This window comes from Podarcis bocagei, assembly GCF_964188305.1.
Source record: "Podarcis bocagei genome assembly, chromosome: 5".
In the NCBI taxonomy this organism is placed as follows: domain Eukaryota; kingdom Metazoa; phylum Chordata; class Lepidosauria; order Squamata; family Lacertidae; genus Podarcis; species Podarcis bocagei.
Window position 1 is genome coordinate 11,827,145 of NC_138129.1, and position 70,051 is coordinate 11,897,195.

At 42.4% G+C, this 70,051-nt stretch overlaps 4 protein-coding genes and 2 long non-coding RNA genes across 18 annotated transcripts in view; 2 read left to right on the top strand and 4 right to left on the bottom strand.

The window, feature by feature from the left end:
* Positions 1-6,878: 6,878 nt before the first annotated feature.
* MTG2 (mitochondrial ribosome associated GTPase 2) lies at positions 6,879-22,499 on the bottom strand. 3 transcript variants are annotated; one of them, XM_081196535.1, is made up of 7 exons: positions 22,326-22,499; positions 19,530-19,709; positions 15,904-16,051; positions 12,076-12,191; positions 10,456-10,674; positions 9,503-9,641; positions 6,879-7,623 (listed from the first exon to the last, which is right to left on the bottom strand). In XM_081196535.1, exons 2-7 carry the CDS (start codon positions 19,701-19,703, stop codon positions 7,229-7,231), a joined length of 1,191 nt encoding a protein of 396 aa, XP_081052661.1. In that variant the 5' UTR covers positions 19,704-19,709; positions 22,326-22,499; the 3' UTR covers positions 6,879-7,228. The 3 variants fall into 3 exon arrangements, with proteins under 3 accessions (XP_081052661.1, XP_081052660.1, XP_081052662.1); XM_081196534.1 differs by having other exon boundaries at positions 22,330-22,495; XM_081196536.1 differs by lacking the exon at positions 22,326-22,499 and adding an exon at positions 20,252-20,399.
* Positions 22,500-22,758: 259 nt separating this feature from the next.
* Positions 22,759-25,833, bottom strand: LOC308588367. 2 transcript variants are annotated; one of them, XR_014008648.1, is made up of 4 exons: positions 25,819-25,833; positions 23,755-23,883; positions 22,994-23,099; positions 22,759-22,869 (listed from the first exon to the last, which is right to left on the bottom strand). It is a non-coding gene; the product is annotated as an uncharacterized lncRNA (long non-coding RNA). The 2 variants fall into 2 exon arrangements; XR_014008649.1 differs by lacking the exon at positions 25,819-25,833 and having other exon boundaries at positions 23,755-23,921.
* LOC308588371 lies at positions 23,815-31,035 on the top strand. 3 transcript variants are annotated; one of them, XR_014008661.1, is made up of 3 exons: positions 23,815-23,928; positions 25,828-25,873; positions 30,839-31,035. It is a non-coding gene; the product is annotated as an uncharacterized lncRNA (long non-coding RNA). The 3 variants fall into 3 exon arrangements; XR_014008662.1 differs by lacking the exon at positions 30,839-31,035 and adding an exon at positions 28,422-28,519; XR_014008663.1 differs by lacking the exon at positions 30,839-31,035 and adding an exon at positions 28,425-28,519.
* A 152-nt stretch (positions 31,036-31,187) lies between these two features.
* SS18L1 (SS18L1 subunit of BAF chromatin remodeling complex) lies at positions 31,188-52,314 on the bottom strand. Of its 6 annotated transcripts, none has more exons than XM_081196521.1 (11): positions 52,118-52,314; positions 43,238-43,314; positions 42,463-42,547; positions 39,829-39,973; positions 38,634-38,831; positions 37,855-38,019; positions 37,251-37,352; positions 35,493-35,585; positions 34,040-34,159; positions 32,007-32,134; positions 31,188-31,234 (listed from the first exon to the last, which is right to left on the bottom strand). In XM_081196521.1, the coding sequence occupies exons 2-11, from the start codon at positions 43,312-43,314 to the stop codon at positions 31,208-31,210; spliced, it is 1,140 nt and encodes a 379-aa protein (XP_081052647.1). In that variant the 5' UTR covers positions 52,118-52,314; the 3' UTR covers positions 31,188-31,207. The 6 variants fall into 6 exon arrangements, with proteins under 6 accessions (XP_081052647.1, XP_081052642.1, XP_081052643.1 ...); XM_081196516.1 differs by lacking the exon at positions 52,118-52,314 and adding an exon at positions 51,466-52,075; XM_081196517.1 differs by lacking the exon at positions 52,118-52,314 and adding an exon at positions 51,743-52,072.
* A 45-nt stretch (positions 52,315-52,359) lies between these two features.
* Positions 52,360-60,519, top strand: PSMA7 (proteasome 20S subunit alpha 7). The gene is made up of 7 exons (XM_081196705.1): positions 52,360-52,565; positions 54,862-54,988; positions 56,838-56,962; positions 57,703-57,825; positions 58,425-58,544; positions 59,656-59,718; positions 60,293-60,519. The coding sequence occupies exons 1-7, from the start codon at positions 52,470-52,472 to the stop codon at positions 60,386-60,388; spliced, it is 750 nt and encodes a 249-aa protein (XP_081052831.1). The 5' UTR covers positions 52,360-52,469; the 3' UTR covers positions 60,389-60,519.
* Positions 60,520-63,528: 3,009 nt separating this feature from the next.
* The window catches only part of LSM14B (LSM family member 14B), a 19,971-nt gene continuing 13,448 nt past the window's right edge, over positions 63,529-70,051 (bottom strand). For 2 of the 3 annotated variants that reach the window (XM_081195156.1, XM_081195154.1), the window contains 6 exons: positions 67,237-67,404; positions 67,019-67,096; positions 66,190-66,351; positions 65,912-66,065; positions 65,193-65,373; positions 63,529-64,872 (listed from right to left, as the gene is read on the bottom strand). In XM_081195156.1, coding sequence (XP_081051282.1) covers positions 65,202-65,373; positions 65,912-66,065; positions 66,190-66,351; positions 67,019-67,096; positions 67,237-67,404 — 734 coding nt within the window. In that variant the 3' untranslated portion in view covers positions 63,529-64,872; positions 65,193-65,201. The remainder of the gene's footprint in view (positions 64,873-65,192; positions 65,374-65,911; positions 66,066-66,189; positions 66,352-67,018; positions 67,097-67,236; positions 67,405-70,051) is intronic. The other variant, XM_081195155.1, reaches the window with a different exon arrangement.

A 70,051-nucleotide genomic window follows, 5' to 3' on the forward strand; every position in this document is an offset into this window, starting at 1 on the left:
AGTCTGGAAACCATGGAAATTGGAAAGCGTCCAGAACTGAGCAAAGGCTGGGGATTCTTGATAGCACAAAGCTGCCCCAAGTTGTCCAATTTGTGGGGTATCAGTGAGCAAAAATTAGCATTTCCATGGTTGGATTGTTCACGGAAAACTGCTACAATTCTGTGTTCCGGGAGGCTTCCTTGCTTCCTTAGCACCCTCCCAAATGGCTTACATATGGCAGAATAAAACTTTTGTAAAGAATAAGTTTAAATAAATTGAATTGTTTGTTTCTTTTTGCTGTAGCCTTTTCTCTCCCAGCCCCCCCTTCTCCTTAAAAGTACAGTGGTACCTCTGGTTACATACTTAATTCGTTCCGGAGGTTCGTTCTTAACCTGAAACACCACTTTAGCTAATGGGGCCGTCGCGCCACCACTGTGCAATTTCTGTTCTCATCCTGAAGCAAAGTTCTTAACCCAAGGCACTATTTCTGGGTTAGCAGAGTCTGTAACGTGAAGCTTCTGTAACCTGAAGCGTCTGTAACCTGAAGCATTTGTAACCCGAGGTACCACTGTATATACATCATTAAGAAAAATCAACAGATATATTTCATGGTATCTGCTGTATTCATGGTATTAGGGGACAGGTCATAGCTCAGGGGTACTGCATCTGCCTTGCATGCCCAAGGTCCCAGGTTCAATTCCCAGCTGGAAAGCTGCTACCAGTTAGTGCAGGCAACACTCAGCAAGATAGACTTGGCATAAGGCAGCTTCCTCTGTTCCATCTCCAAGCTTACTAATTATTCCATCCCTTTTAAAACACTTTTGTGTAAGATGTTTTAATAGAAATTGCTCAGAGCTTTGCTGTGAAATTGTATATCTGCACGCATAGGCAAACCCGGCCCTCCAGATGTTTTGGGACTACAATTCCCATCATCCCTGACCACTGGTCCTGTTAGATAGGGATCATGGGAGTTGTAGTCCCAAAGCATCTGGAGGGCTGAGTTTGCCAAGGCCTGGTATATCCATTTAATGCACACACAAAAAGTCGTGAGACGAAGTGAGAAGCCATGCCACTTAAGTATCTTCCAATTTTTTCCCTGGAATAAATGGGGTCCTCTCATATTTAAACCGGGTCAAACTTTGGATAGCTTGCCTACCTCTAACAGCCAGCCTTCAACTTTTGTTGTTGTTTAGTCGTTTAGTCATGTCCGATTCTTCGTGACCCCATGGACCAGAGCACACCAGGCACTTCTGTCTTCCACTGCCTCCCGCAGTTTGGTCAAACTCATGCTGGTAGCTTCGAGAACACTGTCCAACCATCTCGTCCTCTGTCGTCCCCTTCTTCTTGTGCCCTCCATCTTTCCCAACATCAGGGTCCTTTCCAGGGAGTCTTCTCTTCTCATGAGGTGGCCAAAGTATTGGAGCCTCAACTTCAGGATCTGTCCTTCCAGTGAGCACTCAGGGCTGATTTCCTTCAGAATGGATAGGTTTGATCTTCTTGCAGTCCATGGGACTCTCAAGAGTCTCCTCCAGCACCATAATTCAAAAGCATCAATTCTTTGGTGATCAGCCTTCTTTATGGTCCAGCTCTCACTTCCATAAATCACTACTGGGAAAACCATAGCTTTAACTATACGAACCTTTGTTGGCAAGTTGATGTCTCTGCTTTTTAAGATGCTAGGTTTGTCATTGCTTTTCTCCCAAGAAGCAGGCGTCTTTTAATTTCGTGACTGCTGTCACCATCTGCAGTGATCATGGAGCCCAAGAAAGTAAAATCTCTCACTGCCTCCATTTCTTCCCCTTCTATTTGCCAGGAGGTGATGGGACCAACGGCCATGATCTTCATTTTTTTTATGTTGAGCTTCAGACCATATTTTGCGCTCTCCTCTTTCACCCTCATTAAAAGGTTCTTTAATTCCTCCTCACTTTCTGCCATCAAGGTTGTGTCACCTGCATATCTGAGGTTGTTGATATTTCTTCCGGCAATCTTAATTCCGGCTTGGGATTCATCCAGCCCAGCGTTTTGCATGATGAATTCTGCATATAAGTTAAATAAGCTGTTAAAAAAGTTATACAGCCTTGTCGTACTCCTTTCCCAATTTTGAACCAATCAGTTGTTCCATATCCAGTTCTAACTAACTAACTAACTTTCAACTAGGGGTGTAAAAAAGCATCAATTTCCCTTCCACTCTGAATTCAAGTGCACACAGCACTGTTTCCTTTCTGCTTCATTTCATCTTCTGCCCAAAACTATGCTGTCCGCTGTGGTGAAATTACATAAGCTATGCAATTAATTGCATAAATTACATTGTCATTGTGTTATTCCACTCCATTCTTTTCAGTGCAAAGGAAACATAATGCAAATGTGGGAAGACAACATAACCAATGACAAACTGATGGCAGATGGGAAGCTACAGCAACCGTGAATCCCAATCCTATTCGCTGGATTGAATTTCCGCTCCCATTTCTGTTGAGAATTGAGAGAAAAGGCCTTGCTAATAACTCGAAGCATCTATGCATCAGTGCAGGGCATCCTGCTGGTGAGGCCAGATAAGTTATTGCTACAGAGATGGCTGAGAATAGTGTGTCTCACTCATTGCTTCAGGGAGAGACAAATGAATACCCTCCAACATTTCTCCGATTAAAATAGGGATGTCCTATTCCATAATAACAATTTTATTATTTATACACCACCCATCTGACTGGGTTGCCCCAGCCACTTTGGTTGGCTTCCAACATATATAAAAGCATAATGTAAAATTAAATTTTTTTAAATAGAAACTCTGCTATACAGGGCTGCCTTCAGACGTCTTCTAAAGGTTGTACAGTCATACCTCGGGTTACAGCCGCTTTAGGTTGCATTTTTTCGGGTTGCAGGTCTCCGAAACCCGGAAGTACCGGAACGGGTTACTTCTGGGTTTCGGCGGTTGCACATGCACAGAAGCGCTAAATTGCACTTTGCACATGTGCAGAAGCGCCGAATCGCAACCCGCGCATGTGCAGACGTGGGTTGCGAACGCTGCGGGTTGCAAACATGCATCCCGCACGGATCACATTCACAACCCGATCGTCCACTGTATAGTTATTTATCTCCTTGGCTCAGGGTCACAAAACTCCATCCCCTCCAATATTTCTCCAATGAAAATAGGAGCATTCTAAGGGAAAGCGGGACATTCTGGAATCAAATCAGAAACCGGGACAGCTTCTGTAAATCCAGGAGTGTCCCTGGAAAATAGGGACATGGAGGGTCTGCAACTGTAGATTTTGGCCATCTCATGGATGCATTGGTTGAGATTCTGGGATTGTAGGAGGGTGGACTGGGTGACCCTCTGTGTCCCTTCTGAGTCTACAATTCTGCGATTCTACTTTCAATACAGCTTAAAATCAGAAATCGGCTGACAATGAGCCCCTGGCAGTAGTCTAAGGCTCATGTAAACAGGTCCTGAGACAAAAGACATGTGGCACTGGGGGCACAGGAGGAAGTTTTACTTTCCCCCATTATGCAAAGTGCCAGACTCCTTTGCAGCTGCACTGACCAATACTAATTAAAAACATTAATCAGTCCTCCCACTCTGTTGTTTCCCCCCTTTAAGAAATGGAAGCAATGAGTAAACAACAGCAGACTTTTCTTGCAAAAGAGCAGTTGCTTAAAAGGGCAATCCAGTGAATAGCAAAGTGCACATTCTTGTTCCTTCCTAGCTGCACAGCATTTTGTATTCTTATAATGGGTAACTAAGGACTGCATTCAAAGCCTTGCAGCCGAAAGGATTAAGGCTTTTTTTTTTTTTAAAGATATGCAGAAACAAAGTCAAGACATTGCCTGTCCGTGATTTTTTCAACTAACAGAAAACGGCTGCTTCTTGCTATTTGTTGCTTTAGATTGGACTGTGCTCACAATCTGTAGCTATGTGTGCTGAAGCGCACTGAAAACAAGGGGCTTAAGCACACTTAATTCTGTACCGTTTCGTGGTTTGCTTAATGAATTACATTCGTTATATCAAGAAAGGGGGACCTGTGCCCCCTCCAGCTGTCACTGGACTCCCAACTCCCATCATCCCCAGCCAACGTGGTCAATGGTCAGGGCTGATGGGAGTTGTAGTTTAACAGCATCTGGAGGTTCTGAGGTTCCGGGACCCTGCTTGCAATGTCCATTGACTGTCCATTGGGTATTTCCATAAGCGTCTAGCTGGCTGTCATAGGATAATTCTGCATGCCATGAAACCACATTCCTGTTAGTACAGAGTATTTCAATCACTCTACATGGAGAAGCCGGGGTCAGCAACCCTCCTGTCCCAAAGCCGCCTCTCCCTGATCCTGCCCAATCCTTGCTACATGCAGGAGAATACTGACACAGGTAATGGGCAGATGGAAGATGTTGAACTCCATTGAAGCAGACTCCATAGTATAGACTTCTGCTCTGTTCTTCCGCAGGATTCAGCTATTCTACCAAAGTCAGCAAAAACATTTCTATTTATTTGCAAAAGGCAGAGGCTGCAGGTGTAACATGACCTTGCATCTTGGAAAAATGTGATCAAGAGAATAATTTGCAAGTACAGTGGTACCTCGGGTTAAGTACTTAATTCGTTCCAGAGGTCTGTTCTTAACCTGAAACTGTACTTAACCTGAAGCACCACTTTAGCTAATGGGGCCTCTGCTGCTGCCACGCCGCCGGAGCACGAATTCTGTTCTCATCCTGAAGCAAAGTTCTTAACCCGAGGTAATATTTCTGGGTTAGCGGAGTCTGTAACCTGAAGCGTATGTAGCCTGAGGTACCACTGTATCTTGCAAAAGCAGGGTGCACAGATAGTCACTCGCGTGGATAACTTAAACAGATCTAAACAAATTTAGAACGAAACCTGAACTAAAAGTTGCAGCAACGTGAACTGTTCAAACACGTCCAGGCAAGTCTTGCAAGCAGAAATTGTACTGGGGTAGCAACTTACACCAATCATTAACATCAGCTTGGGGCAAGCCAATATTCCATGTAGAAAGACCCATTTGCTCCTGGGTTAAAATGTTACCCTTGGCCATTTTTTATCCGACAATTGTGGGAACTTGCTGTTCTTTGAGGTGACAATGCCCTTATAGGACAAAGAGAAACACTATCCTCTTCTTTAGTGCAGAAAATGTGCACCTGGGACTGAAAATTACCCTTGATCTGAGCTTGAAGTTATTAAAAAATAATAAGCAAGGTTCTAGCACAAAGGATATATTCACTGGCATTGCACTGGCTGTTCCCACTCTCTATCTTTTGGGTCTTGTTGGGCTTATCCACAATTACCGTACCTTTCCTCTGCTCGTTCAACCTGTGTCTGAGCATCCTTTATTTTTTTGCTCCTGAGTTTTCCCCATGAAAACTCACTGTGGACATTTGCTCCGACTGAACACTAAAGAGCCGGGTTTTGTGGGGAAAGCTCAGGGCAACCCCCCCCCCCAAAAAAAACCCCACTCACTCAGACACAGAGCATTGAAGAGCAGGGCAGAAGGTTGTGAATAAGCCTTTAGTAAGAATAGTGTTTACATAGGTAAAACTGCACATATAGGATCCTTCCCATAGGACTGGAAGTGTTTCCTTATCCACTTTGTAAAAATAGGCTTTGCTTACGATCCCCACTGTAGATTGGGGATAGAGGGTTGTATCCAACAAATCACAAGGACTTAACCTTTTCCTTCTCCAAATCTGCTCTGGAGCTTGAGGGAAACCCCAGAACTGATTTGGGTGGTGGCTGGGCAGGGGGAGAGGAAGTCCTATTGAACTAAGGAGACAACTTCATTGGATACAAACTTTGGATTGGCATCATGATTCTGCTGCTTCCATAAAACGTATTTCAGTGAATGTGTGGTTTCTGTTGTAGACAGGGCTAGTATATACCAAACATAAATCAAAAATAACATGAAGATTAACAGTCCATGTGGCTTGCTGAAAAAGTTCACCATCATCACTGTCAATAAACCAGTTTTAGAAACACAAAATGGTTAGCATTAATTGCTGTGACATGGAAGAGCTGTTGGTGTGCATTTAAGGACATAATCAAAATACAGAGGCAACATCCCTAGCTCAAGAAAGATCCAAGCATTAATGCACTCTAGAAACAAACACGAGTAAATAAAGATTGCAGCTTCCTAGTGTACCATACTTAATGTACACTGGAAGCATGTAATCCCTCTGAAAAAGATGGAGAAATTTCTGGCTTGCGTATGATATGTGCACATTCTGTTTTGTTTAAGGTAACATTTTAAGTGGTTGGTTGGGAAGGGATGCCTCTATTCGTGGAATGTGGATGATGGAATCACAAAAGAACAAGGTAACTTCAGAGGATACAGGAAGCTACCAAGTCTTTTGTTCATTAGAACATGGGGGCTAAATTAGATGTGGCATTTGTCACATAATTCACTCTTGCATAGTTGGGAATGCCCAAGGTGGATGCAGATTATGGCATCAGGGGAAGAGATCTTTAAATTTTTGCCCTGCTGGAATCCTGACTGGAATCTAATTCTTCCCAAGACTATTTGCAATGGGCAGCAAACTCCCGCTACTGCCAGCAGGTTTACAGGGTGCTTCTCCCTGAACAGCACTGTCCCAATATGGTTCAAGCACCTTCCTTCCTCTGCCATTTTCAGCTTTTAAGTTAACTATGCAAGCACAAACCATGCGACAAAGGCCACACTAGTTTCTCTCTCCTCTGATGCAAATTAGACACTGATTTTTATTTATTTTTTTCTTACAGAGAGAAAAGCAAAGCAAAGGATTCCAGTTCAGGCATCGATACCAAAATCAACACCACCACGATAAGTTTTAATTAAGTCCAGGACACAAATTGGAATTTCAAGCTATTAAAAACAGGGAAATCAGCAGCTGTTGAAGGCACACACATGAAGCAAACAAAACATGTTTTAAAATTACTTTTACACAAGAGACATTTATTCATGGAAATTTATTTCACACAGGCTCATGGAACTAATTTTTACATTTTTATCTAGAATTTCCCGGAAGCTAGACGGTTATTTCCCTTTACATTTCTAATTGAAGGCCGTAGGAAAATACTCATCTTGCTTGGCAATATTTATCTTTTTAGAAGCAGAGTTATCCACTGATTCTGCAAGCTTGGAACATTCTTCTAGGGAAGGTGGGGCGAAACCTCTATGGTTAACTGCTCCAGGGAGACAGAGATTTATTCTGAAAGCAAAGTATTTTGCACCCACTCCACCCACTTTCCACCTAAATATGGCCAGAGGGTCCCTGTGGCCAGCTACCACTTGACGGGTGCATGGTTCTGTGCTTCTTCTGTTTTGACATACTCATCATACAGTTCTTTCAGGTGCAAAAACAACTCCTCCAGGTTTTCACCTGTCAAAGCAGACAACGGGATGACTTTCTGTTCCACTCGTTCCTTGAGGAGAGACAAATTGCTCTTTGATTGTGGAAGATCAAACTTATTTCCAATGATGGCATGTGGTCTCTTTGACAAGCCTTCTTCATACTGCTCTAGCTCATATTTTAAGTCTTGCAGCTGAGTCCAGGGCTCAGATACCGAGAGATCTAACACAAACAGAAGAAAGCGGCAACGTTCTATGTGCCTCAGGAAGGCTAAGCCCAGCCCCCTGTTTCGATGGGCCCCTTTTATTATCCCAGGGACATCGGCAACTACGGAAACAAAGCAGAACCCAGCAAAAACAATCATTAGTATTCTGGTCATTTGAGCATGGTCACACAAACGTCAGATTTTGCCTGCAAGACTAGAACCAGAAAGCAGCATCATTCAAGCACACAAAGAACTCCATCTGAAAATTCAGAATGGCAACAAGCAGCCAGCAGGCAGGAGTAGGAAGAGCTGATATACATTTCCTCCTAAGCATCATACAACAGGGGTCCACAAATATCAGTGTGTCTTGTTGCTGTTTAGTTGTTTAGTCATGTCCAACTCTTCGTGACTGCATGGACCAGAGAACGACAGGCACTCCTGTCTTCCACTGCCTCCCGCAGTTTGCTCAAACTCATGTTGGTAGCTTCGAGAACACTGCCAGCATTTATGTGTGCTTCCTATTCACTCTTACCCCTTTTCAGATCCTCTAGCATTTGCAGTGGGCTTTGGAGAGACGTGGGGATTTAATTAGTTTGCGCTACAGTATGAAGGAGGTAAGAAACAGCAATATATAACCAAGCCATGCCATTAGTGCAAGGACATCTGCCTGTGCAGCAGGACTTCCTCTCCTCTCTCTATGCGCACCCCCCAAATGTTCTGGGGGTACCTCAACCCTCCACAGCAGGTTGGGTGACTGTGTGCTTGGAGAGGAATGGGAGAGGTAGTTCCATTGAGCAGGAGGACGTCCTTGAACTAACAAGACACCTTTGTTGGATACAGCCCCAAGAGTCTCCCCTGCTGTTTCTTACTTTTCCAAACTGCTTTGCAAGCCTAGAGGGCTTGCCAGGGAAGCATCGCTTTGCTTTATTCATGCTGGGGTTTGGATAAGATCAGAGACAGTGGAAAAACTGCAGCATTTGTGAGAGTTTGTTGGAGGCGGCTGACAAGCCATTGCACCTAACTGCCCAAGGCACATCCCTGGAGAATGGATTAGTGGATGCTTGCTCAAAGCAGATACTCATTCTTGTGCTTGGGGATTTGAAAGAAAATATTCTCGGCAACACCATTCAGTAGTTTCTATGTGAATAAAGCAGACCAATTAGAGATGACACAAGGCACTGTCTCTTCCAAAATGGTTAGCTTTAATACCACCCCATAGGAGTCCACAGATACTGGGGTTAGCTTGGTAGACAGCATCTATTTATCCTTGCTACCAACTCCCCCTTCCCCACTCTTTTTCAAGTCTTCAGGCATATGCAGAGGGGAAGAGGTAGTGCAGCAATGTGACTACTCGACCTTTGCTTATTTTGATTTGTTAGATCCAGCTGGGGAAGGACTGACAAGGAGGGTCCAGGGTCGATTTTCCATGGGTAATTCCCAATTCATGCCCACCCAATTCATCGGGCTGTAAATCCTAAGCCTGCTTTCCCTTGCCAATGCCCAATCAGGAAAGTACTTCAAGGTTCCTGACTCCAATGGCATGATTTGGGCAAAGCAGCCTCATGAGCCAAATAAATAATAATAGTAATTTGAACCCCTGTTGTTTAGCCTGTAGACTAGAGTCACCCCACAAATATTGCGGGACTAATGTATTTATTACCAAACAGGAGACAAGTATCTTAATGTTGTCAAGTCTCTTAGCTGTGCTATGATTAGCTCTGTTCTTACCTTGTTTTCTTTTAATAATTGTTTTAAGGGAGGCTGTGATTTTGTATTTAGGCCAGCAGATCACAGTAAGCACAGGACTGCCAAAAGAAGTATGGGGTATTTGTTCTACCGCCCTACATCCGAAGATCGCAAGCCAGTTGACAATAGAAATACACAAAAATATACACCATGTGACTATGATACACAATTTTCTTTTTGCTCTTTCAAGAGGAAATGCGATGGAAGCTCAATAAAAATATTAAGCACTTGAAATGAAGTCTTATAAAAACATACCTGCAACTTGCTCATAGTTTTCATAGTGAACAATGCCTACATGTGGATTTAAGGTTGTGAATGGGTAAGAAGCCACTGCTGGTTTTGCATTGGAGATGGCTCGCAACAGCGAAGACTTCCCAGCGTTAGGGAATCCTACCTGGAATAAAGAGCCCAATCTGGGTTATTTAGAAGGCAGGTCTCTAGCCACACTGTTCAGACACATCACTGTTTGGCTGAAGCTAGAACATTGCATTTTATATATAGGTGCGCATAGATAGGGTTTGTGAAAATGCTGCACCCACATGCTTCACCATGATACGTGTTGTTCATAATGGCTAGACAAGGTGAGCCCAGGTTTTCCAGTTGTTGCTACCATGAATATCATCAGTCTCCAAGTCAAGAGATCCAATCAGGAAAGCACATGCACACATACCAGTACAAATCAAAGAACTACATTTTTAAAGTCACATCTCCCTCACTCCACATTATGGGTAAAGGTATTAAAAAAAAAGGTAAAGGACCCCTGGACAGTTAAGTCCAGTCAAAGGCGACTATGGGGTTGTGGCACTCATCTCGCTTTCAGGCTGAGGGAGCAGGCGTTTGTCCACAGACAGTTTTCCGGGTCATGTGGCCAGCATGACTAAACCACTTCTGGCACAACAGAACACCGTGACGGAAACCAGAGCACATGGAAACACTGTTTACCTTCACGCTGCAGCGGTACCTATTTATCTACTTGCACTGGCGTGCTTTCAAACTGCTAGGTTGGCAGGAGCTGGGACAGAGAAATGGGAGCTCACCCCGTTATGAGGATTTGAGTCGCCAGCCTTCAGATTGGCAAGCCCAAGAGGCTCAGTGGTTTAGACCACAGCGCCTCCTGCATCCCTCCACATTATGGAGCTATTTCTAACTAAACAATGAAGGTTTGTTCCTCCAGAGTCAAATGTACTACCGAAAAAAGGCAGACTCACCATCCCTGCATGGGCCATGGTTTTAAGCTCCAAATGGAGAATTTTTTCTTGACCTGGTTCACCCTTAGTAGCAGTTGTTGGCGCTCGATTGTCATTGGCCAGAAAGAAACGGTTGCCTTTCCCTCCAGCTCCACCATAGGCTGCAACATACTCCTCACCATGATGGTTGAGATCAGCCACAATTGTACAGTCCTCTTTAACCACCGTACCAATGGGAACCTTGAAAGTAAAAAGAAAGTTTGGGAAATTTTGGAACAGGAGGGAGATAAACTGAAATTACAGAGCTTTGAGAAGTTGAAGGTTAAAGTGCGAGATTGGCTCCATTATTACCAAATAATGGAGGTTTACAAACAGGACAGGAAAATTGGCTTCCAGGTGGAAAAATCAAAATTAGAAACAGAACTGTTAGAACCCAATACTAAGAACTTGTCAAGAATGTACAACTTGCTGCTGAAATGGAATACACAAGATGAAACAGTGAAATCAGCTATGATAAAGTGGGCACAAGACATTGGTCATAACATTATGTTTGCTGACTGGGAACAGTTGTGGACCACCGGTATGAAATTTACGGCATGTAATGCCCTAAAGGAAAATATTATGAAAATGATTTATAGGTGGTACATGACCCCAGTCAAGCTAGCAAAAATTTACCATTTGCCTGATAATAAATGTTGGAAATGTAAAGAAACTGAAGGTACTTTCTTTCACCTTTGGTGGACGTGCCCGAAGATTAAGGCCTTCTGGGAAATGATATATAATGAAATGAAAAAGGTACTTAAATGTACCTTCCCTAAGAAACCAGAAGCCTTCCTCTTGGGCATTGTCGGCCAATTAGTGTCAAAGAAAGATAGAACATTTTTTATGTATGCTACAACAGCAGCAAGAATACTCATAGCAAAGTATTGGAAGACACAAGATCTACCCACTCTGGAAGAATGGCAGATGAAGGTGATAGACTACATGGGACTGGCTGAAATGACTGGCAGAATCCGAGACCAGGGGAAAGAGGCGGCGGAAGAAGATTGGAAGAAATTTAAAATCTATCTTAAGAGACATTGTAAAATTAATGAGTGTTAAAATGTTGTAATTATAGAAAGTAAGTGGATTACAGCTGTAAAGATTAAGTTAAAAGAAAAGAAAAGAATACAATTAGATAAAATTAAGGGTGAGGACTTGCTGAACCAAATTTGAAATTGGAATGCAGAAAGGGGAGGTATGAGGAGGTCGGTGAAGTAGGTTTTAAGAAAATAAGGTTTTGAAATTATACTTGTTTGTTTTGTGTTTGTTTGTAGTATGTATTGTGTATGTTTATATAATTTGTGAAAATTTAATAAATATTATTTTAAAAAAAGAAAGTAAAAAGAAAGTTAAGCAAAGCAAAGCAAAGATGACCATTTGCAATGCGCTGCAATTTGCTTATGCCTGGGTGCAAGCAGAGATCCAAATTGTCCCAGGAAGCTCTCCGAGCTCGATCACATGGATGAAGTATTCCTGTAAGCGTTTAAAAGGCTGAAAATTAGAGAAGTAAGTTGTGTTATGGGGCAGCAAACGAAGACAATTACTTTAATTTTAAGTTTTATACATTTCATTATTATTTTTAAAACGTTAGCTGCTTACCTTAACATAGATAGTTTTACCAGCAGCTCCATAACAGTTTTTGCTCCCTCCATTTACTCCATTGAAACCTCGATAGAGTGAGAGAAGAGAAGCCAAGGATCTGACTTGCTTATCCACTGTAAAGCAAGATTCAAAATGTCTGAAGTGTACAGTACTCCTATTAGATAAATTTTCTTGTCTGCATATGCAAAACAGGTGATTCCAAGATGAGGACACATCATTAATGTCAGAGAATGTTGTGTCTGCTCTACCCAGCAGAGGACACTGGAACAAAGCAATACTAGGAGTGATCAGGTGTTCTTACTGCTCGCCTGCCTAAACCATATTAGAATGCTAACAGCGTATTAATGTACATTAAAATGTTTTTGAAAGGAATGTCTTTCAGAAGGTAACTTCGCTTGTGATCACCAAACCAAAATATTTCAATGATCTTAGGAAGACAACTTGAAAAATGCCAAAAAATAAAAAAATAAAAATTGTTTCACACCTTGTTCTACACACTTTGTTTTCAGTAGTTAAAAACTGCCAAAATTCATTAATCCATTCTGTCGACGATAAGCACACTTTGGTTCATTATCTTATTTTGGCTAGCTTAGATTATTGTAATTCTCTATTCCCATTTTAAGCATCCTAGTCTATCTTGAATTCTGCCACCCAAGTTCGGCTTTTTTTCTTGTATCCCCCCCCCCCCGCACCGCATACAAATATATTATTATTATTTATTATACTTATATACCACCCTTCATCCAAAGCTCACAGGGTGGTTTACAGTATAAAACACAGGCATCATGTTCCTTTTCTTTGGATTACTTTATGGTGGTAATGTTACCTTATTATGCTAAATTTCAGGTAGCATCTTGGATCAAATGATCCCACCATTCAAGTAGAAGGCACTTCTAAGTGTAGTAAATCTCTGTGAGCTGCCTTGATCCTGGATCTAGAGGAGGGATAAAGAACCTCTGGTTCTCCAAAATGTTGCTGGAGTCCAGTTCCCATCAATCCCAGCCAGCACGGCCAGTGCTCAGGGATGATGGAAGTTGTAGTTGTAGTACAGAAACACTTGGAAGACAGTAAATTTCTCATCCCCGCTCTTGAGGGTCAGCAGAATGGGTGAAATGAACAAACCCTCATGAGCACAAGCAAATTCTGCTTGACTTATAGGATCTTTGGATCAAAATTTGTGTTTTTTGTTCCGCCCCCCCCCCCCACTTTTTCTCCAATTCATCTTCTTGATTATTTGTGTCCTCTTGATCATTTGTGTTCTCTTCTTTGATAAGTCTCATACATTTCCTTCTGCTTTGCACTTTTCTGCTCTTTCCTCTTTTTACTTCTTTTAATGGAATTCATTGCCAGCCTATAGCTGGTTAATTCATTCTTATTTCCTTACTTAAATATGGCTCACAGATTAAAGTGATAACAGAGTTATTATGGTTTACATTTTTACATTCTCCTTCTCTTCCTCTAGTTTCAACTATGTGTCTTTTTTTGTCTATACTGTATGAGAAAACAAGCTATTTAGGCACAGACCTGTTTCTGTTTGTCCTCAATACCACACCTAGTCTTTTTAGGTGCTCAAATAATAATAATAATAATTATTACTGCAGCTAAGCTGCTTAAGACAGTACTTTGCAAAAGATGGAACTGTGATTACCATGCGCTTTGTATATAAGGAGCTTAAGAAAGTTTCTGGAATGCAAGTTAAGATACAAAAAAACCCCAGTGCCACAAAATAACCACCGAACATTTTACAGCTACTGATGCATTCGGTAAAGAGGTTCAAGCTATGTGTTTGTGAAGAATGGCTCTTCACGTGGAAGAGAGCATGTTCAATCTAAAATAGTTTACTTTTCATTGTATTGGAATTGCCTTTTCAAAGCTGCAATTTCAGCACAATTACTGAGCAGAAAATATACAGGAATTGCGCTATCACCTAATGTAGAGCTTGTCAAATGAGCAAAAGCATTACAGTGGTGCCTCGCAAGACGAAAAGAATCCGTTCTGTGATTCTCTACGTCTAGCGGATTTTTTCGTCTTGCGAAGCAAGCCCATTGAAGGATTAGCGCTATTAGCGGCTTTTAGAGGCTTTTAGCGGCTTATCTGCTGATCGGATCAGCTGATAAGCGGCTTGGCGCTATTAGCAGCTTTTAGCGGCTTATCTGCTGATCGGATCAGCTGATAAGCGGCTTAGCGCTATTAGCGGCTTTTAGCTGCTTTTAGTGGCTTATCTGCTGATCGGATCTGCTGGTAAGCGGCTTAGCGGCTTAGAAAAGGGGGGGAGGGGGAAAAAACCAGCAGGAACTCACAAGACATTGTCGTCTTGCGAAGCAAGCCCATAGGAGATTCGTTTTGCGAAGCACCTCCAAAATGGAAAACTCTTTCGTCTAGCGAGTTTTCCATCTTTCGAGGCATTCGTCTTGCGGGGCACCACTGTACACAACCAGCACTGTGCCCATGCAGCCACTGACAGATTAGTCTAGGCATGCTGTGGGTATAGGAGTTTGAACATTCAGCAGCAAGCTTGGAAAAGAATGCTATCATATGCACACTTAGATGGGTGCAAGCCCCAGTGAACACAGTGAAGCCTACTTAAGTGTAGGAATGCATAGAACTGAGCTGCATTAGGGCAGAACTCCCAGGATGACTTCGGTGTGCAATACTTGAGTAATCCAATCAAAGTTTGATCTGTTTAAGCACCATTCTGATCAATGGAGCATAAGAACACAAACTTAGATTCTAGTGGAGGCTGGACTGATTTATACATTATGAATCCCACAGATGTAAGATACTTTTACGTAGCAAGTCTGTGTGTCTGTAAATTTCTATGCAACTTATATATAGCATAGAAGTGCCCCCTTTAGACAATTCGAGTTACAAGAAAGGAGATTCCAGCTAAACATTAGGGAGAACTTTCTGACAGCAAGAGCTGTTTGACAGTGGAACAGACTCCCTTGGAAGGTGGTGAGCTCTCCTTCACTGGAGGTTTATTAAGCAGAGGTTGGATAGCCCTCTGTCATGGATGCTTAAGTTATGATGCCTGCACTGCAGGGGGTTGTTCTGGATGATCCTTGAGAACCCTTCCAAGTCTACAATTTAATGGAACACCACTGGGCGCAAGCAATTAATCTGCCCATGTTTATTCTGGGCATCCACCAGTATAGGAGCTGCCTCTTCTTTCAGAGAATTTCTGCCTTGTGGAACACAGGTGCTAATATGCAGTTTCAAGGCTGTTTCTAAGCACCTTTGGTAAGCACTCTCAATAAGGTTTTTCTATTCCACTTAGGTCATTATGCCACTCTCATCACCACAATGCTGAAGCACAATCCATAAATATATTATAAGTGTGTTATATAAGTGTATTATTATGGTAGCTTTTGGCTTCAAGAGGGAAAATGGTATCGGCTTTCATGCATAAAAGCAAGGTCAGAGAGATGTGCTTTCTATTATTTCCAGAGAGTGAACCCTTCTAGTATCTCTACAGCATATGCACATAATTCATGTCAAGTTGTCAACTAGCTGGATCCTCTCTTCTTTACAGTGATTCATCCCAAATAAACTGAGCTATGCATAAAATGCTTTCTTGTTTTTGGAAAACTATTTTTAGATTAATTTCAGGCTGGTCCAGTTATATACTGCTTTTTGTTAAATGTAAAACATTATGTTGGATTTTGAGTTTTACATTACTTGCATTGAAATTATTTTATGTATTGCATTCTATTTTAATTATTTCATTGATTTTTGTAAACTTCCCAAAGAACTTTGGTTGAAGGGCAGTCTAGAAACAAAATAAACAAACGTATCAAGATTTGTGCAAGAGCTATTATCTCTTACCTTTCAGTATAATGTCTCCCCCATCTCCTCCATCTCCACCATCAGGACCTCCATATATTTTTCTAGGCTCACTGTGGAAACAGCTGATACCATCACCTCCTTTGCCTCCTACCACATATACCCTTCGGTGATCTACAAAGTATCGGGTCTGAAATAGGGAGAAACACTAGTTAGAAAAGCAAATGAGGACATTTAAGAAATTTTCAATCCTAAGCCTACTAGGAATTAAATTTCCATTTGATAAGCGAGAGGCATTTAAAGTCTACTAGGAATTAAATTTCCATTTGATAAGAGAGAGAGAGATGCATATTGCATTTAAGGTACCAGCCAGATAAATTTATCTGGCATTTATTACCTAGCAAAAATTCTTATACTCAAGGCCACAGACTGGGATAGGTATATTCTGGAGGACTGATCCATTCCTTGGATGTTTTCGACATTTCTCAGAATTCTATCAGTTCTTCAGTAAAAAGGAAACTTGATTCCACATTCCAGTGTTCTGGGCAATTATTGCAAAGGCACTAGTATGGCCAACAAGCAATTATGCATCTATTTCGTAGGGTGACCAATGAAGGAAAAGGGGGCAGATTTTCCGTACTAGTATATTATGTTTTCCATGAAGTAGCTCTTGAAAAGCACTGATTCAATTGGTTCAAAATGCCATTGCCAGAATGTTTGGCACTGTCCAGCCACAGCAGGTTCTGCTGTTGTTTGAACTGGTCATACATTTCTTTTCATTCAAATTGCTCATTTTCACCTTTAAAGTCCTAAATAGCTAGGACTTTCCCTCCTGCAGCTCTCCTTATGCACTCTAACAAACCCTGATGGTACTACCCTGGTTTCTCCTGCTGAATGAGAAGCCATATGAAGGATTTGGTATTTTATTATGCAAGGCACTTTACAGGGAAATACACCTGGCCCCTTCTTCATTTTCATTCCAAGTAAAGTGGGAAGGTCTATAAGCTCAGGGCTTTGCATGCAAAAGGCCCCAGGTCCAGTTCCTGGCATCTCTAAGTTGGGCCAGTCATTGAAGAAAGAATACCAAAAGAGATGAACAAATGCTCTGACTTGATAGAAGGCAGCTTCCCTATATTCCTAGTTGCACTCAGTCCCCATTTCTCAAGGGTATTCTTTTTCAGATTATGATCAGAAGCGAGGAGCAAATACAGCAAGCAGTCCTCCTTCTCATACAGTGCCTCTTGTCGGGATACAAAGTGCTTCACTGTTATCTAGTTTATTCCAAGGCAGCGGCATTCAGTTTGTTCAGGGACCCTTGGAGACTTATCAGGGGCTCCTCTGTGAAAGGACTGACAATGACAGGTAAGTTTGCCTTAAAGAGAACTTGCTCACTGTTAGTGGACCTTGCCCTGCAATGCAGTGCTGCAAGGTAGAGGTGGGTATGTTCAAAAGGGCACTCTTGTGCTGCCAACAAGACCCAACAAGTTTGGACCAATGGCCTGCCTGAACCGCGTAGGCATCCAGAACATGTCCCCAAATGCTCTATAGTAGGTTGGAGATCCACGGCAGACATGAAAAGCTTCCTCAACAGAGGCTGATGTGGAAAGTGAGGTTATAGAGCTCAAAATACAGTAATGTATCTGAATCATGAAAGGGGCAGAGGGAGGAAACGGTTAATTTATTGTAGTGTTCTCTAACACAACCCAGGTATGCTGTAAAAACAGCATTCAGCATTTAAAGGACATATTTATCTAGCATTTTCCCCTTCTTGGAGGAGAAAAGCTGTAGCTATCCCAACAGCAATCTCACTGGCCCAGCAGTTACAATTCATTTTTTATTTCACTTTTCAACTCTTCTTCTTGCTGTAATATAGCCAAGTAATTGCTATGTTCCCTGTGAGGTTTTTTTAAAAAAATATATAATCTATAAATCAGTACAGAATTACTGGTAATATCTTAAGTCTTGTGATAACACCAAAGAATTACAGTTCATTTTTTAAAGCACAAGCAGCTGGAAGGGAATTGATTGCCACAAACATGGCCAGTTAGGCAAATGCTGCAGAGAAAGGTTCAGGATATTGAAAATAACGCAGGGTGAGTGCCTGGGCAAAATGCGGGTGGCCAGCTGTGTGCTTAAGTTGTGACAATATTTGAGGAAAAGAACATTTTCTGAATTGACATAGCATCACCAAGTGGTTAAAACAGCAAACTGCTGCCTTAAATTACTCAAAAGCAGCACAATAGTTGCCCTTTCTCTGTGGTTTGTTGCTAACAGGATTTATAGCTTGCAATCTCAAACACATTGCAAATTAAGTTGAACAAAAGAGCCCTTTCATCAACAGAGAGGATTATGCAGCCATATTTTTCACAAGATGAGTTTGTGATCTCACGATAAATAGCCACATTATGTACTCTAGTAACCTTAGTTATCAAACGTATCTTCAGCTTGTGAGCTGATCAGTACTTGACAGAGGCAGTTCTGAGCACAGACTATCTCATGATTTGGCCAGGGGTTCATGCACAAAAAGCAGGATGTGCAGGGCTATCCACCATTATATAACTGAAAAATCTACTTGAAGAGGAAAAATGACTGGCACATCTGCATTTTTAACACAAACTTGCCATGTAAATATGAAGTTCCTATTATTATTATTATTAAATTTGTATATTAAATTAAGGCCAAATACAATCTAAATCTTACACAAGTACTTAATGCACAACCTCGCAGTACAGAAACAAACAGAATTAGCAAGATATGAACACACAACTTAGCATATTATTAGTCATTCGATAAAAGAAGAATTTTTGTTAAGGTCAGTGAACTATGGCCCCAACTACCTACAATTGTCAGAATTCTTGCAGCTGAATTCTAACTAACAAGAGGCTTCAAAGCCATTTTGCAGCCCTGCTAAAAGCCAAATAACAAAGTGACATTGAGACCCCTTATTTTTACATGTATGCACAAGAGCAAGTATGATACAGTAAACAAAGCACTGAACTTGGAATGGAGAGACATTGGTTCATCAAATCCTGCTCAGCCTTGCAACCAGCTGACTGTCTACCACTTCCCATCCTAAACTCTCTCATAAGATGGCTGTCAGGATAAGAAGGAAGTGGTGGTAGGGAGAAACTACGTATGGTGCCTGGTACTCCTGGGAGAAAGGGAGTGGGGAAATGGAAATTTAGTAAATAAACAAAGATAACACACAGTTCCTTCCTCTATATCTTTACTTAGGAAAGTAAAGATTGCAGCCTTTTTCAACCTGTATATAGGATTACTTCTATGATCATGTAAGTCAGGATGTCTGCATCCTAAAAAAACTTGCATGCAACATTCCTATAAATTGTAACACAATTTAAAGAAACAAAGTAGACATTGCTAAAGGGTTTTCAAACAGTATTTCAGCCTTATCATCCAGTAATCTTCACATGAAAAGGATGCAAGAAATAAAAATGCCAGAGTTCTTACCAAATGCTTACTAATAAATGTTTAGCTTAATGTTTTCTGTTTTTGTATTATGTCTTAAATTTACAAAGGCTTTTAAATCAATGTGTTATAGGAAAGTGGAAGTCAGGGAACTCCAAAAGCAAGTAAGAGAAGACAAGAAATATATTGCAGTACCACTAAATTTAATTTGCAGCTAAACTGAATATTTTTCAAGACTTTACCAGCTTCTTTTCTGAAAGGTCTCTTTTATGTCCCAGTCGCCGAGACTTGGAACACCTTGTGCAGGTTGTGCTAAGATTCCTGTGCCAGCTCTTCTGAAGTAGGTAACTCTGTATGAGTGAATGTGTCACTCTCCATTGGCTTTCCAACCAAGCTCTGATGGGCATTTGTTGCATATTTGCCTATCAAGGGAGAAAAACAGTGCTGCCGAGATCAAGACATACTAAAAAGCAAACATTGAGAAAACAAGAAGCGCCAATGTATCAAAACTGAACACAAATTCCTTCTTGAAAAGACCAATTATGCACAGCTGCTTCCACTTCTGAGCTGCAGTGGTTGTGAAAGGGCTGGAAAATCAAGTACACTTAACTCTGATGAATTGCTGCCCTCACAAGAGCATTCTCACAAACACTTTTGTTATTGCAGAACTCCCCCAGATCAGTCCTGCTATTCTTTGTAGATAATAAAGGTACCTCATTCATCCAAACACTTATCCTTGCACATCCCACTTGCACATTTGCAGAATCAAACTGGCATGCTGAGAATATGGAACGAATGCAGTCAAACTTTGTTAAGTGATAGCACAACTGTATGGTTATTTTAACTTTTACAATATAAAATCAAGTCTCCAACATTCTGTCACACTTAAGCACAATTAAGAATCAGAACCCAGAATCCAACAATTCAGATGAAGGGGTAGGCTTGATTCAGTTGGCAGGCTCACCAGTGATAGGAAGCAGGTTAATCCCTCTCTTTCCTTGGAGGTTTTTAAGATGAGGTTGGTTGGCCATCTGTCATAAATGCTTTCCTTGAGATTCCTGCATGGCAGGTGGTTGGACTAAATGATCCCTGTGGTCCCTTCCAATTTTACAATTCAGTGGTACAGTTTAACTGTATTTATTTACCTTCTCTGATATAAGAAAATAACTATCACTCAGTCCCGTGGGCATGTGTAAAAGATCTGCACTTACAGACACTTTTGAAGCAAGGGCAAAACGAGCACTCGAACAGATTGGCATGACAGTGATACTTGGAGGGTGCAATGGACTACAGTGTGAACTGACACAATGCACCAGCTTCCTGGTATGTGCACTGTTGTTGCTTATAGGCAGAAGACAGTTTACCACAGTGCAAGTACACTAGCAAGAGCACCAGATTGCTTCACCAGATTGTTTGATGTTTTACTATATTTTCATATATGCTGTAAGCCACCTAGAGTGGCTGGGAAAACCCAGCCTGATGGGTGAGGTATAAATAATAAAATTATTATTACTGTATTACTATTATTATTATTATTATTGCTGCTGTTGTTGTTGTTATTCTAGTTAGTGTATTTAGCACATTTATATCTTCCTTTTTCTTCCAGCACAAAACCCAAGACATGGAGTTCTCAGATGGTCACCTTTCGTAAGTGCTGACCATACCCAGGCTTGATTGGCTTCAGCAGTTACCGCACAATGTTTTGTGTTGTGAACAGCCACATAACATGGCAAGGAGCAGTAGAATGAAAAAACAAGTTAGGCTGCCAACCTATAGTGACTTAGCCAATAGCAAGCCCAACTGAAGACAGTGGGAGATTATTTCTGAGTAAACACATGCAGGACTGCACTGTTAGCCATCCTGGTGGGATAGGAGTGTCTGAGACTACTAACCAGAATGATAAACACAGCACACACCTATTTTATTTTTATTGTGTGTTTTAATTATGGATTTAATTCACACTTGTAAACCACCTATTATGGCATTAAGCTGATTAAACAGCAACAAGTCTTAGGACTACAGCCTAGCCACAGTAGTTAATGCGCTGGCTGCTTCAAAACTGGATTACTGCAATGCGCTCTGTGTGGAGCTTCCCTTGTGCATGATCCGGAAGCTGCAATTAGTGCAGAATTCAGTGGCACAATTGCTGGCGGAAGTGAGGCCTTGTCACCTGTGCTCAGAGACCTGCACTGGTTGCCGGTTTGCTACTGGGCCAGGTCCAAGGGGCTGGTATTAGCATACAAAGCCCATAACAACTTGGGACCAGCATAGCTACGATATCGCCTTACCCTACATGCACCCACTCAGCTGCTTCGATCGGATCGGAATTGGCACTTACAGATGGCACCACACAACATCCGCAGCACATCTGCATGAAAAGCTCAGGATCGTTCCATGTGGGAGCACCTGCACTTTGGGACACCCTGCACAATTGGAATCAAATCAACAACTGCACTCTTTTTCAGTGCACTCTTCTGTTTAGACAAGCCTACCAGGATGCTTAAAGAGAGCTGAGGTCATTTTCACCTGATTTGGCATTTTTAACTTCTGCGTGTTAAAGCAGCACTGTGAATCTTTCTCGGTCTTATGTTTGTTTGTTTAATCTTTTTGTAACCACTCTGGGGTGCTGGTTTCTTTTCTTTTCTTAACATTAAAGAAAAATAAATTTAATTTAATTTAAAATAAATACATACTGCAGCAGCAGCAGCTCCCCCAGCCTGCCCAGCACATTTTCTGAGGCAAATATCTAGCTGCCCATGGACTTTTTCTTGTTTTCCACAGAAGGCCGGCCCCCCTCAGCTCAACCGCCTTTCCCACTGACACACACGCAGCGCAACTCGCTCCCCACTTCTCCGCCCTCCATATATATTCACATATATACATATATGTATGAATGAGATATATATATATCCCTCTCACACCCAATGATTTTATCGTGTTTTCTTCTCGTTTTTAGGCACCCAGGGGTTTTTTTGTACGGTTTGTTTGTAAAAGAAGAAGAAACGGCATACGCGTAAATTAAAAAAAAAAAGTCTCACCCACCCCAAGCTTTTATCCTAGCTCCGCCATTTTCTGACAGGCTTTGCCCATCCGCGGGTTCAGCATCACACGCCTGACGTCACAGCCGCGCGCCGCGGGCGCGGAAAGAGAAAGCGGTGGCGAGGGCGGGTCGGGGCAGCAAAGACGTCAGCCACCCCTTTCGCTGCCTCGCGCCAAGCAGCTGTCGCGCAGACGCAGTTCTAGTGCCTGCTAGGCGCTGGAAGCGGCGGCCGCAGGGCTGCATGTGCGCCTGCGCACCTGCCGGGGCTGGCGGTTCAAACGTTGCGTAGCGCCGCTTCACTCCCCCTCCCCCTCCTTTTATTCACCGCAGACGTTATCGAACGGGATTGGTGGGAAGGGTTCGCGGGGGGGTTGTGATTGGCTGATGCGGCCATAGAGGCGGGAGAAGCCGGAGTTGAATTGGCCGTTGGGCGGCGAGGGACCAGAGCAGCACCTGAGGTAGTTCCACGTTGGGGCCTGTCAGTATTTTCTCCTGAAAAGGCTCCTCCGTCGCTTCGACGACCTACAGTTATGCAGGCGGAACTTCATAGGGCCATTAAACATAACTGAGCATATAATTGATAACTATTTTTTTTATTTTTTACACATTGACACATTATATATTTATTTATATTCTGCCTTTTTCCCTCATGAAACTCAGGGTGACTTACAACGTGAACTCCATGGTTCTATGAAATACAACCAAAACGGCACAGCACCAGCCCTTTCCATTTCAAAGCAGCCATAGTTCCCAAGGACCTTTCATTAAAAGCCTGACCACAAACTTGACATGAGCCAACAGTGTGGCAGCTAAAAAAGCCAATGCAATTCTGGGCTGCATCAATAGGAGTATAGCATCTAGATCACGGGAAGTAATAGTGCCACTGTATTCTGCTCTGGTCAGACCTCACCTGGAGTACTGTGTCCAGTTCTGGGCACCACTGTTCAAGAAGGACACTGACAAACTGGAACGTGTCCAGAGGAGGGCAACCAAAATGGTCAAAGGCCTGGAAACGATGCCTTATGAGGAACGGCTAAGGGAGCTGGGCATGTTTAGCCTGGAGAAGAGGAGGTTAAGGGGTGATATGATAGCCATGTTCAAATATATAAAAGGATGTCACATAGAGGAGGGAGAAAGGTTGTTTTCTGCTGCTCCAGAGAAGCGGACACGGAGCAATGGATCCAAACTACAAGAAAGAAGATTCCACCTAAACATTAGGAAGAACTTCCTGGCAGTAAGAGCTGTTTGACAGTGGAATTTGCTGCCAAGGAGTGTGGTGGAGTCTCCTACTTTGGAGGTCTTTAAGCAGAGGCTTGACAACCATATGTCAGGAGTGCTCTGATGGTGTTTCCTGCTTGGCAGGGGGTTGGACTCGATGGCCCTTGTGGTCTCTTCCAACTCTATGATTCTATGATTCTATGAAAAGCAGCAGCAGCAGCCAGCTCACATGCCAACGGCAGAAGGACCCAAGGAGGGAGCCAGTCTGGCTTCTCTGGGGAGAGAATTCCAGAGTGGGAACAGCCACTGAGAAGGCCCCTTTGGCAGACACACTTTGACTTGTTACCATAAGCGTTGTATAAATATACCAGCAATGAACTTAGGTGAGTTATGAAACATAATGTAGCTAAAATGGCACCATATGACATACATGGCTAAAAGGCACCATTCACACAATCAGCAGGTATAAGCACAACAAGGGGAACCCTTGATATTCTGTTAATACAGGCATCTGCTCACTCACACAAGGGCCTGCATGTGCATAAGTGAAATCACATAAAGTGGGGAGTACCCTAGGACTTGCTGATCAGAAGGTCGACAGTTTGAATCCCCGTGACGGGGTGAGCTCCCATTGCTCAGTCCCTGCTCCTGCCAACCTTCTTAGGTGGAAAGAAGATTCCACCTAAACATTAGGAAGAACTTCCTGACAGTAAGAGCTGTTCGACAGTAGAATTTGCTGCCAAGGAGTGTGGTGGAGTCTCCTACTTTGGAGGTCTTTAAGCAGAGGCTTGACAACCATATGTCAGGAGTGCTCTGATGGTGTTTCCTGCTTGGCAGGGGGTTGGACTCGATGGCCCTTGTGGTCTCTTCCAATTCTATGATTCTATGAACCTAGCAGTTCGAAAGCACGTCAAAGTGCAAGTAGATAAATAGGTACAGCTCCAGCGGGAAGGTAAATGGTGTTTCCATGCGCTGCTCTGCTTCGCCAGAAGCGGCTTAGTCAGGCTGGCCACATGACCCGGAAGCTCCCTCGGCCAGTAAAGCGAGATGAGTGCCGCAACCCCAGAGTTGGCCACGACTGGACCTAATGGTCAGGGGTCCCTTTACCTTTTACCCACTAAAAAGCATGTTAGGCAGGTAGGATGAGCAGCCTAAATAAAGTCCTGCTGTGCCTCTAGTCTCTTTGGGGCTTCGTCTGCCCTTAGGGACGTCCTCTTCAGGCTCTGGGGAGGGTCTGCTCTCGAGCCATGGGGACTCCAGCTGGTTATTTATTTCCTGGTTTCTATTTATTTCTCAGCGCCATGTATGTACATGGTCATGTGTGAATAGATCATACATAAGATTCCTGTATTGCAGGGGGGACCCTTAGGATCCCTTCCAGCTCTACAGTTCTATGCTTCTGTAAATATGGGGGTACCTGCACTTGGCTCTACTAATTTCCAGTGTCTAATCTGAGAGGAGATATGGACACTGAATTCTGAACACGGCAAAGGTGCTGCTGGTTTGCAGTTTCCCCAGTTTGAATGTATTCAACCTGCACGTGTGTCAATGATCAAAACTCCTTTTCATCAGTTTTGAGTCCAACTGTTTTGCCAATTACAGCCCAGTCTGGAAGAGGTATATCTAGCCTCAGTCACTCACACACTGGTTCAGATACAATAAACTACAGTGGTACCTTGGGTTAAGAACTTAATTTGTTCTGGAAGTCCATTCTTAACCTGAAACTGTTCTTAACCTGAGGTACCACTTTAGCTAATGGGGCCTCCCGCTGCCGCCGTGCCACCACTGTGCGATTTCTGTTCTCATCCTGAAGCAAAGTTCTTAACTCAAGGTACTATTTCTGGGTTAGCGGAGTCTGTAACCTGAAGCATCTGTAACCTGAAGCGTCTGTAACCCAAGGTACCACTGTACATTCAACCCATGCAAAGGTAAAAAGATTTCTGACTTTCGTCAGGCTTCTGACACCCACCTACATTTCTGCCTTATGGAATGCAAAATACATTGTCACAATTCAATGACACATTCTTGCCATGCAAAGGCTTTGTGGAGGGCTTGAGAAAGGGTTTGTGAGAGAATGGCCTGGAAAGAGTCTCAAGGGCAACAGTTAACTCCCAGGCCTGAGGTTCTCTAACCTGGATTACACCATTATGAAGGCATTGCTCTCCAGCTCATCATTAGTTAAGGTCAGAATGGTGGTACCAGTGACAGGGCTTTTTCATTGGCTCCATAGTTGTGGAACACTCCCTAGAGAAATCCAACAAATTCTCTCTTACTGTTTTTAGATACTGCTGTGGATACCTTTTTGTTCCATCAGGCTTTCTATGAGGGGTAAGTATTCTTCTTTCTACGCTCACTGCTACATACTGTTTTTAAAACATTTTTTGCTGGTGTATTTTCTGCTCTGCCTGTTCTTTACTCCTGTTTTTATTGCTACTAGAAATTATTTGGAAATATTTTATTCTGAAAGGCAGGGTATAAACAAATTAATTAATCTTAAATTCAAATTTATTAAATTGGATTCCAATGGCTTATTGGTAAATTACCCCCATGGTAGTGGATTGCCAATGAACCATTGGAATTCATGCGGCATTCTTTTAATTCTATGAACATAGCAGTTCTATGTTACTGTGTCATGCCTTCTAGTGAGATCATTGGCTAAATAGGAAACTAGAAAACCTGATCTTGAAACTCAAATGAGATTTGACATTTTGAAAACTGACATTAACACTTTTTCTCATGCAATGATCTTTACTTGAAATATTTCAGAATATAAATGAAGTGTGATTAATGTATTGTTTTCATTAAACCTGCAATTAAAAAAAGAACAGACTTCAAACATGATCACAGCAGTCCTTTTAAAAGTCTTTTCATCATACGAAAAAGTACCGTTACTTGGCTTCACAATCAATTCATTTTAACCCAAAACATGTCCAAACATTCTGTATTACAAAACAGAAAATATGATACAATTAATGAAAAAAGTCAAAATGCTGGCATCACCGTTTTGTTTCCACATCAATACATAAAAATGGACAACACTTTAAATATTTTGTTATTAACAGTTAGAAATATTAACACTAAAAATCATGTATAAATTAGGAAATAATGTACAAACTATTTCCAAAGCGCTCTTTCAAATACAGTATATACACAACATTCAAGAAATTCTTAATGTAAGACATTTCCAACTGATGCGATGTTGCTGTTTTACTTGTTAAAATGCTTGTGGTCTTTAAAAAATGATTTTCAGCAATGCTAAAAACCATACGAGAAGCAGATGTCAAAGCTGGTAAGGAGCAATGCATTTTTTTCTGGCTATCAGTAAACTCTAATGTGAAGGTGACCATTGTTTATTCTAACACCTCGATGTTCTAGGCAGGCAATCCATTAGTGTTTCCCACTGCACTGGTGTGAGCCTCTCCTGCATCAGCACAAACAGCCAAGTCGTGACAAATGCCAGGAACATAGGAGACCCTGCAGTGTAGTTGCCATGCAACAACTGCTGGAAATTTTGCAGTGGCTGTTGGCCAGGGTACACTGCACCAGGGGCTCATAGCTTCTTGCAAAGGCCTCTTTTGATTGCTCCCTCTGAACATAACCACCCATTGTTGTGCAGTTACATGGGTTGTGAGGGTTCCTCCTGCAGGCATGACAAAGCAGGCTAGGCAGAGAGTTATTGGCCATCACCCAAAAGTGCTACATGGCACTGGCAGAGTTGTAAATAGAGCCATCGCTGTGCTTAGTGCTATGAAGGGTTCAGAAAAAGGAAGACAGAAATGACAATATAGACAAAAATTCTTGATGAACAACTATACAAATGTTGATTTGTTTGCTTTGGGCCTGTGTGGCTTTGTATTTTCACTGACTGCTTGTTAGCAATGCTAGGTATATTGGAGTCCCCCCCCTATTGCTGCCTTTAAAATTATTAAATAGTTTTCATTTATACCTTTATATGCTCTTAATTTATTTTAAGTGGAATAAAAATTCCTAAATACATTTTGCAGAAGGGTAGATCTTGAGCAGCACTTTCTAGCAGCACTTTCCCTGACCCTCATACATATATAAATTGTCCTTCTATTTGTACAGTATTCTCATAGATCATTGGATCATTTTTTTAAATAAATAGTAATATTGATATTTTTTGGGTCCAGTGTCTATTTTCTGGAGGTCCGTGTTTTTGAAAATTGGTATCTCAACACAAAATCTAAACCATCCAGATGTTTATAATAAGTGATATAATATACTATAGTCTTAAATTGAGTAAACTTGTGTACTCAAATTCATCTTAGATTATTTATCTAAAAAAAAATCCCACCACTTTTTGAGAAATCCTGTAGTTTTGAACAACAAACTGAACATCTTGCCAATCTTTTACAGTATAAATGTTTCAGAAGTTTTAAGTTTGGTTTATTTATGTTTAAACTGTATGTTGGGCAGCACTTGCATTCAGAGCTGAGTGGCATCTGACCCAAGGTATCATAGGGAAAGGGCTGTGTGGCTCCCTTTTCTGTACACAGAAGGGAAAGGCTGTGCCAGAAAGTAGGAAGCGTGGGTGCCCCTCAGATACGCACCCCTCAGAAACCATGGGGATGAGCAGTACTAGCTGAGGCAACTGAAGGAGAGGAGTGGAACTTGTAGCCCTCTAAATGCTACAAGGCCGCTGGATTATAAGGATTTTACAGAGCAGTTTGTCCCTCCTGGAGTGATGATCTCCCTTAACCTACTACTGTATCCTGTATTGTCTTAGACACTGTCAGGCTGTACAGGAGCTTTGAGGTCTGAAAGGGGCAGGCAAGATTTGTGAAGGAGCCTTGCAAAGATGAGGGGACCAAAGACCTACTGACTTCCTTTCCCTCTCTTTTCTGCCCTCCCCAAGTAGGGATCCATGTGATACTGCATGCCTGGTGTGTACCTGCTCTCTCATTCCCAGCAGGTGATCAGCATAAGAAACCCAGTGTGACCAAAAGACACACCGTGAGCAATAATCTTTATAGCAACAGTGCCTTTTAAATGCTACAATGTTTTCTGTAGTTCCTAACAATGCAGGATCCAGTCAGTTAAATATAATAAACAGTCCGTGAATATATCTGATTACTGGAAACAGAGTTTCCAAACTGCTACTGAAGCCAAAATACCAAGGAAGAGCTATCGTACTTAGAGTAGACCCACTGAAATACATAGACTCAAGTTACAGATAGGTAGCCGTGTTGGTCTGCCATAGTCAAAATAAAAAAATTCCTTCCAGTAGCACCTTAAAGACCAACTAAGTTAGTTCTTGGTATGAGCTTTCGTGTGCATGCACACTTCTTCAGATACCATCGTATCTGAAGAAGTGTGCATGCACACGAAAGCTCATACGTACCAAGAACTAACTTAGTTGGTCTTTAAGGTGCTACTGGAAGGAATTTTTTTACATAGACTTAAGTTAGGCATGACTATCATTTTGATTGATTGAAGCAAATGATATTCTGCCCCTCGTTAAAAAAATGTCCAGGCAGATAATAAGGTTAAAAATACAAAAATCAAAACATTAAATTGCAATATATCAATTAGTCTAAATTCGCTCATCAAAATATTGCCATTGTAATATATAGGTCAACGATCTTATTACAGAATAAAGTCTTCAGTTAACTTGTCCGTTGATTTCTATTGGTCTACTCGAGTATGACTTAGTTGAATGCAGCCCTTAAGTCTGTAACCTGATTTTGTTTATGGCTATATTTCTTGGTGGAAGGCTGAGTAAGTGGAAGGATCAGAAAATGAACTGGCAGCTAATCAGCTGCATGGGAAACATGCACTATCTCTAAAGTGCATGCTACAGTTACTTTGTAGTAAAGTCTGGATGGTCATTTATGCTTCTCAACAACTTGTGTGGATATGAAGCTATATTGACTTTTGACAGACTGAATCTTGGAGTTTGTTTTACCTACAGCTTGGATAACAAGATTAAAATGGTACTAGTGAATTTTTGCTTTGGCAGATAGAGGATCCAGATCCAACTAGAGTTAAGCTGAGTTTGGTCCCACTGATTTCAAGCACACACTCACGGCTCTCCCAGTGAAATCAATGGAATTTTAAAGTGCTTCGCTTTGGCTGCATTTCATCATCCTACTGGCTAAATTTGTTCCGCAGTACATTTTATTATAAATGGTCATACTGCAGATATTTAAATCAGGTGTAAGTCTTTATGGTAGCCGTCCTAAGCACACTCAATTGGAAATAAAACCCCACTGAATTGTTAATGAATGAATCATAGAACTTTGTTTTTACAAGAATCCCATTTTATGCCAAAGGCAACTATACTGGGTCTTCTGCACAGTGGTAACTATTTTGGCACTGAGTACACACTATATCCTGCAGTAAATTAGTTATGTGAGGGAAATTCATTTTCTTTACATACTTGCCGCCTGAAGAAGGAAGGTTCCTTGTAGGGACACTTGGTAGAGAAAGGCAAATCTCTTCCCAGAATCAGGCAGACCCATAGCAATGGAAGCACAGCTCTTCTGTTGCCCTTCATTATTAGTCCAGGAGCCTGTAATGGCTTTGCCTTCTTGATAAGGCACCTATTTTCCAAGCAATGCAACAGATAGACGTATACAAGAGATGCAAGTCTCATGAAGCAACTTGCAGACTTATTTTTGCTACAGGACACCACAAATGTCCCTTATGTTGATGTCATCACCTGGGCCAGGATGCATAAAAATGTGTCCTAGTACATGAATTCCCCAAGAACATTATACAATAGGTACAGAAGGAATCAATTTTTCCTTTCCCAGATTCCAGATTCCTCGGCCACACACTAACTGAACCCATGGCTGAAACAGAGTAGTCTTCTCTGGTGGTTTAGTATAAATTCAGTGGAACTACTGCCCACATTTCAGCAGTTTAATGCTTCTTTGGTATTGACCTGCTATGGGATATAAGGGCATCTTCCCATAACAGGGCCAGTTCCCAAGTCAGCAATAAACCCCAATCATAAATAGTTGGTGGAAAGGTGACTTAAATAGGCCCTACTTACTGCTGTACTAATTTGTTGTTTCACTTTGAAAGTATCTAGCAAATCAAACTCATGCCCATACATTTCAGTATCTGCAGTTCAGAATAGAAACCAAGAAAATGCAATAAAATAAGCCTATCCCAATACCATCAAATTAGGATCTATTGATTTCAGAGGATAGTAGATACAAAATAATCTGCAGCACATCCAGGCAGTTTCACCTTGAAAACAATGCTAAGAGCAGTTACATGAGCAGAGCACGAAAAACTTAATTATATGTGTTTGATGTATTACAGAATATTGTAGCCTTGTAGATGACGAAGAAGAAAAATAGCTGGGTGTGATGTGGATACTGATGTTCAAGTAACCTCTAAAGCTAGACATCAAGTGAGGGTGGGGGCAGGAGAAGGAAGAACCTTTGCATTGTATCAACATACAGTATTATACACAGCACCAAAACATACCAAACCATTAAAGCATTGCCTTGTTACCAGTAGTGCACTGCTTCATATCCAGCATGAAATGAATACTATTTCACAGACAAATGCTCCTTTGTGCTAAGGGGGTTAACCAACATATTACGATTAATCAAAAACTGCCCGTACATCCAAGTTCAAAAGACGGACATAAATATTGAAACAAATCTGACACAGGTGCTTGTCCTTTTATTGCTGATAGTTTCCATACTGGCTCTGTTAAAAATAAGAGAGAAAGAGAGAAATTAACACAGTCATTTCTACAGACACATAGGCCCGGTTCACATGCAACACCAAACCAAACTATGGCTCACCATGAGTGAGTGCAAATACTCAGGAAAAATTGGGCACTTTGCTCCTCCTCAGCTTTTGCTGCTGTCATGCTGTCTGGAGCTAAGCTTAAAGTTACGTCCACACCAGGCCACATGGTTTGTCCTCCAAACAAACTACATTTTTTTCTTGGCTTATGGCTCATGATTTGTTTAGGGGAGACAAACCATGAGCACAGGTTCAGACACACTCAGTTGTGTGGCAGCAACTAGGAGCTAGGGAGGAGCAAAGCAGTCACAATTTTCTCCTTGTGTACTAGCATGCTTACTTATTTATGCTGAGCTCATTGGAACAGCATCTGCTTTGTAAGGTCCAGGTTCAATCCCCAGCATCTCCAGATAGAGCTGGGAGAAGCTCCTGTCTGAAACCCTGGAGAGCCGTAGGCATTCAGTGTCGGCAGTGCTGACCAACATGGGCCAATAGTCTTACTACATAAGGCACCTCCCTGTGTTACTATGTAACAATAGCACCTTGAATTGGGACCAGTAGCATGTTGGAAGGCAGCGCAAGTCCCATGTGATCAAAGTAATGTGATTCTAGCAGGATGACCCATTTAACAACCTGACCCACCACATTTTGACTAGCTGCAGCTTCCAGCCTGCTTTCAAGGGTAGGCATATATAGAATGCATTACAGTAATCTAAATGGGAAGATTTACCTGCTCATAGCCGTAAGGCCTCTGTTGCTGTGCAGATGGTCCTGTCTGTGAAGCTCTGTAGCTTCCATACTGTTGCCCCTGACCCTGTTGGTAACTGGAGTACTGTGATGAGGCTCCTTGGGCTGGACCTGGGAATATAACAGCAAAAGTCTTGTCAGGAGTTCAAGAATAGGTTGCATCATGTCCTTAAAAGCCTGGCAGCAGAAGAATACAGTGGTACCTCAGGTTACATACGCTTCAGGTTACATACGCTTCAGGTTACATACGCTTCAGGTTACACACTCCGCTAACCCAGAAATAGTGCTTCAGGTTAAGAACTTTGCTTCAGGATAAGAATAGAAATCGGGCTCCGGCGGTGCGGCAGCAGCAGGAGGCCCCATTAACTAAAGTGGTGCTTCAGGTTAAGAACAGTTTCAGGTTAAGAATGGACCTCCGGAATGAATTAAGTACTTAACCTGAGGTACCACTGTATAAACATAATTTTGATACATGCATGGTAGACTACATACTTAAATTTCTCCTGAGTTTGTTTGCATATTTGTTTGCATATTCGTTTATATCCCACTTTTAAAATTGACAGATCAGCTACAATAATTTAACCAATAATTTCATAAAGGTAATCTAACTATAATTTCAGAAACAAGGCAGCAACAATTAAAAATAAAAACAAGCACAACATATAACAAGAACCAGCACGACTCTTTAACAAAAAGTTGACTGGCATAGGAAAGTTTTCACTGGCCATTTAAAAGTTAAGAAAGCTGAGGCAATCATAATAATAATAATAATAATAATAATAATAATAATAATAATAATGGTAGTAGTAGTAGCAACTCTGTCTCTACGACCAAGCGATCTTATTTATCCAGACGGCAGGCCTTCAAGGAGGGTCTGTGAAGCTGATCTTTGCCCCTAGACTGATTCTTTTATGCATGAAACCTGCTTTTATAGTGATAATAGACTGACAGGAGGAGAACTGTATGTATATTTTGTTTGATTTCAAAGGTTCCAAGGCAGTACTTATTTTTGCATTTAGTTTTGGTGCTTTTCTTATGGTAATGACTAATAAAAACTTGACAGCAAGGATGATATCCCTGAACTTACAATTAGGCTCAGAAGACAGTTGCAGACACAGGTCTTATTTGCATTACTGTCCACTCCTTTGCATGTTGACTCAGAAGTAAGTCCCACCATATCAACAAATCTTACCCTTAGGTAAGTGAGCATGGGACACTAATGTGGTTCTTTTTGAATCAACAGGCTACTATAAAGAAAACCTGTGGTGGTTAGAGAATTGGATTTATACTGGAGAGACAAGTGTTCAAATCCCATTCAGCTACAAAACCAGCCTCTCCCCCCAACCTCTCTCTCTCTCAGCCCAACCTGCCTCGCAGGATTGTTGTGAGGATGGAAGGGGTTAGGACTACAAATGCTGCTCTGAACTCTTGGAATAAGGGATGACTAATATTTGAAGGACTATTGTATTTCAATATTTTGTTGGAAGCCACCCAGAGTGGCTGGAAAAACCCAGCCAGATGGGCGGGGTATATTATTATTATTATTATTATTATTATTATTATTATTATTATTATTATTATTATTATTATTATTATTATTTAGAATAAGAAACCAGGAAGAAAGAACTTTTAATAAAGACTGGGGAAAGTTTGTTGAATATTTGAAAAATTATTTGCTAGCAGGGTTAACATAAAAATTAAAACGCTAACAGGGTTAACATAAAATGAACAGTAAAGCTAAATAAAGGAAATTCTTAGTGAAAAATTAATAATTAAGGAATTAATTTGGATATGCAGCAGTAAAGACAAAACGGAAGGATCCACAGATAGAGGGAGGGGAAGGTTGATTTGATACTATTTTTGGTTTTGTTAAAGAATTTGCATGTTTTGTTGTAAAATTCAAAAAGGATAAATTTTAAAAAGAGAAAGAGGGAGAAAGAAAGGGGGAATGGGTACACAGTTGTGCAGAATCAAGCAACAAAGTAGAACAAAGCAAGGCAATACACATTTTCTCACCATATCCTTGCTGCTGTCCTGGATAGCTCTGTTGATTTGGGTATTGCTGCTGTGAATACGTTTGCTGTTGTACAGTTCCCTGTTGGTATCCCGCCTGCTGCTGGCTATACTGGGAATTCCCTAAAGACAGAATATCAATAGGGTTGATTTGCAAGGTAACCAGCACCCTAGATCCACATAGGGTTCAATGGCATACTCTAAATCTTCCATGGATGCAGCCAGTTTGAGAGAAGCTTATCCATAAAAGGCAGGCATCACTTCCAAGCACTAATCTGTGTGAAAGGGTGAGTAATGTGCCACTGTATTCACACCAGTTCTCAATAAGAAATGGTGCCTGCCAATGCAATTACTCCAGCTCATGCGTCAGTTCCTTCATATGGCTACACTCACAGGGTTGCATATGGCACAGAGAAGTGTGTGAAGTATCCCTAGGTGCCTGTTTTTGCAGGGCTCACACAATACAGATTTCTAGGATCAGAGGGAGCTTTTCAGTCACTTGCACCATTGAGCATGCATATAAGTAGCCTGTGTGGAAACTTTAAAAAATAGAATTTCAGATACTTCAAGACTTGTACTTAAAAAAAGTTCTAGTTTGCCATGAAAGAAGGGGTTGTAGACAACACTGTGCAAGGTTTCCTTCCCTCCAGAAGCAGACGAGTATACATAGGTGTAGTTTGGGCACTTAATGCTTAAAGACTGGAGGTATGTGGCTGGACTCAACAGCTGATTAACTGTTCAGTCCCATCCATCTAATCTTAAGGCTGCTTCAGAGCATGCAAATAGACACGACATGTTTTGCATGCTAAAGGTCCCAGGTTCAATGACTGGTATCTCCAGGAAGGACTAAGAAAGACCTCTGTCTGAAACACTGCTAGTCAGTATGGTTACTAATAAGCTAGATGAAGCAATGGTATAATGGAGGTTCCTTTATTCAGAGCAAGCTGGGGGTGGTGGGCATTTTGTTGCTTACACAAACATAAGCACTGCAACACTCTTCCCTTAAGTCTGAAGCCCCTCTCTGGGACATGGGGTGTACTATAAGAGAAGAGGGCCAATTCATTGCCCTGCTTAATGGACCAAAGAACCTTGCAGCTGGGCCTTTGTTGTCCCCAACATTAGAAGTCAGTGGCTGCTGGCAGTTTCCTGTGAGGCACTTACCTTCAGCCCAGGGATTGGGAACCTATAGCACACCAAATGTTATTTGACTACAACTCCCATCAGCCCTGGCCAGTGATCAGGAAGAACGGGAGATGTAGTTCAGGAACATGGAGGGCCACAGGCTCCCTAGCCCTACTATACCTATTACCTAGACGGCGGCTGGCATCTTCTTAGAAGAAGACGGAACAGCTATATCTTTGTATTGCTAGCAGCAGTAAAACACTGTGTGTGTGTACACATGTATACCTAACATCTGATGTGTTCTACAAGAACTGCTTTCATAACATCTTCTTACCTCCTTCATAGTAGTGCTGTGTAGAATCTTCAAATGATCTGTCATAGCTTTGTTCAGAATAAGATGACTGCTGGTACGCATAATCACCGTGACCTATGACAAAAAGAAAGGTACATAAGAAATGGATATTTTAAAAATTGATTGTGCATTTTTCAGATGCATGACAATTTCAAACTTGTATTACTATCAGTTGATTTATGGCTCCTGCCAAATGTGTGATGTAGTGCACAGAATTCTGTTGACAGAACTACTCCCCTTATAAGTCCCATTAGGAGGATGGGTAGTTAACACCTGCAGTGTAAATATGACTGAAATGCAGCTCACACCTGGATTAAACAAAAAACATGGGGAGAAAGATAGCAGCATTTAAATCTCTAAAAAGAGATGTGCAAAGGTTCAAACTCTGTTTTTAGTTTTCTAAATTTTGGAGCTGTAAGGTTTATATCCCATGAGAAACAGTTTCCCTTGAAACACTTCAAAGACAACGGACATAGGGTTTTCTTTCTAACTCCCTTCCTAGGTTTTTCTTTGAATACATTTTGCAGCTGTTTGACCCCTCTTGCTGCCTAGTTCCGTTCAGAGAGCCCACTGCCAAGAAGAAGAGTTTGGATTTGATATCCCGCTTTATCACTACCCGAAGGAGTCTCAAAGCGGCTAACATTCTCCTTTCCCCTTCCTCCCCCACAACAAACACTCTGTGAGGTGAGTGGGGCTGAGAGACTTCAAAGAAGTGTGACTAGCCCAAGGTCACCCAGCAGCTGCATGTGGAGGAGCGGAGACGCGAACCTGGTTCACCAGATTACGAGTCTACCGCTCTTAATCATTAAGCAATCCTGGTGCGCCTTAACCCTCCTACTTGCTGACACTGCTGGTTCACCTGGCCAATCTGGTTCAGCATCCTGTTCTCACAGTGCCCAACCAGATGCACATCAGAAGCCTGCAAGCAGGACCAGAGTGCAACAGCCACTGGTATTCAGAAGCATTACTGCTTCTGACAGTAGAGGTAGAGCTAGTAGCCATTTATAGCCTTATCCTTCTTGAATTCGTCTAATCCTTTTTTAAAAGGCATCCAAGTTGGTGGCTATTACTGCCTCTTATGAAAGCAAATTTCACAGTTTAACTATGTGCTGTGGGAAGATGTATTTGTTTTTGTCTCCTAAATCCTCCCAATATTCAGCTTCACTGGATGTCCACGAGTTCTAGTGTTAAGGGGGTGGGGGGACAATTTGCTCTAGTCACTTTCTCCATGCAATGCATAATTTTATACACTTCTATCATGTTGCCTCTTTTCTCTAAATTAAAAAGTCCCAATCGTTGTTACTTGCCTCATAGGGGAGTTTCTCCATCCCCTTGATCATTTTGGTTGCCATTTCACCATGTGAATGGTGGTCCTTATTGGCACTGAATCCTGATCCACCCTGCATATTTTCTTTCTGCCTTTTGTGGTCTGGGTTCTTTTGCTAATATAAACCTGTCCAAACTTACCTCTTTTCCCTTGGTTCAACTATGCCACCTACAAACTAGTTTGCCTACCACCACCCACCCACCCACCCACCCCACCCCTGGCACAGTGATCTCAGGCCTACTTGCTTGAAAATAAAGCTCCAATAAATATTGTAAGGTCTTATTTTCAGGTAAAGGCTTGGGAGCATTTGTGTGGATTGGCCTCCGTCTTTCAATTCCATTCCTGGGAGCCAGAAGCCTTCTGCAGGTCAACGGCATTATGGAACCATGTTCCCCAATACTCAGCAAAATTACCATCGGGATAATATTGCTGGTTCATGGGCTCTGATGAACCTTGTCCATGACTGTATTGTTCACTGTAGTATTCCTCCTGGCCCATGTACTGCTGAGAGGAACCTACAAAGCAGAGTGAGAGTACCGTTGTCAGTCTACTGTGAGATCAAAGGTGGATAACTGAAACAACCTCTTTAAAGGGAGTGATACCCTATCTGCCTGAATTGTAAGTCTGTTCTATACAGAGGAGGTTCTGGCCTAGCACTGTGGGCTTCAAGTCTTGCCTCTGCTGTGAACTTCAGTGTGAGAAACTGAGTTCTATTAGGACCATAGCACTGGAAGGCTGTTTTGGTTCACTCATCCTGTGCCATTTTTGGGATCACACCCTCCCCAACTGCTCTTTGCCCTGTAACTACAAAACTGCAGTGATGAGGGAAGAAGCATTAACCCTGATTCCCCAGTGCTACCTTCCACACCTGAGGTAGGCCTCTCAGCAGTTGAATTTGCTGTTTAAAAAGACCCAGCTCACATCCAACCATGGATCTTCCATCTCATACGGTCATGCCCTTGGAACACACGCAACACTGCGGAGCTATACAGTTCTGAGTCCTTGGTTCTTATTTACCTTGCTGTGAAGGTCGGTAAGGGCCCATTGGCCGTTGGCCCATCATGCTGTTGCCTTGGTTACTCTGACTCATCATGGCAATGGAAGACTGCCCTTGGTAGTGTTGGCTCCCTGCCTGCGCAGAGTTGTAATGTGACGTTGCCGCTTGCTGGTGCATCATGGACACTGCAACATACACACACATTTTACATTCTCAAATTCTCTACACAGTGCTCCACTACTACCACTGTAGCCCTGAGTAGAATAAACTTCAATTTAAGAAATATATATTGCAACTGTACTTAAGTATATGTGAAATAACAGCATATGTTTACCTCCATCTCAATTTCCCGCCCCTTCATCTATTTTTAGAATATAAGCCACCTGGGGCAGGGACCTATCCTCTCTCTTTTTAAAGTACATTATTGATGCTAAAATGTAAAGAATCATAGGGTTGGCTGGGAGATCCCAAGGGTCATCTAGTCCAACCCCCTGCAATGCAGGAATCTCAACTGAAGCATCTATGGCAGATGGCAATTCAACCTCTGCTTAAAAACCTTCAATGAAGGAGAGCCCACAACCTCCCAAGGGAGTCCGTTCCACTCCCTTCTCTGAAGGAAGCTTCAGAGATATTTGGAGCTCTTCAGTAGCCCTGCTCTGAACCTGATTCCTGCCACTGCCCACCTCCCCAGGTCTGACCCTGTTATAAGTGGTCACAAAAGCCAAGAGCCCCATGACACGTTAAAATGGCATAACTATCCAACAACAAAAAAGGCCAGGCCAAACCAAGCCAACCATACCAGGATTGGACTGCATGTTGATATTTGTTCGCGAGACGTAGTTGCCTATTGATCCCTGGCCTTGCATTGGTACATTCTGAGACGCAGGCACTGTATGGCTATAGCCGGTTCCAGTTCCGTGGCTACTGACAGTCATGCTCAGGGAAGTCGTGGGCATGGTATTCTGGCCTGACTGTTGCATAGACACGTGATTGGGACCTAGCAGAAAGCAAAGAAGGAAACAAGGGGCGGCAGTGAATATTGATTTTGAATCCTGTTCAGATTTTGCCTTCCTTCACTCTCAAGTTGCCAGTATCTAAGCTTTCTACATCTCTGCTGCAGAAACTGTGCAGCCAGGAAGCTCAAAAAACTATGCTCACATTATGCAACTTTATATCTTACCTCTCCCAGTTCTTTTTAGATTCAAAATATGGACTTTGAAGGATTGGAATTCCCCACCCCCCTCCAAGTCAGATTTGGGAATGGTTTGGAGTTTGGGAATGACATCCAGTGAGGAACCTAAAATTGCCACAGATATATAGGACAGAAGAAATACTTGGGTGGGGTTGAGAGGGAAGAGAAGGTGAGCAGGGAACCATGTGGGCTGTATAAAGTCAGGGGTAGCCAACACTGAGTCTGGCAACACCTAGAGGATCCCCAAGTTCTCAATCTCTGGACAGGGGGCCTACAATTCTAGGTATGCTTACTTTGGGAAAAGGATACATCAGTACTGTGGGACTTACTTCTAAGTAAATTGCACAGGAACAGGCTGCATGAGACCTTAAAACAATTTGGCCTTTTGAATGAAGAAAAGTGAAAGACCTTTTCTTCTGTGCCACATTTACATGCTCCCTCTTGGGCTCCCTTCACCCTTCAAAATGCTTGAAATTAGATCACTGGTGACAGAGCGAGAATTTGATGCTGGCAACCAGTGCTTTTTATGCTACCCACAAAAGCCGCTGAAGCCAATATACACTCAAGAACTTGAACAGCACCCACCTCAGTGTTCATGGATCAATTCCTCCTATAGGAAATCCATTGTTGCAGAATGCTAGTGGCAACTGTATGAAGAATTGTAACCGATTTGTGTGCATATTTAAGCCCGTGCCGAGGTTTTCCACATGCCCGAGAGGCTAGTTAAACAGCCATAAAAGGCTCCTTTAGAAGCACGTTCGGCATTTGCGATGCAGTTGCCAGGCAACCATGGAAAGCTCACCATTGCTGATCTGACTCTGCATGAGGGAGGGAGGCGGAAGGCCTGTCCCGATTGCATCACTGAGGTTGCTCTGTGCATGAAGAGACTGGTTGGATGCGCTCTGATTCATTCCTCCCGGACCGAGGTTCATGTTTTGCGTCGGTGGCTGCAGATGGCAAGAAGGAGAAGGGGGGAAAAAAGATTCAGCAAGAGGGATTTGTTGTAGGAATAAGCTATGAGGGGTGGGGATCCGACAGAATTCCTGCCATTATTTATTATTATTAGACATGATTAATAATGAATCAACGCAGGAATAAGACGTTTCAGTAATGAAAAAATCAACAGCAATGATAATGACATATACGATCACCTCCTTCATCTAAGCAGACCGTGATGAAACAGTTTTTTGGTTTGTGTAGGAAATTATACGACTTTTGGATAAAAAGCACTGATATTTACAAAAGATTAACATCAGGTTTGGAGGTTAACACTGGAGTATGGAGATACATGAAAATATGTCAGATAATGGCAGCTCTGCTATTTTGTAATCCATTTTAATTACCAGACAGTTAATTAGAAAATAGCGAACACACAAAGCCCGAGCCTGTCACATTTAACTCCTAGATGAGCACTTCCAAAACAACATAAAATGTAGCTTAGCATCTTGAACATTTTGAAATATTCCAATTTTAACTTCACAAATGCAAACGATATATATTAGCTAAATAAATTCTGCGTCTGGTTTTCCTGTGCCGGTAAAGCTTCCTTTGAAGTCAATAGAGAATTTGTGCTGGGTCACTGAAGGGACATAGTCAACCTTTTTGTATGTCTAAACCCAACCTTGACCTGGCCCAGTTTCATAACATGCATGTACATATCCTATGTTATTCAGTGTCAGTTAAAGACGCCTCTTTTCCTTTGGTCTTTTAGGACATAAGGAGACTCACAAACTACAGTTGTACACCATTGCGCTGTATCTAGACTTTTGGAATTCTTTGTTCAAAAAAAATTCATTATTTTAAATAGCTGTATTATATAGGCTTTTGTGCATGCTGCCATGGGATCTTTGGGGATAAATGGCAGTCTAAATATAAAATAAAAATATTAAGGGGAAGGAGCAGCAGCAGAGGCCAAGAACTTTACTAGATAGCAAAATAAGGCAACTCTCCCAATTGCATGTCTGCATCCTGAAATGAAACATGTACATATTAGCACATACACCCCACCCAACTAGGAATGAAGTCTTATCACCCATTCATCATCTAGATCAGTATTGCCAACTTCCACCTGGGAGATGGTATCCCCTTTTTAAGAGCCTTCTCCAGGGCAGGGATATATTTTGCTGGAGGAGTTTTCCTACTCTGTTGCCACAGGGGTCAAGCTTCTTACCCAACCTTCTCTCCCAACCAGTATAGAACAAGCAAGAAAGAAGAAGAAATAACTACTCTAGGGATGGGAATATTTTCATCCTGAGGTCCGCATTTTCTTCTGAGCAGCCTTGTAGGGGCCACATGCTAGTGATGGTCAGGACTGGAAGCAAAAGTGGGTTGAGAAACAAATGTAAATTTGACCTTTCTACAGTAGCTCATTTCAACATACATTCAGCCCCCCCCCACCTGTCAGCTGGAGGGCCTGAGGTTCCCTACCTCTGGAGTATACAGTTGCAATATCAGAATAAGGCTTGCTGCATCTCTGCAACATCACTTCCCCACAACTCTTGAAAAGACGAAAAGCCACCCTCTCCAGGTAAGGTAGTGTCCAATTTTGTAACAAGGTACAGTGGTGCCTCGCAAGACGAAAAGAATCCGTTCTGTGATTCTCTTCGTCTAGCGGTTTTTTCGTCTTGCGAAGTAAGCCCATTGACGGATTAGCGGATTAGCGCTATTAGTGGCTTTTAGCAGTTTATCTGCTGATCGGATTAGCTGATAAGCGGCTTAGAAAAAGGGGGGGAAAGGGGGAAAAAACCAACAGGAACTCGCAAGACATTGTCGTCTTGCGAAGCAAGCCCATAGGAAATTCGTTTTGCGAAGCACCTCCAAAACGGAAAACTCTTTCGTCTAGTGAGTTTTCCGTCTTGCGAGGCATTCGTCTTGCGGGGCACCACTGTACTGGAGTTCAGGCCTGTCTAGAAATCACATACTGGAAGCCCTTCTCTACAGCAGACTGGGCTAGGTGAATTCTAGAAAATACCACTTCAGACTGCCTTGGAGGGGTGGTAGCATTTGTACCATTTCCACATGCAAAAAACAACAACCCTTTGCTAATTAAACAACCTACATTACTTAGCTTTTCAGGGATAAAGGTTTTTTTCAGCACCCTTCCTTGCAAGGAGTACTTTTTGTTGTTATTTTAACAATTCAGAGGAAATTCTTAAATGCAATTCCCCACCTACAGTCCAGTATGGCACAGTCCGCTTCAGCTTTTCCACCCCAAGACTCTACCACTTCATGTGCAGACCAGTCCCCAGATATGTGCAGGAAATGCATTTTCTATAACCATGGTATTGACCCTAGAATATGTGCAGTGGGAAATCAGCTCCAGGCATGCCCACATTGGGTTTGTGCTCATGTTGGCAGCATTGTTTATTTCCCCACAAAAAGCATATCTTTAGCTGCAAGTACTGGATTTCATTCAATTTCATCAGTCAGTACTTACAGCAGGAAGCAAGGACTGCATATTCTGGTTCGAGTCTGCTATTGTTGCCAAGTAGACCAAGTTTCTGTGCAAAATTTGTTGATATCTGTAAGCAAAGGAACATGACGTTATCTTAAGGAAGTAAAGCTGTTTAGAAAAACACATTTTCTTCTCTGGAGTGGCTATGTGCATCTGATCTAACTCACCTTTGCAAGCTCAGCAAAACACAGGTTTTGGGTAGCAACAGGAGTCAAGTGTTAACATTCACCTGTTTACGCATGCAATGTCATCCTGCCCCAGGCCATGATCAAGATCTTGTTATTAGCATAAATTTTTGAACTACTTGAAATCTGGTTACCTGAAATACTACCTGGCCCCTGTTCAAACCTGCAACATCACTTAGGTCATCTGGGGAAATTCTGTCAGTGACATTGCACCCTACAGAATATCACAGGTCAGATCCAAAACCAGACATTTTCCACTACTGCCCTTGCACTATGGGATGCCCTTCCCTGTGCTATACATGAAGCACAATCCATCAGTTCCTTCATACATGTTTTAAAGATATATCTTTTTGCCCAGGCTTTCCTTGGCCCATAAGTTTAGACCCTATTATAACTAGATTCCTGTTTTTATGTTGCTTTTCTGTTTTTATGACACTGGTCTATTTTTATGTGATGTTTCTGTATACTGCTTACAGTAGATGGTTTTAAACATAAAGCAGTTTAGAAAGGCTTTTAAATGAATAAAAAAATAAACACATATATTTCAACACAACAAAAAAAATCATACTCACTGAGTACATTCTGCTGTTTTGCCCTTGCTTTGATAGTCCATAATACACTGTATTAGATGATGGTTTTCATCCAACATCTGAATTAAAAAACAGAATATAAAAGATCAAGATATGACTGACTGAAACATAGTCAGGGACCTTGTACATTCCCTCCTTTGTTTAGCTAAAACTTTCTGTAGTCTTTTTCCTTGCATGCTCTTTATGCATGTGCATTAATCATCATTAAAAGTAGATAAAGCAAGGTGAAAGAAGCAGGGAGAATGTTATTAATGATTAATATGAATGCAGCACCCCACCATTATGGAAATTAATATCTGAAGTTGTCTTATACAGAATTAGACCACTGGCTGGTACTGCCTACTTGAGGGCTCATAACCCTTTTTAGGTCTGTGAACAGATTTGGATTTTTTAGCTAGAGTGGGGCGCACCACTCCTGGATCAGCCTCTCCATCCCCTTGCAGGTAAAACACTCTGTGCACACTTTGGTTTTCCATGGGGTCTGGGTAAAAGCTGAATCCAGTAGAATTAATCTGAGCCTTGAAAAACACATAGATCAGTGAAGAGGCCCTGCTGCATGATCAACCCTTTTATTCTGGAGAAGAACCCTTTTGGTTTACTAAGACTATTTCTTTTGTTGCATCTATTTTCTTTATTTCAACAATTTATATACCGCTTAGCAGCATGGTTTCTAAACTGTGTACAATGAGCTTACAAAAGATAAACACTTATTAAAATTAACCAAACCAAATTTTGACCAAACTGCGGGAGGCAGTGGAAGATAGGAGTGCCTGGCGTGCTCTGGTCCATGGGCTCACGAAGAGGCGGACACGACTAAATGACTAAACAACAACAACAACAAAATTAACCATGGAATCAGAAACTCAAAACACTTGCTAAAATAATAATTGAGAAGTCTGAAGTTCAGTGGGGGCCGGGGTCTGATTTCTGCTAGAAGGACGTTCCACAGAATTGGGCCCATAATACCAAACACACAGTTCCCGGTGGATGGAAGCCATGCATTAAATCCTATTCCACGGTAGAAGCATCCAAGCTGGTGATGGTGGTCTAACAAGCAGGGATGCAGAACTCGGCCTGAAATCTGCATCAGTGACTAGATTGAAGCAGCAGACGAAAGGAGAGCAGGAAGATCCTCAATCCATTCTCCCTCCTTGGAGACGTTTCCATTCAGAAGGGGGATTTTGTGCAGCCACGCACCAGTGAAATGGCATTTAGGAGAAAATCAAAAGCGATGATTGACTGAACTATGCCTTTGGCTAAATTCTAGAACAAGCCTTTCTGTTTCTAGGGAACACGGCTGGGGAAAAGCATAAAGGAATGGAGCAAAAGATCCTGCCCACCCACCCACCCCCCCCCGGTCGCCAATTTAATTCATGTGGAAGAAGGTTGAAGTCCTGAAATAATTTCATTGCTGCCTTTTGTTGTTGTTGTTGTTGTTGTTAAAAAATGATACAGCCAGACTGCATCCCTTTGCCTAGGTTTTCGTAGCATTTCACATTTGTGTTTTAATCAGTGCAAAGGAACTGGAGGAAGCGCAAACATTTCTTTAGTGTATTTATTTCCAGTTTGTTCCGGTTTCTACCCCAAAAGCTACAGAAAAATATATATAAATGCCCTATATAGCATTTCAAAATGTTCAGTCTAAGAAATGAAATATAAAATTGGGGGTGGGGGATGTAGATAAAGGGACAGGCAAACTCGTTCTTGGCGAAGGGCCATAGGCTCAGTGGCAGAGCATTTGCTTTGCATTGTTGTTTATTTGTTCCCCGCACATCAGACTGGGTTGCCCCAGCCACTCTGGGCAGCTTCCAACATAATATGAAAACACAAATGTGACATCAAACATTAAAAACTTCCCTATACAGGGCTGCCTTCAGATGTCTTTTAAAAGTCATATGCAGAAGGTTGCTGGCTCAATCCCTGGCATCTCCAGGTAGGGCTAAAAGTGAGCCTTGCCTGAAACCCTGGAGAGTCACTGCCAGTCAGGGTGGGCAATGCTGAGCTGGATGGGACCAATGGTCTGACTCAGTGTAATGCAGTTGCCTGTGTCTGGTGGTCCCCCAAAAGTTCTCTGGGGCAAGGTAAACTGGGACACAAGAATGACAAAACACTGCCCTGCTCAGCCATGGGACACCAGGGCAGGCAACGTGTTCATTCCTACCGCAATGGCCTGGAAAATGCATCCGTTTGAATTTATCTCCTGCAAATGCATAGCTGCCGTGCACTTCCAAAGGAAACAGTAAAGTGCTGTACTTGGAAATGTGGTTGTGTGTTGTGGTCAAATCCTGCTCTCCATTCCTGGTATTTAGGGGCTTAGCCCTTGCACACAAATTCTGTGGGGCTGGGGCTGGGGAGGACAGTGTGTCTCTGCAATGCTAGCTGCAGGTTTTATGGGTGGGGCCTGGTCAAGATACCCTGAGTAGTGCCACCCCATCCTTACAGCTGCTTTCTCCCCATTTGCTTGATCTGTCCCATTGGGCACAATCTGCAACTTCCCAAGAGAGGGCAAAGTGAGATGAAGTAAGATAAATAAAACATAATGGCTGTCGGGGGCTTAGGGAAGTTGTTCAGATTTTTCCATATATAACACAGGCCCAACTGTGGCTCCCAGAAGAGACTGCAGGTGTCCACTCTTTGAGGCTCTTTCCCATGGCTCTATGGCAGATGTGAGGAACCTTTGAGCTGACCTGAGCTCAGCTTCCTCAGTAGCTCAGGCAGGACATCTGATTTGCATGCAGAAGGTTACCAGGTTCAACCACTGGCATCTCCCAGCAGGGCCTGGAATGTCAGCCGTCTGAAACCCTGGTAGGCCACTGCTAGTCAATATAGACAATAATGAAAAAGATGGATCAACTATCTGACAGTGGAAGGGAGCTTCCTATGTCCCTGGGAATGTGGCATACAGATATTTGATCAAATCAAAAAGCAAATTATGCCAGGGGTGGAGGAACAGGAAGGAAATGAGAGATTGGGCAGGGGGTTACAGAGACCTGTGGGTAATGGGATCATGCCATTCAAACATTTTGGTCAGCCTACCTCTAGCCTTCCGTACACTTTGCCACTCCCAACTTCCCTTGGTCTCAGCCAGTATGACCAATGGTCAGGAATGATGGGCATTGGAGTATAACAGCATCTGGTCAGTCACATATCCCCCATTCCTGCTTTTTAAGGGGTAACTAATAATGTATGCCAGGGATGGGGAGCCTGATGTATTCCAGATGTTGTTGGACACTTCCCATTCACCTCAACCAGCATAGCCCCTGGCCAGGAATGATGGGAGCTGTAGTCCAACAGGAGATGGATGGAAATGGGTCTCTACCAGCACCATAAACTAGGTTGTTTTAAAAGGTATTGGATGTGTTTGGGGGGTCAGGGTGTTCCATGATAACTAGCTCTCTCTTTCAACTCACTTCTGCCTTTTTTTCACCCCTGAAATTATGCCTGGGCACCTGAGGGGCTTATAATAGCACAACATCTGTAACAGCAGAGTATTCAAGATGCACCTCATACGCACGTCAGAAGTGGGGAGCCTGTGGCTCTTCCAAATGTTCCCGGCACCTTCATTATACACCTTTAGGCACCAGGTGAAAACGTTCATCTTCAACCAGGCCTTTGGCTGACTAACATCCTATGCCCTTTTAAATGTGTTTGTTCCTATTGTCTGTTTTGAGTTTTTATCTTGTGGACCACCCTGAGATCTCCAGAGGAAGGGTGATACACAAGTTTAATAAATTAAAAATAAATTTTAAAAGGGGAAACTAGATGGTTATCATTATCTGATCTGTTCCTGAATTAGGTCTCGGGGGAGGAAAGCAGGTGCTTCCAGAGAGGGGTTTCTCTCCAAGAAAGACGGAATTTGCGTAGAAAGAAATAAGATGGGAGAGAGAGTCCATTTCTTTGTGTAAGGAAGGCCTACGTGTGAAAGACTACCCCAAAGCAAAATGTTTGTAAGCCACCCTTTACCATGCAAACAACTTTGAGAACTTTTTGTTGGGCAGTCGTTCACCAATAAAGTGGCTATAGACATGATCCAGCCACAGCTAGAGTGTCACACTGAAATCTGGACTAAACCTCATGCAACCTCCGGGTATAGGGCAGTATATAAATTCAGTAAATAATAATAATGCAAATAATTGTCACCTTGCTTATATTTGTTACATATAATGCTGGAGTATTATTTTTGTTTGTTATTATGATATGTATTTTTGTGTTTTTATATTGTAAACCACCCTGCAATCATCAGATGAAGGGCAGCATAGAAATTTAATAAATATAAATATATTATTAATAATAATAGAATTAAATTTCTATGCAGCCCTTCATCTAAGTATCACAAGGTTGTTGTTATTACTTTCAATTACTACAGTGGCATTAAGACTCAGAATAGCATGGAGATGATCTATAATAGTAAACAAGGGGGTGTGGCCGAAACTCTGGAAGGGCTTTAGCTTAGTGTTGTAGCATCTGCCTTGCATGCAGGAAATCTCTGGTTCAATCCTCAGCATTTCCAAGTAGCGCTGGGAATGTCCCTGAATGCCTGAAACCTTGGAGAGCTGCTGCCAATCAGTGTAGAAAATGCTTAGATAGAGGGACCAGTGGTCTGACTCAGTATAAGGCAGCTCCCTATGTAGACAGGGGCCTAGGGATAACACAGGAACTGAAACACCTGCCTTATCTCAAGTCAGACAATTTGCCCTTTAGCCCAATATTGTCTGCTTTCACTTTCTGTGGTTCTCCAGGGTCTCAGACAGGGGTCTTTTGAATCACCTAGAATCACAGAGTTGGAAGGGACCCTGAGGGCCTACCACTTGCTTGTTCTTCCTCTTGCTTCAAACATAGCTGAAGAAACATCATCATCATCATCATCATCATCTTATTGTTGTTGTTGTTATTATTATTATTATTATTATTATTATTAACCTCTCTTGCAAGCCTGAGCTCATTCTGAGCTTTGGCCAACCTGACATTCACCCTGCAACTGTTGGCTACTCATGTATACTCCTCCTTTGTGATTTTCCCTTTCTTCCATTTCTTATACGTGCCCTTCTTAAATCCCAGCTCATCTGTAAGCTCCTTATGCAGTCACACTGTTTCTTTAGAATTGCCTGCACCTGTGCCTTCAATATTTCACCTTTAAGAAACTCCCATCCATCTAGGACTCTCTTCTCTTTGAGTATTACTGGCCATGGGATCTCAGTCAGTAGTTCCTTGAGCTTTCTGCAACCAGCCTTCCTAAAGTCCAGAGTACATGTCCTGATTCTTTTAAACATAGAGATTCAATGCATGTTTACTACTACCACTGAGCTATGGTCTCTCCCCGACAAGCTGTGGTTTTTTGCTTTATTATTACTACTAGTACTACTACTACTAATAAACGGGATGAAAGGCTGCACTGTAACACAGGGAAGATTATATAGACTCCTATGGGATCACCTCAAAACCAGTATCAAATCATAGGTCACCTATGTGTACACAGATGTTCTGGTGGTTTCATTGTCATGCTGTGTAACGATCACAAAGATATGCCTTGGATCAATGTTTTTGTAGTGCTGACAAGCATCGGATCTATGATTTTTTAAAACTTTTTTTACTGAGTAGTCTACCACTGAAAGATTTAATATGAAAGTTCTTGGGGATCCCTGTGGCAAAAGCATGCAAATTCAGGAAGATTTGTTTAGTTCTGCTGGATCCATTTTTTTACCCAGTCCCCACGGAAAAGCAGTAGTTCTTGCATTCACTGAGCCTCTGGTTTTCTGTCTGACTCAGAAATGGGTGTGGGGAGAGAAGCAATCTGAGGGGGATGTGCCTATCACACTTTGAGAGAAAGTTCCCACTCTGCCCACAGAGTCCCAAAAGGTTGGCAGCATCTGATGGCAGTCAATAAACCTATCAGTAGAACCTTCAAACACAGTGATAATGTATGTATCCCTGAATACAAGATGCTAATAGCAACCACCTTCATGCTCTGCTTGGCCTTAAACTAGTGATAATCCCGTGAATGCCAAATTAAGCATAAATAACGCCAACCAGGATTAATTAGCTCTCAGTCTTGGATTTAAATGTACAGTAGCAAGGAATCCAAATAAGCAAACAATTTCCACGAAATGCTTTGACAAAATGATTGCAAAAGAGTTGCAGTGCAAACGATAAGGGCTCACTTTTATATAAAGCATGCATCACAAAATGCCTACACCTTTTCCCACACATCTTGTTAAAAACCCAAATTAAAAACATTTTCAGAACTGTAATATTCAGAATATTTTATTTGAGTTGTTTGAGTTCTATTTCACAGTATCACACCAGCCTACCAAACACCTTTGTCAACTAAGCTCTGGTATAATCCAGTACCAACAAGCAACCTGTAAGAAAAGCCAACACAGGGCATGTTCTAATATTTTGTTAGAAGCTACCGAGAATAGCTGAGGAAACCCAGCCAGATGGGCGGGTTATTATTATTATTATTATTAAGCTGAGAGTGAAAGATGTGAAAGACCCATTTATTTCATTAAGATAGTGACACGTATATTGAGATCTGTTTGCTGACTGTAAACTCCTTGGGGCAGGGATTGATATGGGGAAGGGCCATAACTCAGTGGAAGAACATCTGCTTTGCATGCAGAAGGTCCCAGCTTCAGTCCTCTGCATCCCCAAGCAGAACTGGGAAGGACCCCAGTTTAAAATCCTGGAGAGCAGCTGCCGGTGTAGACAATACTGGACTAGATGGATCAATGATCTGACTCAGTTTAAGTCAGCTTTCTATGTTCCTATATAAAACACTATAGTACTATATAACAATCATCTCTCCCATGGAAGTCAATGTGACTTGCAGCCAAATGTTTACTCAGAAGTCAAATCACTTGCTTTGCTTCCTAGACTTGGAACTGTAGCCTTAAGCGTTTAACTTTGGCTATTTTTGTCCTACCCATATTGAGAGGGCAGGAGGTTCCTAACCTGCCTAATGTACACTTCCAGATCTACACCTGCTAGGATGAGTTTTTAAACAAGCTATCTTGCATTTTTGCAAGACAGCGTTGTCTATGTGCTGCAGATTTGTGCTCCAACACCTCCTTGCATTTTCCATCATCACTGACAAACAGGCTGTCATCAGATCTTTAATCCTCCTTGGCTTCTTCCAAGACCCTGGGCTAAGACTCCTGAACAATTGCTACAGTAAAGCTAGGAGCATGCCCGCTTCCAAGGATAGAGGGAGGCTGACAGGCAGGCACTGGAAATAGCGTATTGTTTAAGCGTTAACAGATCTATTACTCATTATTGACATCTCCACACCTCTCCTATTATTTACAGCCCCTTCCCTGGGAAAGGGAGGCAGGGGGAGAACTTGGATGGTACATTCCCCTGCCTCTCTCCCTCTCAGGGCTTTCTCCTCTTCAGAAAGCAGCATTGCAAACTTGGACACAGGGGAACACCTGCCTTGTTTTCCTTACAAAGGTTACAATTCTGCTCCCATTTAGAAATGAATTAATGAAAATGCCCGAACCTCCCTCCATCAAGCATTTAAGATTTTGCCTTTGAATCTGCAACGTTGTTGCTTTTCAGAGGATCTTATAGAATCGTTCCATGCCAAACACTTGACATCAATACACATTTTCTTTTAAAATAATAATAGTAATAAAAAAGAGGAAGCCTTAAGACGAAAAGCAGCGATAATCCAGTGTCACACTTCCTTAAGGTCCCCTTTAAAACCATGACGAGCCTTCCAAAACGAACAGGAAAATACAAAGATAAAGACGTACAGCCACAAATAGGCAGATTTCTCTTTCTGTGCTAAAAACGCTGCTATGCTGTCATATATAACACATAACAGTCTGTTTGCACTTTGGGCTATTTTCTGCAACGTACGCAGCAATGGAAGTATTTCCAACCACGAAGATCCTGCAAGGAAAATATACCCGTCTCATTTTGCAACATTTTCCCTGGGCTCCTTTGATCCTTTCCATCTTTCCCCCTCTCCCTTTGCCATCATCTGAACACCTTTGCTTTGTTCCGCCTCCTCCTTCTCTTCTACAGCGGTCCATCTTTCCAAGCCCTTGCAAATTCACTACTTAGCGGGAGCATCTTATAATATTACCCTTCCCCCCTCCCCAGTCCCTACGATGGAGACTTGCACACACACTGACACACACACACGCTTGTCTATATTAAAGCATGCTCTTAATTCCACCCCCCTCCCCCGGTTCTTTTTCTGTTACCTTCTGGATAGTTTGCTGGGTGACCTCTCCTTTGCCTCTTGGGCGAGCAGAAGCAAAGGCAACCGACATGGTGGGATGGTCTTTTTTAAAAAGATGTGTCAAATAATATAGTGGTTCCCAGGATGTAATAATATTGTTATTATCTAGCTGCTATTGCCGTGCACGGGCACAGCATTCGCCGCAGTGCATGAGGAGGGGAGCCAGAGCAGATGGTACAATCTGCGCCTTGCAATGAGCCAGGGGCATTGCACCAAGAACCTTCGTGCACCCCCTTTACCTGGACGCTCCTACTCCCAATGCAAGGCGGAGAGCCAGCTGCCGAGGCTTGGTGGTGGAGGAGGCAGCAAAGCCACCTGAGCTGCTCCGCTCACCCCCCCCCTTCCTCCAAATCTAGCTCCTTCCCCTCCTCCCCCTTTGCAATGCACATGGTGCATCCCTGCTGCTGGGTTTCCTGTCGCAAGCGAATAGCATCTCTTCCCTGTCTTGGCCAACAGGAGCATCTCGGTGCGCCAAGTGCGTAGGAAAAGGAGGCCGCGGTACGCCAAGTGCGTGAGGGCGGCAGGTGGAGAGGCGGAGAGAGGAGCAGTCGTCGAGCTCGCGCGTACGTCGTGTGCGCAGCGCCGCTCGGCTCGCCGGCCACCCGCGCGCTTACCTCACCTCCGCTGTTTGCGTACCAAAGCGCTCGGCTTAAGCTGGGGGGCGGGGCGGGGGGCTTACTCGACCAATCGCGTCGCCGCTCTGCGTCGGCCAAGCCGATAGACCCGAGTGGCTTGAGTGCGGCGGCGGTGGTGGCGGGTACGCACTCCACGTACGCTCCCTCCTCTTCCCTCGCGCGCTTCCCCTCCTGACTCTATGGTTGGGGCGCCGGAGTGTGCGCAGGGGCGTTGCGTGAATACCGTCTCGCGCGTGCGCGGCGAGGAAAGTGACGGTGCTCTTTTGAGGAGGAAGAGCGCCGGGAGGAGAGTTTCGGCGGCCGTTTCTGTTTCTCTCAGGCAGCGGCGGCCATGAGCTACGACCGGGCTATCACCGTCTTCTCCCCCGACGGGCACCTCTTCCAAGTCGAGTACGCCCAGGAGGCCGTGAAAAAGGGCTCCACGGCGGTAAGGCGGAGGAGGCAGGGCCGAAAGAGAGGGGCCGGAAGGCCGCGAGGGGGAGCGGGACCCTTGGGCGGAGGAGCCGGGCTCGCGTCCTTGTAAAACCCTGTGGTGGTTTCTGTTTTTCTTAATGATGCAGCTGTATATCTTTCTTAAAACAATAATTATTATTATTATTATTTATTGGGGGTACAGGTCTCCCCTTCTCCTCAGGCTTTTTCCACCATCAAAGGGAGCCGCGCCTCAGCTCGCTTATTTAATTCATTTATCAGTTCGTCTATTTATAAAATATGTTTCATAAACATAAATACGGCTGGTGGTTTTTGTGTGAGAGAGTGAACACGCGGAACAGAGGTGCCAACTCCCTTTGCTCCCCCCCCCCCAAGTTGATGATGGGGAGGTTATTGGCTTGTTGTTTTTATTATGATCATATACTTTTGGGTTTTATATTTCGATTTTGTTCTGTGAGCCGCCATGAAATCTCCCGGTATAGGGCAATATATAAATTCAATAAATTATTATTATTATTATTATTATTATTATTATTATTATTATTATTATCATTAATTATCATTCAAATGTTGTGTGTGCACACCACATGAGAATATTTTATTCCATGTTGGCACCCCTGACAAAGAGATGCTGGAGTCCAGATCTTTTGGAGCGCAGCCCTCGAAAACATTAAGAGCACATTTAAACCTCCTCCACTGAAGCTTGTGGTGGGGCTGAGGCTTTTAAGTGTGAAGGGGATTTGGGATTTCTATCGTGTTTCTTCTTTAAATTTATCAGATATTCCAAGGAAGCAGCAAATTCATATTAAGTAGGCAAACGATGTGGGGCAGCGTTTTGATGATGCAGGCGTGTGATTGTAACAAAAAATAATAGCCTTCAGAATGTGGCTACAAGCTTTTACAATATACAAAATAAAAATAAATTTAAATCACAGGCAATCAATTCTGATTTTGACTCCCCTTCTCCTCTTCTGCAGTTCCTTGTTTATATTTTAATTTACTGCATATCCAAATTATACTAATTTGTTATTCAGAATGTGGCACACATAGGAACCGTAAGGAAGTGCCAATTCTAATCAGTGCCTTTGTTGAACAAAGGCAATCAGAATTTTATGCTTCAATGCCTCCCCCACTAAACACATAATCCCACCACTCTGCAGGCAGAGAGCTAGCAGGAATATTCACCAATTCTTTTACCCATCACACTTGTTGTCTAACTAGTACATGCCAGGAAGTTTGTGTGCAAATACAGACATGTGCAAATGCATATGGCTACACACATGCATAATGGTGAAGATTAGGGAAGCAGTAAAGTAGTGTATTAGTTAAAACAACCTTCCTTAATATGGTGTCGTTCAGTTGTTCAGGCATAGAACTCCAAAGGGTCTGGAGAGATAGCATGGTCAGAGTTGACTGAAAGGGCTGTGTAAACCATGGGGAAGAAATCTAGTAGCAACCATGTAGTTAGAACACAGGAACAAGTTGTCAGACTATATCTGATAAGTGGAGGTTGCATGACTGAATTCTGAAGGGTTAGGTGTATAATGAATCGGGGGAGTGGGCTGGCATGTGAAGAATGAAAGTGCAACCATGTCAAAGTCTACTAAGGGAGATTAGATCATTGCAGAGTGTGGCTGAGGCCTCATCACTACCTAAATTGGGTGTTTTATATTTGAAAGAGGAGCTGCATGGAAAGTAAGGTGAAAGGCTGATAAGTGAAGTGGAAGGAAAGGAACCGTAGATTATGCTTTGGCTTGCTTCCAATTCTATGATGAGGTCATTAAAGCATTCAGAAGTTGCTCAATTTTCAGAGAGATGTGAGCATGAAAGGCAGAGGTTGGATACTGCTGAGAGAAATGGAATAGGTATGACTATGGCAGAAACTGAACATAAGAACATTATAGATTATTTGGAACTTTGCTTAAAGTTTCTTCATCTATCTTAAAACTATTTAAAGCTGTAAAATATTTTCAGTTTTCTTCAGTTTAATGGGTGATATCCAGTGTTAGCAGGTTCATTGTTTTCAGTGGGTCTGCACTGGGTATAAAAGATGTAATTGGATATCACCCTATGAAATGTGATATGCCAACTCATCACAAAAATACTGTTTATAGAGTCACATGTAAACAATTTCATGCTTCATATGCAAGTCAATGTTAAAGCACTATTGTCTTTAGTCAATTTGGGTTGCCTTCACCTGTTGTTTTTTGCTCCTGTCACACTTTATTATAGTTAATATTTGAGGGAGCTGCTTGAAAATGTCATCTCTAATTCACTGTGTGATATTTAAGGTTGGAGTACGAGGAAAAGATATTGTTGTTCTTGGCGTGGAGAAGAAATCTGTGGCAAAACTTCAGGATGAAAGAACTGTCCGAAAGATCTGTGCCCTTGATGACAATGTCTGCATGGCTTTTGCAGGTACTGTTATGATGGAGTCCCCTAAATACCAGGAATGGGGCTTTGGAGTAAAATTGAGTTGTTTAGTAGAACATTCTTCAGTACAGCAAAAATAAGCGGTGTCATTTTTTGTTTTCAGCTTCCAGGTAGATCTTCTAAATACCTTAGTTGCAAAGAAAAGCAAAAAAATTAATTTAGGTTATGTTATAGGTGAGGGAGAAGATTTTAAGTGAACCGCCTTGAGACCCCTGGGTATAGGGCAGTACAGTCCTACCTCAGGTTGAATGTGCTTCGGGATGAGCGGGATGTACTCTGCGGCAACCTGTAAGTAACGGAGCGCGTTACTTCCGGGTTTCGCCGCTTGCGCAGACGCTCACAATGACGTCACACGCATGTGCAGAAGCACCGAAACGTGACCTGCGCGGACACGGGTTACATTTGCTTCTAGATGCGAACGGGATCCTTTCCGGAGCCCGTTCGCATCTAGAGGTACCACTGTATATAAAGTCAATAAATAATAATAATAAAGTGACTCCTCTGCTTTTTGGATTCAGAGTGTTGTCTTGGACAGCTCTGTTAGGAACTGCTCTGCTTCATTTTCTTGCACACTCGTGTTATAAACTTCTCATAAAACAAATGTGAAGTATTTGCATATGCTTAAAAGTACACCATCTAATTATGATTAGTTTCTAAAATTTGAATGCAGATAGTGAAAGTATCAACAATTGCGAGAAATGTAAATGGTAAAATAAAGGCGTGTTAAAACTTTCTTTAGCGGTTTATCTAATTATTCTAGGTATAAAATTAATAGCTTTCCTGATTTGTAGCCTGGTACTTAAACTCCAAGGGACACGGGTGGCGCTGTGGGTAAAAAGTGCAAGTAGATAAATAGGTACCGCTTTATAGCGGGAAGGTAAACAGCGTTTCCGTGTGCGGCGCTGGTGCTGGCTTGCCAGTGCAGCTTCGTCACGCTGGCCATGTGACCCGGAAGTGTCTTTGGACAGCGCCGGCTCCCGGCCTCTTGAGTGAGATGAGTGCGCAACCCTAGAGTCGGTCACGACTGGCCCGTACGGGCAGGGGTACCTTTACCTTTTTACAACTCCAGGTTGTCAAACCTTGCATTTGTTTTATAGCTTTAAAAAGAATACTTGGCAGCTGCCATGTAAGATATTAACAAAATAGGTTAACACAGAGTTTTCAATCTGTTCAAAACTAAGGACTAAATTTGATGCAGAATTCCTTCTCTTTTCTTTCTTCTTTAGCCAAAAGCAGCCCGAGTGGAAGGCAGCCAGTCAGGAAGAGTCTGCTTAAATCTTTTCAGCTCAAAAACCTTTTGAGCTTGATAACTAGTATGACTCTCAATACATTGCAGGACACACATTGGATGTTTCCTCTAGTTTTCTACCAACTTCTAACGTACAGAGTTAGATTTAGCCTTGCCCCTCTGAATAGAAGGGTTCTTTCCATTTGCAAATGAAATTAACATCTATTGGAGACTCCTTGCTGAAGGGGAGTGACTAATTTTTTTTGCCAGTTCCCCTTGTAAGTCCTCAGCATCACCTCCAATGCTGTTCTGCAGAGTCCCGGAGCCCTCTGAAATAGCATTTCAGCAGGTTGCAGGGGAAAGGAAGAATCTGCCGCTTACCTCCAACACAAGTTGGAACTCTGCTTAGAGTAATGCTGGATGCAGCTCCCCCCAAAATTACAAAGTTTTGAACATACATATTTTATTAACCAGCACGATAAATGTGGCCTGTCATTAATCCTCTTTTCTCACCCATTTCTTTTTATTAATGTTTTCTAAAGCAGAAATGTTTCTGTATGTGTTCTATGCTAAATTGCACATTTTGCCCATTTATATTATTTGTAGGGCTCACAGCAGATGCCAGGATAGTTATAAATAGAGCTCGGGTGGAATGCCAAAGTCATAGACTTACAGTGGAGGACCCTGTCACTGTGGAGTACATTACACGGTATATTGCTAGTCTGAAGCAGGTATGTACAAAGAAAAAGCAATATAGTGCTTGTTAAAAGGTGGTTAATACCAGAGAATTTCAGAGAAACATAATGAAATGCAGCTGCTATATTTTATTTAACTTGCTGGGTAACAATGTATAGATGCCTCCCTAGTTTCTTCAACAGACAGTGAAAAGTAATATGAATTAGTATTTACCTGGTGTCAGTATTTGAAATTGTTGTTGTGGTTTCTGCCATTTTTTGCCTTTCATTTCCCAACTTTAGTAATTTTGTCTTGCTAAATTGGACAATAATGTAGGTCCACCAGACGTATGTATTTTCAAAATTTACAAACAATGCACCAACAATGCATTTCAAAAATAACTAAAATATGAAGTCATCTCGGATCTCTTATTCTCTGCTACTGCAACACCTGATAGCTATTAAGAATCAGTGGACTGACCATTAACACATTAATTAGTGAATGTATATTTTGACCAAGAATCTCTCTGTGCAATCCATAGTAAAAATTCCTAATTTTGTCAGGAATGAGATGGAAAAACCAAAACCAGTTAAGTTGGATTTTTCTGATTCCAGCTTGTTCTTTTTTTCCATACGGTTTAATAATAAAGTAACTCCTCAGAACACTTGCAATGGTTATGTTTTCCTTAGTCAATAAGTTAAGAAAAATATCCAGTGCTATACATGTATTTTATGAGAAATCTGTACTTCTTTAGGCTTACACTTACACTGATAAATCTTTTTCTCTTCCTCCTCAGCGGTATACCCAGAGCAATGGCCGCAGGCCTTTTGGTATTTCTGCCCTGATTGTAGGATTTGACTTTGATGGAACTCCAAGGCTTTATCAGACTGATCCTTCTGGCACATACCATGCTTGGAAAGTGAGTTGGGTTTGTCTTGCTAAGATGAAATGAACAGAAGCACTTCATTCACATAAGTAAATCTCTCTACAGTTTAAGTTTCTCGCTCATAGCAAGGAGGCGGGGACACAGTAACGCATGGTCAACCCTCTCTCCTTGCCAAAGTGGATGTGTGGATCTGTCTTTGGTGGACTGGAGTACAAAATTTTTGGCTTTTGAGGGAATCTGACCATTAAAGGACTGAAGTAAAAGTCATTTTTGTTTCTCTTAGTTTTAGATGCATCCAGAAATTTGCAAGCTAGTTCCCATTGTCCTTTTTGTTGTTGCTACTCTGGGTTTTCTCCAGCACTGCACGAGGAGAGTTCTGTTTGTTCTGGAGCAGATTTTGAGGGGGCACAGGAGGCTGTAGGGGAAAGGAAAATGAAGCCTTATTGTTTAAATGGAAGTTCTGTTCTGCTCATGCAACAACTGCATTGCATACAACCCATAGATTTTGTGTTATCACACACTTCAAGGCAATATAGATAGAAAGTTTAAGCAAGAGAGTACATTTTTCAGTTATGCATCTAGATTTTCTGTTGGCTTGCAAACTCATTTCTAATAAACTTTTAAAATTCCAGGCTAATGCAATTGGCAGAGGAGCGAAGTCAGTGCGCGAATTTTTGGAAAAAAACTATACTGATGAAGCCATTGAAACAGATGATCTGACCATTAAGCTTGTGATTAAAGCACTTCTTGAAGTGAGTTGGAACAACCAAGTCTTAAATTTGAGTCTTCTTTAGTTAACAAGGCGGGTGGCTATTGACAAGTTTACATACAGTTTCCATTTCTTTTCAAGTTAAGGCGCTGGCTATTGAACAGGTTTGAGAAGCCAGATCTAATGCCCTAATAGTTGTAATATATTTTAATTTTCATTTAGCAAAAACCAGAATTAAAATGCCAATAATAATAATAATAATAATAATTTTTTATTTATACCCCGCCCTCCCCAGCCAAGGCCGGGCTCAGAGCGGCTTACAAGCAATAATAAAAACAAGATGAGTGATTACAACTTAAAAACAAAAATAAAATACAACATTAAAATAATGGAACATTAAAATATTAAAATGGAGCCTCATTGCAGGAGAAGGAAAAGAAAAAAGAAAAAGGGGGCGGAGGGAATCAAATTGGCTCCAATCCAAAGGCCAGGCGGAACAACTCTGTCTTACAGGCCCTGCGGAAAGAGATCAGATCCTGCAGGGCCCTGGTCTCATGAGACAGAGCGTTCCACCAAGTTGGGGCCAGTGCTGAAAAGGCCCTGGCTCTGGTTGAAGCCAATCTAACTTCCTTAGGGCCTGGGACCACTAGGGTGTTGTTATTTATGGACCTTGAGGCTCTCCGTGGGGCATACCAGGCGAGGCGGTCCCGTAGGTACGAGGGTCCTAGGCCGTGAAGGGCTTTAAAGGTCAAAAGCAGCACCTTAAATCTGACCCTGTACTCCACCGGGAGCCAGTGCAGCTTGAAAAGCACTGGATGAATATGCTCCCATGGCAGAGACCCTGTGAGGAGCCTCGCTGCAGCATTCTGTACCCGCTGGAGTTTCTGGGACAGCTTCAAGGGCAGCCCCGCGTAGAGCGAGTTACAGTAGTCAAGCCTGGAGATGACTGTTGCATGGATCACTGTGGCCAGGTCGGGGCGGGAAAGGTAAGGGACCAACTGCTTGGTGCGGCGAAGGTGGAAAAATGTCGCCTTGGCTGTTGCTGTGACTTGCGCCTCCATGGAAAGGTTCTAATATTTCTGCAAAAAATGCAATACTTTTGCACTGCAGGAAAGTCTTTTCCTAACACTTTTGCTTAACTTTTTGAATTTAAGGTTGTACAGTCTGGTGGGAAAAATATTGAGCTGGCTGTTATGAGAAGAAACCAGCCTCTTAAGGTAAGCTTCCAGTGGCTTCTGAATTTCAAAAGCAGTGTCGATTGCTGCTCAGTAGCAACAGTGCAGTTTTAAACTCACCTCCAGTTAAGACTGACTTGCCCCCTTCAGTTTCAGCATTCAATAGGACCTTCTTGTGCCTGTTTGTATCCAAGCAGTGCTTCACACTCAACTTTAGGGTCTGTTGTTTTTTATTACTTGGTCCTGAAAAGTTGGACCTCAGTTGTTCATTTGGGGATTCCATTGTGATCGTGTTCCATACTTAGGAGAACTTTGAGCCTTAATTGTTCATAGCTGTTGTTCCTCATCTCATGGTGCCTCTCATTTGAGAGGTGGTTCCAAAACCAAATTGGCTTGATAATTCCTAAATTAGCCTAAATTCCCTATGTGGGGAACAGCATCCTAACAGTCCCATGAATGAGTGGAAAGCACGCCTGTGCATACCATTGAGAGGGGGTGACACATTGATTTCTTCATGCTGCTCTGGATGACATGATCCTTAGCAGTAGAGGAGGCATAGAAAAGCCATTGTATGCACATGGTACTCAGACCCACTATCTTGTCACTGCTGTTACAGATCTTGAGCCCTGATGAAATTGAAAAGTATGTTGCTGAAATTGAAAAGGAGAAGGAAGAAAACGAGAAGAAGAAACAGAAGAAAACAACAACATGATGTGTGAAACTCAACTGCCTAGCCGTTTTTGGTTTTTAAATCAATCATGAGTTTCTGTATAGACATGTAGGCATTCCATTTTCCTATTCACTGTCAAGTGGCCTATAATAAACCACCTGTGTTTTTTTAAACATCTGTTAATGCCATGTACCTGATTTTTCAGTGTATACTTTAACTTGATCATGGTACTACAACTTCTCTCATCAGTGAAAACCTTTTTCGTAAGTTGTGTATAAACCCAAAGTTTGAGGGCAAAATTGATTTTTAGTCACCCTTATTTGCTGTCTCTTCATTGTCCATAACTACTGCTGCCTTCTCTTTCCTCCTGTTGCAAATGATGTTTTTGTTGCCATTATTATAAAAACCCCTAATTTGCCCGCATCTTTTGCAGTATAAACAAGTTGGTTCAAAACTTGAGTGCTGCATTTGGGTGTAAAAGTCAGAAGTAAAACTTAAAACACATCTTGCAGTACTTGGGACAGCAGATAAAGGAAGGTAATGGTTCTGAAGGCATTCTTGTGGAATACAAGAGGTTTTCCGTTGACTTCAGTGGCATACTTCCAGAGTTCTTGCAATTTCAAGTATTCAATTAAGTGTTAAAGCTGCTAGTAAAATCTGGCACTTGAAAGTTCACAGCCCCTCCAGGTTTTTTAAGGCATGCTTCATTCCTGAGGATAGGAGTCTGCATCTCCAGATTGCATGCTTGAGAACCTGAACTGTCCTAGGTAGATGGCATTTCTCTTCATCACAGCCTTATCCTTTCACTTATATACAGGTGGGTTTGGTATGTACGTCATTAATGGGCAACATGTTTCTCCTGTCAAAACAGTTTTATGGTATAGATGCATACCTCGAGTTCCACAAATACCTTTCCCTGCAAAAGCAACTTCCAGCCTTAGGTGTCACATGTTTCCATGACAATAAACAGCCCTGTTGCTACTCCTAATAATAAAAAATTTAGAGCTTCTCTATTAAGCTTGCAGGCTGTCCTCTAATTCTGCCATTTATCGCAATCAAGCAATAAGGATTAAACCATAGGACAAGTAAAGGTCAGTGGTGGTTTGTTAATGAAGCCAGGTTGAAAGAACAGCCTATTTTAGGGTTCATACAAACTAGGTAAAATGTCATGGACTTCCTCTGCAATGTAGGAGGATAGTCTTGCTTCACAGAATTATTAGACTGTAATGAAATATAAAGCACAATCTCCCGTCCATAGCAGTTGAATTTGTGCTTCAGTGTCACCAGCAGGTAGATGACAAACATCTACCTCTCTCCCATGCAAGAATTCCAGTGCTTTCCTGTCTAGTAGCTTCCTTGACTCCGCTTGTGGCATTATCTTATTTAATAAAATATGTACACCACTTGAAATGGGAAAAGCAAGAGAAACTTCACAACCCTCCTTTAAAGCATACAAAAGTTTAAAATTGCCTCAACTTTCTAAGCATCTGGGCAGGCTTGACTAAGCAAGAATGTTACTAGCAGGTGCCAAGGAGTACTGACTGCACCTGCCTGATCTCAATAGGTAGAACAAAATGTAGGTGCTGCCACACTGATCAAATGACTCTTGGCTCTCAAGGTACCTTACCTGATCAGTGGTATACAGTCCAGCTGAACTTGTTTTAAAAACTTAGTTTGTTCAATGCCACTTGCATGCTACTTAATTTTAAGTCTAGGGTCAATGTCCCTCTGGTTGGTTCCATGGCAAATACAGTAATGTATCTAGAAATTTTACTCCTGTCAAAACACTTAGGTAGTCTGTAAGGGCTGCTGCATTTCCTCATTTGGATGCTTGCTTGATTTCATTCTTCATTTTAAGATCTCTCGGAATATCTTGCTCGGGGGAAACACTAGCAAACCTCCAGAACTCAATTACACTTTGGACCAGTACCACCACCCACAATGGTTCTGTGAAGAAGTCTTCCCTTTGTTATTTACTTTGCTTCACTCCATGCCCTCTTATGTTCTGAGCACTAGCACTGCCACCATGTCCTTCCCATAGAGTTTGTATCCAGAGATAACAGTGTCCCACTGGCTTTTTCCATTCTACCAAGTTTCCATTATGCCCACAGAATCAATCAAGTACTCCAGTTTGCCCGTCTTTGCTTGGCTTCTAGCATTAGCTTTTTTTTAATATAGTGTTTCTCTTCAGATTCTCTTGGCAGTTGTTTTGGCCTGCGGTGCTTTGGCCTCTGAATTGCCATTTGGCACTTTCAATGCCTAGGTTTATACCTTTACCCAGTTAAATTACCATTTTTTTTCATCAACCCAGGCAGACAATTTGTTCCAAACCAGACCCTCCTGGGCTCCTGTTGGCTTTACTCTCCTCCCACCAGCAATCAGTTGGCTTCCATCCAGGTTTAAGTGGAACCCACTCCTTTTGTACAGGCCCGGTTTGTCCCAAAATGCTCTTCCAGTGCCTACAAAATCCAAAACCCTCTTCCCAAAATCAGTGTCTCATTCACACTGTTGAGACTAAAGCTCTGCCTGTGTTATTTGGTACTGCATTCGGGGGGGGGGGGGAGAAGCAGCATTTCAGAGAAGAGCTACCTTGGATGTCCTGGTTTCAACATCCTACCTAACTTGCTTCCATGATCTCATGCATGCCAATGTGCACCATGACTATTGGCTCCTTCCTAGCACTAGGCAGTGTGACAACCACAACCATCGTGACAGGAAGGTAATTCACCCTCAACTCTGTATACATTTCACACACCCAACTTTCTATGTTCCCAGTGACTGAATCACACTACCAAGATCTCTACTCCCTGAAGAAGAATCATTGGCACGGGAAGATATTGGGTCATCATCCAAGGAATGGGTCCCTCCTAAGGCATCATTTCCCTCTTTCTCCGACATTCTCCTTCCCCCATGTCCCACATTCTCTCACCAGGAGGGGAGCTATGTTCCTAGAAATGGGGCGTGCTGCAACGTCCCCAATGGCCCACTCTACCAACTTCTCTATTCCTCTCAGCTTCTTAAATTCAACAGCTGCTTAAACCTGAACATCATTACTTTGGGTTGGTATGAAGCCAGCTCTCATCCATGGTTAGCAAGCTTTGCTAGTACTGTCAAGACACACTGATGACGTTTCCATTAGAAGCAAAAACCTTGCAGAAAACTGTTAGCCAACAAAACGAGGATTAAACATTTACATGTTTATTTGTAATTACAATTTACATGACTCCATAAAGCAGCCCATGATAAAGGCCTACAAAATAAACCCAAGCTTTTATAACGTAAGTGAATGCATGACCTAGGGAGGAACTGAAAAAGCTAGCCATGAAACAGGGTGGGAGAGAATAAATGGCACCCAAAAGAGGCCTTTTAACAAAACATTCCTATAGCTAACAAAAAGGGACACATGCCTCTTACTACAGGCTTAACCCACTTTCATGCAAGAGTTTATAATCCCTCCTTACCCACCTTTCAACCCCCCAAAAAAATTCTTTTTAAAAACAAAAAAAGACCTGAACTATTTACAGAGTTTGGGAAAGAGGGAATTGGTTGGCGGACTTGGAACATGCTGGTTTCCTAAGTTCCATTTAGGTTCCCCTTCCCCATTTTGAGGATTCGAAGTCCTACTCATGTTCCAAGAATACAAAGCATGTATTGCTCTTTCTCCAAGAAAAGGACTATTAACCAAAAGCTTAAACTTTTTTTCCCCCCTTTAAGTAAGGGTGGGGTAAAATCTCAAATCTCCTTTAAGAGTTGCTGCATGGGTATCCCATAATGTGTAGCCTTCCTCACATGGAGAAAGCTTCACTGCAGCATGGGAGGAGGAGGCTAATATTGGGGGGGGGGGGCTGGAGAACGGCACTTGCCATTGGCCAGCTTAGTTGCTTAGCATTCCTACAGGAGGGGTGACCAGCACCTCAAGAAAATTTGTTGTACAGTTCCCCATAGAAACTATACATTTACGTGGTGAACCCAGAATTACAGATACATGATCAGCGACAATTCCCATCACCGCATTACATACAACTTGTTGCACTACAACTCGTTTCTAGACATCAAAATGATCTGTTTCAACCTGGAGGGTGAATGGTGAAAAGACAAAAGAAATCAGAAACAACAGAAGGAAGGAGACCAGCAGAATCTTTGTTCCACAGATTAAGAGGTTGCTGGTTTCAAACAAGCTTTGGTTCGCTTTTTGAAGAATTTAGAATTGTCTCATCTCCTTCAGGGAACAGATTAGGTGTTCTGTGTGTTCAGCTATAGCAGCCTTTGGAACCTAGAAGCAGCACAAGTTCCTTGTGCTACCTTAAAGAACAAAAAGAAGAGACTCCTGGTAAAGGTGGTTAGTGAGCACGCATCTTTGTCCAAGTTGCTCCAGTGCGCCAATCCTGCTTTGACACAGAAGCAGCAGTGCCGTCAGGAGTACAAGCTTGTGGACATATCACTCCATTCACCCATGTTTTAAGTGCAGCAGGTCTGCTTGTTACCTCCTTCCTATGTACACATCGTAACATAACACGCTTGAGAACCTGGACAACAGAAAGAAAAACAGGCATTTTACATTTCCATGAGAACATTTTCCCTATTGCCTCCCAACCTCGTTCTCTAGGATAGAAACATAGACAGCAGAGAGCTGCTTCTATGTCACGCTTCCCTTAACTCCAAGAGCTGAGCCAGAACAGCTCTACAGAAACAGTTTCCTGAGTTTCACTGCCATGAAGATCCTGAACTGGCTGGTTCCGATGGACAAATTCATTTTACCGGGTAGACAATTTGATTTACTTGATACAGAGAATGCCCCAAAGCACTCCAGACCCAGAATCAAAGATAATTTAATTTTACAGCTTGCCTGCAAGGTTCACACTCTTCCAGTGCCCACTCTGGGAGGAGCCTGACTTCGCCGCACAGCTCCAGACCCCCTTCCGCCACGAAATCCCCCACGAAAGCTGCGGCCACGGAGAAACCGCCCAGACACACCAAACGTCTCTGTGTTGAGCTTCCGTTCTTCGGCCCACGTTGTACGCCTTGAACTAAGGAACAAAGGACCAGTTTTCCCAATCATAATACAGTGGTACCTCGGGTTACATACACTTCCAGTTACAGACTCCGCTAACCCAGAAATAGTACCTCGGGTTAAGAACTTTGCTTCAGGATGAGAACAGAAATTGTGCTCTGGCGGTGTGGCAGCAGCGGGAGGCCCCATTAGCTAAAGTGGTGCTTCAGGTTAAGAACAGTTTCAGGTTAAGAACGGACCTCCAGAACGAATTAAGTACTTAACCCGAGGTACCACTGTACATGTTTTTCCCAAGATGGTGTTGCAAACCGTTCCCTTGAATGATGTGCACAGTTAAGGACAGAGTACCAATTTACTCTTCAATATGATAACGATGATGATTTTGAACATTCAGCCTCAGATCAACTTCACAAGCTGATATAGCACAAGCTCCCTGACCAGGGAGGGTGGGGGAAGGGATGCCCAAATGAACAGAACCGTGGACTTCTGATGACTATGATTAGAAAGCCAATGAATCTATAAAGCGGAGGTTCTAAGATCCCTGAGTAACTAACCTTTGTTTCAGTTCTGATGAGATGTTGTCAAAGAAAGACTTGGATTTGTCATAGTAGCAGTTGGGCCCTAGGAGTTCTTCATCTGCATTGCCATCGCAATTCTCAGCAGCCACAGCAGGCTCCCCCTTTTCTTCTCCTGCCTCAACTTTCTCATCTGGAAAAACACATTCGTGCGCAATGAACAAGCCACGTTGCCATTTGTCCTCAGCCCTTCACCCATTTCTGGAGGAACTGGCATCCAGATCACAACAAGAACACACATTAGCGAACTTGCAAACCTTTAAAATTGAGCTTCTTCTTGAATTCTTTGTCCAGCTCTTCTCGGTTGAATTGCGCATTTGCAGTTTCAAAGTCAAAGTCGCCCTCAAACTTTATTGTATTCTCTTTCACGGTAGTGGGTCGATTCTGCCCTCGGGAGCGATTCCTGGTTCTCCTGTTTCCTGAAAAGAAGTAGAAGAATACTTCCTAACTTGAGTTTCCGTGGCTCTAGACAGGCCAGGTTCCTTGCATGTGACCATGGAGTGATGCTACACCTGTCATTATACTTCTGTTGTGGAGATAATTATAGCAGCCCAGCTGCTCTGGCTATTTGCTACTTGAATGCCTATGAGTGTAATACTGGTGTGTAGCACCAGAACACCCAGTATTTGAATTTACCCATTCATGAACTTCTAGGATTCAACAATTCAGGCCCCTTCTCAATTAAAGCTGTAACACAGTGAGACCTTTTGCTACTGAACTGCTATTGTGAAGTTTTCAAGTAACTGGAAGTTAGAGTAGCCATTCAGGCATACTAATTGGCTCATAACTCAAGAAATTTCAACTTGGATTTTGACATTTTCAAATGGACTGACGATGGTCTGTGCTTTGGATTGCTTAAGTCATGTTAACTAGACAAACCTCAGGGTCTTGTGGGTCAAAGATGTGATTTGCCAGTTACCCACATGCTTTCCTTTCTAGACATGACATTATCAAATGCCATTTTGTTCTAGTCCTCTAGAATCAGTGGTGCATTAATCCATGTTCTTCTGCCCAATCTTACACATACAGAAGTAACACACAGGAAGGCAATTCAGTGTGGAAAAAATCTACAGTCAGGTAACATACCTGATCTCCTCCTCTGAGGCCTTCTATTCTCATCATTCACTTGCCCTTGCATTTGAACAGGCGCTGGCTCAACTGTATCTAAGGCAAAATAGGAAAGTCTATTCAACTCAACAATATAAACCAACAAGCTGAACGGTATCAGCAGATGTTAGCTGAAGCAGACTTCAGACCTGATTTTAACAGTGCTGACATATTTCTGAAAGAAAGCATTTCTGTACCACTTGTCTTGTTACTTTGTGGAATCTGGCGCATGTTCCGCTGGACCGCCGGAATGACTTTGATTGGAGGAGCTTTTTTGGGATTCAAGTTTTCAATGGGGCCCGTCTGAACAGCCTGCTCCACCATGGGACTTTTGCGCACTGAATGAACTGATGGAAAAGCAGCTCCTGTGGGGAAACCAAGGAATTGTCAGGATTCACGGTGGTGGTTCTGAACTGGAACTAGTCTCACATCCTGCCAAAAGAGTTTGGAACAGATAGTTCTGCTGAAAAGGGACTTCACCTAGAATACATTTCCTGCATTTGAGACTATGTTCAGGAGAGATGGCGGCTTGGTTTTAATCCAGTCCGGGAAATGAGAGTAATAGCATAGAAATAAAATACATATAGAATCTAAATTTTCTTTTAACTGATGTTGGGAAGTCAGATTCACCACTGAGAAGCATTCAAACTGACAGCTATCAGGTTGAACAAGATGGCCCCAGACAGAAATCTAGGCAAATGTTTAGTGAGAGTACTCACAGGATGAAGTGAAAAATGTAACTTTTACCTTGTACTATAAACTAGTTTCTACACAAACACACCTCTCCATTGAGACAAGCAAGCTACATAAATTATCCGAGTTCAAGGGCCCATTCCAGCCAAGCAAGAACGCTCAAGGAGGGTGTGGAACAGGGCCAATGAGGGATAAGGCCTGGGTAAGAGCCCCAAGGCCTGGAAGGTAGCGATTGGCCACAGGTCCAAAATGTCCCACCCTCGGTGTCAACCAGGAGTGTTCAACTAGTTTAAATTGCATGCATTATCACAGATGTTAGCCTTCTACATAGCCACATGGTTTACACATGTTCTGATCCTCATGCATAAGCACACATTTCAAAGAGGTACTTAGTAGCCAATAATCCATAGCAAACTAGCACACCTGCGTGGTTTCTGCGGCCTATCAGCCCTTCACTTCCCCATGTGCCTTGGACCTCACATTGCTCTGAAAAGTACTAACTTAAACAGGCTTTTCCCCTCGCAAAGGCACGCTGCTACCCGGTAGTAGCAAATTCACAAGAACTATTTGGTTAAGGCGCAGAATATGGCTGTTCATGGTATAGAAGAGAGACGAACCGTGAGTAGAGTTTTTATTTATTTATTTACTTATCTAGCAAAATTTATGTACCGCTTGACTGTAAGAAAATGTTTAGGCAGTTTGTATATTTCCAATAAAGTATTTGGGTCTCCACTAAATCCCTGTTTCTGAAAATGGCTCCCAATGTCTCACCCGTGTTAACATAGCTTGAAACCAAGTTGACAGACACAGTGAAGTCTGGAACCTTTGCAGGGCGGGGGACGGGGAAAGAAATTCAGCAGGAGTTTCGTTAGCTAGCAGACATGTGGCACAACTCTGCCACTCCACAGGTACTAAACTCGTTACTCCATCTCACCACTTAAACCTCTTAACAGTGAGAAAATCTCATAAAACAATAGTGGAAACCAAAGTTTGTCTCAAAAATGTGAAAATCTTTTGAAAGCCTTCATTCTTGAACTAAAAAGCACACATAGTAGTTTGGGTGCAGAATTTTCTTTTTTGTTGATGATTGTATAGTCCTGTTGTTCCAACGTACAAAGCTCACCCTCTTGCCTCCCAGAATTGAGATTAAATGTTCCAGCACTGTCCCTTGTGCATATTTAGCTTTGCACTACAATGGCATTTAGGGGCTAGATCATGCTGTAACTAAAAGCAACAAGGCACGGTAAATTGCCACCAAAACGCAACCCAAACACTTCAGTGTAAAGTTTAGTCTCAGCGCAGTTTGACCAAATTGTTTTTATTAAGAATGCAGATTTGAACCTCTTGCTAAAGCAGCCAAGGGACAATGTGTACCATTAATTGAAGAGCCCTTAAAAAGCAAACTCGAACATCACCAGAGGAAAATCTGATGGCGCCAACTACAACTTACCTCCATGTGGAAATATTGCAACAAACCTGTCACAACTCACTATCCCCCTGAATGTATGATGCACGATATTCAGACGGCTTCTACTGTTAAGTCTCAAGCCCCCTATAAGCTTCCCCAGAATCCTTGATTCAGAAAAGCAGTTTTGATTAGATTTGCAGCCAAGAGAGACATTTGCAGAGCCTTAGACCTCTGTTCTAAAAAAACCCCAAGTTAATTCATGCCAAGGTAATGCAACCTGCCTAGCAAGCGTCAATTATGTTCTCAAGCTGGACAGACAATGCACAGCCACGGACAAGACACATGCAAGAGAACAGCTTAGTAGCCACACAAAGCATAACATGCAACGCAGCCCTCACAGGCAAATTTTACTGTAGAAATTTGAGTAGAAATTCCTTCATGCAGTTTTGAACATTGTCCCATTCTCAGCAGGCACCCTCTCCCCACCCCCCAAGCAGTTACTTCTCCTCTCCTCTTGTGAAACCTTGGCATCCGATATTTGTAGCACAATCTCAAACCAGAATCTCTAAACCAACACATTTTAAAAGGCCACAAGAGTAGCCCAAATCTTATCCAAGGCCAGCCAGTCATCCACAGACAAGACATTCCGCTATACAACAGCTTGGTGTCATGCATGTCCTATAAGCCGTCAGTATTCTAGGCTTACAGGTTCAATTCCTTGAACTTCAATTTGCATTGTCGTTTCTGATCATCATAGTTCTGCAGGCACTCTTCCGGAAGCTCCATGGTGTAGCCTTCAAAGAAGGGTTTCTGAACTTAACTAGTGATCACTGTCCAGCCTCCTTGCTTCCTGGTCCCCACATTTCACTGGATTTCTCCTACGCCACTAGCTGCCTTCCCTCTAGCTAGTT

Bases quoted from the DNA above. Each gene is read 5' to 3' on its own strand.
- MTG2 (XM_081196535.1), bottom strand. From the start codon at position 19,703: ATGCAACAAATGCCCATCAGAGCTTGGTTGGAAAGCCAATGGAGAGTG. The intron at 12,192-15,903 runs GTAAGAGATAAT...CTTGCTTTACAG, and splicing joins GGGAGACATTATACTGAAAG to TGGATAAGCAAGTCAGATCC. The intron at 7,624-9,502 runs GTATGTTTTTAT...TTGTTTCCGTAG, and splicing joins AAACTATGAGCAAGTTGCAG to TTGCCGATGTCCCTGGGATA.
- SS18L1 (XM_081196516.1), bottom strand. From the start codon at position 51,534: ATGTCGGTTGCCTTTGCTTCTGCTCGCCCAAGAGGCAAAGGAGAGGTC. The intron at 38,832-39,828 runs GTGAGCTTTCCA...GCTTTCTGCTAG, and splicing joins GCAGAGTCAGATCAGCAATG to GTCCCAATCACGTGTCTATG. The intron at 37,353-37,854 runs GTAAATAAGAAC...TCTGCTTTGTAG, and splicing joins TTACCGACCTTCACAGCAAG to GTTCCTCTCAGCAGTACATG.
- PSMA7 (XM_081196705.1), top strand. From the start codon at position 52,470: ATGAGCTACGACCGGGCTATCACCGTCTTCTCCCCCGACGGGCACCTC. The intron at 56,963-57,702 runs GTATGTACAAAG...CTTCCTCCTCAG, and splicing joins ATATTGCTAGTCTGAAGCAG to CGGTATACCCAGAGCAATGG. The intron at 59,719-60,292 runs GTAAGCTTCCAG...CTGCTGTTACAG, and splicing joins GAAGAAACCAGCCTCTTAAG to ATCTTGAGCCCTGATGAAAT.